We start from the raw sequence: 68,999 nt of genomic DNA on the forward strand, positions 1-68,999 counted from the left end.
TTTTGTATTATTCCGCTTCAGTCCCGTTTCTTTTAATCCGTCAGACTGTGATCTCTCCTTACTCATCGCTCGTATCATTCCGACGGAGACAAATTTATCGGCGTCGTTTCACGCATTTCTTGCAGCGCAAACTTCACGATATATTGAATTCAATGAGATCGAGTAAGAATCATAATAAAAAAAATATGAGGTCGCAAAGTGTGCGGATTTATCACACGCGCGAGCTGACATATTTATATCTACTTATCACGAATGGATTGATGAAACGAGACTGCTAAATCAGCTTTAACAAATGAGCGATAACGCGATGAATTACTGCAATATTTATGTATACGGCAGGCCATTGTGACTTTTTTGTCGATAGTCAAGTGTTTCTTTATTAAACCGGTCCGTATTTCGCTTTTCCGCGATTTTCTGTCGATTTAATTACAATATGTCGAAGGACGTATTATAAATTATTATAATTGTGTAATCACAAACGTCGTAATTTGTCGTAGCTGATTGATTATATCTTGTTTTCTTCTTGGAACGTAATTGCGCATTTTTTTAACGATTAGGATGACTTATTCGAACAAACTCAAATTACTTGACACTTTAAATAAGAAAACTTTTTCATGTCTACTTCTGTCAATTAATTTTAATCTTGGTTTAACTTACTTTTTATCTTCTAATTCTGAGAGAATGAAAAAAATTAAATTAGATTAATCTACATTAATAAAGAATGGACATAGGAATTAGACAAAGATATATAGCAAATTGAACCGAAATCAAAGTTAATCAAAAAGGATATAGAAATAAACATTATATATATATATATATATAATGTATAGTCAGTTAAATTTATCGCTAATTAAATTAATTAAGATTTAATTGACATCATTTTTCAAAAACTCATTGTTAGCTGCGTTTAAAAAAACAAAGAAAATTGATCCGTGAGCGCTCAATGATTCTTTAATATGATTAGTTCCTACAATTGGAATTTAGCGGGAGAATAAGGCAAGAACAATCCATAATTTGCCATTGACGTGTATGGTATTATAAAATAAAACAATCCAAGAAATTCGTTACGAATTAATTATTGTAACGAATAAAGCAATTAATTTTCCTTCTTATAACAGAGCTTGCTGCATCTCGACATACATGAGAGATACCGGAGGCGTTTCATTATTATATGTACATTACAGCGGAATTCCCTAATGAATTATTGATGATTATCGCTATCGTTAATTAATGACATCCGCTTTTTTTCAGTATCATCCTTAACATTGGCTGTTGCTAATTAATGATAGCGAAAATTGTCGGTAAGACATTAAAGAATCCCCCTATATAGCGTGAATTGACAAGAGAACGTTGTGAAGGATCACTGATTTTAATGAAACTTTGTATACTTATAGTTTACATAAATAGATAAGTTTAGAAAATATTAATAGCAACAAATAAACAATTTTAAAGGGTGAAATGTAAAGCTGTTGTCAGCTTTTCTTGTTACACCTTAAAAATTATTCGAAATATAATTAAGAAATATGTAATACAAAAATTTTTTATAATAAATTACTTCTATTGATTTTTACGTCAATATTTTTAAAAATAATTTTAAAAATATGAATTTAAAAAAATTTTTTACATTTTATTAGAAAGTCTTTTTGTTAGACATTTTTTGATATCTCGAATAGTCTTTGAGATATAATGAAAAAAGCTATGAAAACTGCTCTTTACGTACAAAGATATAATTTTATTACTTAAAATTTATTTACCGCTACTGATTTTTTCCAAGGATAGCAAGTAAAGTAACGCCGTTATTTTTATCGTTTCATATAATAACTTTTATAATTACTTTTTATAATAATGATTCAATAATAACTTTTTTTTATGACTATAACAATAACTAGCTAAACGCTAAGGTTGTGCTAAAGTTGGAAAAGTCACTTTGAAAAAAGTATGAACTTATCATTATTACATACTTACTGAAAAAAGCAATTTGTAACCAATAACGAATAATGTTACTCCATTACTCGTTGCATGCAACTTTTTTCATGTGATGATGACAAGTAACGTAATGGAAGTAACGTGTTACAAATAAATGCCGTGTGACTAACTCGTTATGAGTAACGATCGAGTGAGTTTTCGACCCTGATGTTACATTACAGTCATTTAAAAAAGTTTATTATTACCAAATCGTTATTTATAACAAAGTAACGATAAGGGAAAAAAATAACAGCATTACAATTAAATAACGCGTTATCTAACTGTTATCCCTGACTTTTTTCTAAATTCATCTATTTATGCGAGCTTTAATTCTACGAAATTTCATTAAAATCATTTAACAATTTGCAAGATTCTCCAATAAAATTCGTTGTAAGGTATAGCGCGAATGTATTTTTCGAACGACGGTACGCGCGCAGCGCAGTGAAGTTAACCGCGATAGCGCGGGACACGTGCAGCGTATGCACAAGTCGGATAAATATCGCGATAAGCAAAAGTTATATGTATACGTTACTCGAGACTGCGACTTTTTCTTCACGAGCATTACTCGACGCTTATCGCCATTATAAGTGCGTAAAACGAGACCATTTAATTAAATCGTCCTTAAATATAAAGTGCGCTTCACATGACACGCGCGCGCAACGGCGCGAATGGGGCGGAACTGCAACGTTGTATACAATATATCGATGGACACGCGAGACTCGAATTTTGAAATCATCGAGAGACAGCGAGATCATATATATTTCGCGGAGGCAAGCCGGAAGGGTCGTTATCGACAATTTCAACGTACTCGATGCGGTGGCATATCGTGTGTACGTTGCCGTCATTGTTACTCGGCGCCGGCGCCATGTGTGCCACCTTCCGACCGCGACGTCGAGAGTTCCCGGACGTCGCGCGCGCGTTCACCCTGCGCTCGGGTTATGCTAGTCGACCAACTTCACGGCGTTGACTCGTCGCGTTTGTGCGTACGGTACGTATACGCACCCATCGTGTCCGTGCGCGTCTGTGCGATACGTGTATTATACGTGCATGCGCGCGCGCGCGCGCACGTCGCGGTACACGTGTTTCACTCTGGTGTCCGCTCGACACGCGTTTCTTTCCTCCCCTCCCCCATCGAAATTCGCGGTCTGATGGCACAGGAGGGTACAAGACGGGTCGGACGATTGAACGTGCGTACGGGCGCGCGAGGTGTGTACATCGACACGGCAGCGGGTGCATCGCGGCGGTTTCCCTTCGACGGGGGCTATCGATCGGCCGGAGTCGCAGCGAGGGAAACCATATCGGCCGATCGCCGGCCGGCATAGCGTGGTGCGTGATGTCACGCCGGCTCGTCGGAGCCAGCTAGAGGCCAGCCGCCGCAGCCAGCCACGTCCGAGGTGTGGGGGAGAGTCACGCCGTTCACGACGCGACCAGGCGCGACACTCAGTTACCACAAGTTCGACTCGACCGTGGAAAGTACCGCAGGCACGTCAGTCCGGAGGAAAGAGAGAGAGCGCGGGTAATTACATCATCATTTTTCTGAATGGGGAATCGACTTGGAGTATAGTTGGAGTCGGCGAGTGGCCGAGTGGCGCCGACGGCGCTCGCACATCACGCGAGTGTCAAACGACCTCCCTCCTCCGCCCTTCTCTTCTTCCTGAACCGTCGTTGGATTATCGGATGATAATATCCAGTCGATTAAATCAGAGAATTGTTCGGTTACAGCAAGAGTCGAATAATAAAGGAAGGCTATACATTTCTCGTTAGTCGTCCAGAATGAGAAAACGCACGCGAGTATCGCGTTGCGTATATATCACTTTTAGATGTATAATATGTATTTGTTTCGGCGGAAGTTGCTCTCTATTGTGCACACGATAATTATGTATACACGAGAGTAATCTGACCTCAAGGACCTTTATTGTAAAAAAAAAAAAAATATACTACTGCGGAACTTGCAGCAAATGATTGGAGGTGAACGGAATTCCGATGTCCGCGAACGAGTATCGGTCACGCACCCGCGTGTTTGCGTCCCACGTTTACCACCTAGAAATTCTCAGCCCACGTCGCGCAGTCATTATTATTCGCCTACAGTAACTTGATACACACATTTTACAATAAATCGTTACTTAAGCTTTAAGATCGGCATTCACAGACGATTCTTATTTGAGATTATCTTATAAGTACGATCTTAAGATATCATGAACAATCAGAAAGTGGTAGTTGTAATCTATTCTTATCTTAAGACTTTATTTAAGTAACGTTTTAAAATGCTATAATACCGCCACCTGGTTGACTTATGATAGCTGAAGACTGTACCTAAAACAATCTCAAATATCAAAATCAACTATTCCGACCCAAGACTTTTATTAATATCTTAAAATATTACTTAAGATGGTCTCGAAATAAGAATAAATTAGGTATGAATACCGGCCTAAGTTTTAAGCCATAAAAAATTGACTAGTCACAGTTGAATGTGAGAAGAATAATTAACTATTTTAGTGAATTTGCTTTGGATGCACTAATGCATATTAAAACTATTGTACACTGATTTAATTTATGTTAAAGTAAAATGTAAATATCTCGAATTATAGAACACCGATTTTACTTAACATAAAATGTATAAATTATTTATTAAAATACGTGTTGAATTAAAAAAGAAATATTTAACGTGGTTCCAATAAAATCAGATCTAAAGGGATTAATTTGCATACTGAATGCATTTAATCGAATCCTCTATTAGATTAATTTCTTACGATTTATGAAAGCTAAGGTAATGGCTTATTGTAAAAAGCCGAATAGTCTCATAGTTTCGCTATTCCATAGTTGGCTTCCTGAGAACAAGATGTGGAATAAGATTCTATTTTTTTTTTCAGATGTTAATTAGGAACTTTGTACCTTGCCCGTCCCATCTTCGAGAATCGAAGCTTACGAAAGCCGTTAGATTGGAAATATATATAGTTAATCAATCGATCGAATATAATTAGAAAGAAAGGGACGCGAAGGACGTTGGTGCTCATGTAAGAACCTGTTGGAATATTGAATAACGGAAATTGATGAGATAATATGCGAAGGCATGTGTTTGCAATTTGCGGAGCAAACAACGAATGTTTAGATTTGCACGTTTGAACACGTAGGTAGAACCATTTGTAATGGGAATTATTTCGTTTTCCCTAGAAAACAATAAAAATGTACAAGTATTACGTTTGCCACAACCGGAAATAATGATAATTTTCACCCATCAATACATGTAGTTGTGATAACTATAAAATGGACACATCTTAATAGCCATAACTGTTAAGAAATGGTATTTTACGATTATCACAATTGTACTGTAATTCTTATACTTAAAAATGTATTGATGGACGATTTTTAGTCGTAGCTATTTTTTTTCGTATAGGAAATAATTGAACAATTCTGATCGGAATCCATTACAAATAATTCCATAATATGTGCTTAGATACGTGTTAATCATGTAATTTTCTTTCTAAACGGAAACGTGAAAAGTGAAAATTTTGTGTGTATGTGTGCATATGTAACACATACACTAGAAAAAAAGTCTGGTTGCAATAATTGGAATTCTGGTTGAAAATGGACAATTAAAAATTTTCTTAATCTATTATTAGTCTATCATTCCGCGTTTTAAATCGTTGACAACGTTCCAATTTTATCTGTCATTGAATATACTAGTTTAATGACAGGATGCATAATGGAAACTCATGTCTCTTGATTTGAAATATTACGACATCAATTTTGCCAAATTGATGTTAATATTGTTACAAGATAGGACACAATCTTCACAATTGCGACGTAACAAAATAATGTTACGAAATTAGATTTGATGGTGTTTTTTTTTTTGTACTGAAGAGCACCCCAAACGAGGGTCCAAACGTATATACGTTATACTAATTTAATAAATTGTATTTCACACACTTACATCCTGTGTTGGCTCTTATAGGAATTACTTATTATATTTAGATTTGAATCTATTATAATTCTAGTTGAAATATAATATATATAATCAGAATTTTCTGACTTGTTTATTTTCTACAAGAAATTTTTCTCAGTGTTTACACATAAAAATTTTCACTTTCCACATTTTTGCTCTAAAAAAAAAGTTTCATGATTTCCTGGGGTTTTATTTTTGAAAAATATTGCATACGAAAATAGGAAAATCTATAATATACGTAATGTATGCTTTAGTATTTCTATACACCTTCCTGTGCAATATAAGACTTGCCATGCTTGCACCTCGCGAAAATGAACATAAGTGATATTTGAAGAAGTTTGCGGCGTGACAGAGTAATAACGTCACTTTTGCTGATAGACGCATACTCGCGTCACATCGTTGCACATTTCTGACCTTAAACCCCTTTAACGCGCAGTTTTATTCTTATGTAAGTGCTGACTAAGTCGCGACGTCTCGATAGCCGCAACGTAGAATGTATCGTTTTGTTTGCAAATTAGCAGAACTTTCGCAATAATCTTAATGGAAGGCCAGTTTGTACACGTGCAAAATTTTGTCTGAAAATGGTTATTAATGAGAAGTTCCTCGTAAATGCAAAAAAGAATGTTCTACTGAAGTAAACGCAATGCTGTCTCAAGACTCTTTTCTTCTCAGTAAATTATATTCTCGAAACATTTTTGCATTTATACAAGATGTTTGTGAACTTATTCTTGTATATGCAAATACGCCAACACCGCGTATTACTTCTCATGTAAAATACAAAAGACAGAAAGAATTACAGAAAAAAAAGAGAAGAATTAGAACAAAGAAGTATATATGCGTACACATTGCACATTATTTACTTTTTTCTCATTTTTCTTTTTATTTTTAATAGTACATTTTTTCTGTCTTTTGTATTTTAATTTTAAAATGTACTATACGTTGAAAATTGTGTGTATAATTTTAGCTTAAGAGAACGTCATCCTAGAGTGCACGAAGTGGCGATATCTTAGCCACTTACCTCTTGCGTTTCTCTTACATTCGGTTGGAAATATGATAGGATAAATCAGGAGTTATCTTATATATATAAAAGAGAGAAAGACAGAGAGAGATAAATAGTGGATTTATAGGTGTCCTAGGACAAGTTCTCTAAGAACGAACTCACAATTATAACAGTGAGAATTGCAAAAAGAATATATACAAGAATAAGCAGATAATTAAAAGTATAACATCTTTTACAGGAGAAAATATAGATGTAAAAAAGAAAAGAACAAACAGGGTGGGAGAGAGAAACGTCGTCCATTCATCTTTGTCTTTCGTTGGTCCATACGCTCTAAAAGCGACCGCGTGAAAAACCGAGACAAGCCAGATAGGGGCAAACACCTTTCCCGTCTTCGCGGCGTGGTTACCAAGAAGGCGAGGTGTATTGCGGCGCAGCGTGGCGCCCTTGCAAGGACAGCAGCCTTTTCAATGTATTCCAGCTCGCGCGAATTTTTCATCCATTCTCCATTACGCGTTTCACTCAACCAGATTCAATTTGAAACACGCTCGCGTGACGATGAATTTATCTTTACGACTGTAAATAATTGTATTTGCTGAAAACATTTCGAGTATCGATTCTTCGAAAGTGATATTGTCTACGATACTTTCATTGAGTACGAATTATCTGTTTGGGAAGGCAGACAAACAATGCATGAGACAAAGGGAGAGACATGTTTTTCTATCAGAAATAGAAAGAAATCTCGTCTTGATTTAGAGATGTTCCTCCTCCTTTCGCCTCTTCGTCTTACTCGCTGGAACGCGGCTCCCTTCAGTCGCCGTATATCCAGCAGAAAAGGTAACCGTTAAGACCTGTCCAGATGGATTTGCATAAAGCGTAGGTACGCAGAAGGAGAAAGGAGCAGCAGCCGATCATGCGTCTAAGGAACGCAATTGGCATCCTTCGCGTTAAGCAAAACTCGACCTAGATCGGCGGATTTTTTCTTTTTGCTCGCGAGAATGCGGGTTACGCGGTTATGCAAATCGGTCTACGGACAGGCGAACTTTGCGCGATTCTCCGTAACGCATTTTACGCTTATCAAGCGCGTGTATCTTTAATTGGCTGGAAAAAAAAAACAAGTAAGCACATTGAAAGTTTCCAAGCCGTTGAAACGGCTGTTCTTGCACGCAATCGCTGCATTGCAGTTTGAACAGGTGTGATCACACTTTTCTAATTTTCGAGAACGCTTGTAAAGCGGTATAAATATGTTTGTAACAGGATCTTCATTGTCATGTGTAATTGGAGCATGGATCTGATCGCAGGATTAATGAACGCGACATGTTTATTAATTCACGATGAGGGTAATATTCGTTTTTCATTAAATATTTACCATACCCGCCTTGATTTATTTGTTTATCGATTACGCTTCATACATAATTCGTATTGCGTTTACCATCAGGTGCACTCTCGTGAGAGCCTTCGACAGAAGACTGTTTGCTCATTAGAGGAGCGGCTAATGCAGAGCGACGACTTCGGCCGAGACACCGAAGTCTCTCTTTCTCTCTCTCTCTCTCTCTCTCTCTCCCCCCTCTCTCCCTCCCCCTGTTCCATTCGCACTCGCGAGAAACCAGTTGCGATTTTTCACGCAGTGGGAACTAGAAGCCGTTCCCTACTATAAATAGCCTTCGGGTTTCGCACTGGGGCCGACGATGTCGGCCTCCGACACGGCGACGACGGTAACAGTGGTGGCGATGATGGTGATAGCGGTAGCAATGTCTGGGCCGGTATTACTAACATGTGCGGCTAACCAGGCATTTCTGTCGCGTGCGAATAATCGGCCATTTATTTTCCAGCTAAAACTTCACTCCTTTTTACGCCATAAATTGACACTCGTGGTAAAAGAGGGTGAATTGCGAGAGATCGTATCGAGTATTAATATACATGTATGTATATGCAGGTAGACACGGTAGAAGCGCGACGGAGGGAGCGAAGAGGACAAGAGGGTCCGTGCCGCGGCCTGTGTTGGAATTTTTATTAGGCGAGAAGGAGTGTCACCGTCACGGGTGATCGATTGACTTCGTTTGATGAAAGTACAAGGCGACAATCAAATTTGAAGTATATAAGATTAGAACTGTTAATTATCGAAACTGCCCGGGTTTCGTACACGATATCCTTACGTGCTTCGTGAATTTCGCAATGCGAGAATCAGAAACATAGCGGAATGGTATGCAGCTGTAACCCACTTCGTATCTTTTTGCAACATAATTTACGCTCATTGAAAAATATTTTATTTTAATGGATTACGCGATATGATGCGGAACGAAATCTATAAGGAAGGCTCTGCTGGTATATATGGGAAATAGTTTTGCTTTAGCTATGTATTTTTATCGAGTTCTCGCGATAACGTAATCTTATTGAAGAGAGCTAGTCTCTATTACTCAAATAAGCCACCTTTCACTTAATTTACAGTAGGATAGATTTCGTCCATTTCTTAATTGTTTATGTTTATGAGGAATATATTCTGTGTGAACATTTAAAAGTCACTTGTACTCTCAAGGAGCAATCATGATTGTGTTTATAAAGTAGTTATAAGTACGATACTGCAAAAAAATATTGTTTGTGTCGTAAATTTCATATTACTTTAAGGTTGAAAATGACGAAATAATTCACTCTATCTTATGTTGTTTACTCATATCTCATTTACAGGGTCCATAAAACCATCAACTAGATCGTCGATCAGATGATTCTACGAAGATCATGAGAAAAATATCGTGACACCGATGATAGGGAGATAGTATTGGACCGGCGAAATTTCGCATAAGCTCTCGAAGAGGATCTGAAAACACGGTACGTATGTTGCGAAAGTCGTTAAACGGAGCATTTTTTAAAATTAATTTCTTTGCTCCATTGCCTTGTAAGTAATGACATGCCTTATCTCTCGTATTGTCCAAAATAGGACCGTTCCACCGCGGATCGCGCAAGACGTCGCTTCAAAGCGAAGCGTGCACGTGATGTGAGTGATTTAAAATCGTCTCGCGGAGGACATAGTCAAAAAGCGGACGGACAAACACAACCCGAATACAATTAGCTACAATTTTGATAATCGATTTACACATTTAGAAAATAGATAGGCAGGAACAGTTTAGGAGTATATTGCGACAGGCATTACGTAGCGTACAGCTGCACGTGCGACGACGATTAGTTCACGTGCTTCTCTGGCTCTCGAGGGGGATACGAATTTGAGTGTTTCCAAGTGTGATTGACCCGGCAGAGAAGCTGATCTTTTTTTTCCCTTAGCATCCGTTTTGCCCGAAGACTCGCCGCCAAAGGCACCGAGGGACCGTGTCGGGTGCACGTCCGATTTTGATAAATCGAAATCCGCCTCTATCCAGGGGAGAAAGAGAGAAACAAAGAAAAAAAAAAGATCGCCCTGAACCATTGGAGGTACCAAGTGCACCGAGCCGAATCTAGCCGCCGTACTGATCGAGGAGTCTTTGGCGAGCCGAGTCGTGTCGAGTTGAGTCGAATTGAGCCGAGTCGTACTGATCGCGCTTTTGCCGCAGCGAACCACGCCGGACCACGCCGCGCCGGCTAAAGCATGTGGCCAGTTTCCATCCGTCCTTGATGCGCGCAGGGTTGTGTCCCACTGACAAATGCAAGATCGTTTCGTACGCAGTGCGACAACTCGTCCGTTTGCATTTTGAAAAAACTGTCTGAATTGAAGACGCTGTCCACTACATTGGCGCTGATTACTTGTGTACGATCGGTGCGGTATCGTTAGATGTAGACTAAATGTGTAGATAATACGGATATTTTGTATGCCCGGCTCATGCGGTATCGTAACTTTGCGTCAAACTCGACTGTGCTCAACCGTTGTCGCGGTATAAACGTTTCAAAATTTTTGCTGGAGCGTTTACACTCGAAGAGTTACTTCAAAGTCAGAATATTATAATAATTTTACATATTCGCACTTTAACACTTTTACGAAAAACTAATACTAACGCGAGAATTATTAGAAATATTTATTATTTATTTGTATTGTGGCCATATTATTACTAATTATGATATTTGATTTTGATTTGTGTCACAAAAACGCATGCAAATCTACAAACTTGAAAGAAAAAAGATGCAATTTGTATGTACCGTTGTACGGAAAGTATAGTTTTAAAGGAATTTTTAGTGCGAGTAATTCGACGAACAGTAAAGTGGAAAAAAAAGAGAAATTGACGATATAATAAACGATCGATCGGTTAATAATTCCTGATATTATCCGTTTGCCGCCTTTTTTTTTTTTTTTAGTCCTAATCTAAAGACAATTGTATCAATTGTATCAATGACGATCCATGCGGATCCGTCTGTCCGCGAGTCTAATTAGTCGGAACGGGTCCCAAGTACATTAAAAGCCGCTACGCACAGGCGTAATATTCGGTTGGGCTTGGTATTAAACCTTGCAATTTGTCAAACCTCTCCCTTTCTCTCTCTTTGACATATCGTTGTTACGCAATACGCGCGCGATGCGGAACAATGTTATAAACAACATTGCGCTTGCATACTCGTGATTGCTTTTATATATACGAATGACAAATTATAAGTTTTCAATGACAACTTGTCATAGAAAATTGAAATAAATTTGTAAAGAATCGTGCGAACAATTAAAAACGTCAATTACAACTATACATAACATGAAAAATTATACAGTCTTTTTAATACACCACTTCTGAACAAATAGACCGGACTAAATTGAGTCGAAAAATTCTCTATTATTTTGCAATATTTAACAAGATATTAATTTTTAAAGATTGTCAAATAAGCGGGTAAAATCGACTTATAAGACAACTTTAAGAATTTCTTAAAAAACTTGAAAATATGTTAAAGTTGTTTTAGGCAACGATTTCAGATATTCTGTTGATTGAGTAGGAGAGAATTGGGTCAAAAGTAACAGGGGTAAATTGTAATATCTACATAAAATTGTTACAGACAAAATGCAGAAATATAAGAAAGAGATAAAAGTTTATAATTATTTATATTACAAATTTCTATCTCTTTCTTACGCTTGTTTATTTTGTTTATAACGTTTTTTAATGTAAGTATTACAAATTTACAACTTACAACCTGTGTTGCTTATGATCCCCTAGTTTTTTCTAATAAAAAAAAAATTACAAAAATTGCAAAATGGTAAAGGACTTTTTGACTTGTCAGCCGCTCTGCCTGTTTACAAACGGTGTATTAAAAAGTTTAAGACCCGTATATGTGTATATTATACAAATTTTTTAATATTTTTCTAGTGTCTATATTAATTTTCATGTGTCTTTAATATCCTCGCGATTCTTAAAAAGGCAAAAATGAGCAAAATATAAAATATTATAGATAAGATAAAATAATATGTAGTTAAATATAGAGATATTAAAACATATTACATATATTCTATTTTTTTTTAGTTGCCGCAGTTTTGCCCAGAAGTCGGTTTAAGAGCCTAATGTGTTCGGAGATTTGATAAGCGATTTTGGTCGTCTCTGCTGTCGTTGGATGAAGCCTTACTGCTAGGAATATCTCGAGAAGTATCTTCGTGAACTGTGCTGCACGCGTCTATTTCTTACAGCCACTTCCAAATGTCACGACGAAAAAATCCTCGTGACACAAGATAACGATGTCAGAATCGTTAGAATATCATTAAAACAATCATCCTTTACGAAGCCGTTAACCATACATCGATTCAAATCCAATAGAGAGATATTTTTATTTACAAGGGTCCTAATAAAAAAGTTTTCTCTCGCGCATTGAGAAATATCGTAAATACGGAAACGTAGGATATACTCCAGACGAAATGGCGTACGACGATGTTATCCTTCGTATGGGCGAGTTCGGTCGCTACCAGCGCAGAATCTATCTTCTACTCTGTCTTCCAGCGATATCGTGCGCCTTTCACAAGCTAGCCGGTGTATTTCTTGGAGCCAAAATGGATTCGAGGTACAGTTCGAGCAAACGTGACGATAATTACATGATGGATTACGAGGAATTTAAAACGGTAAAACGAGAAACTCCTTTACCTCAGGTGTTTACTTCCACACGAGAATGCGGAAAATGCCACGTTCCACCTAAGCCAGGATGTACTGAACGCGAGCTATCCATGGGACTACGAACTCCGAGGGTGGTCTCAGTGCATGAGGCGTGACATTATCAGCCTTGCGAATGACACGATCATTGGGACTGCAATTGGTAACGGCACTGAAGAGGGAGGCATCAGTAGCTGTAAGCAATATGTGTACGACAGAAGGGTGTACAAAAGTACAACCACTTCCGAGGTACGGAATAATTATTTAGTCGTAGTTTTTGCAAGTTAAAACCTTGCTATCTCTCAATTGCGCGCGTTTTTCTCGACAATTCTTACACGGATGAGATACAAATAGAAATCAGATGATGAACCGAACAGAAATTTAACTTAAAGAATACATATGAATCCTTGATAGATGATAGATAATAAATGTTTCTTTTTTGCAGTGGGACTTGGTCTGTGACAAGGCATGGCTGAGAGCGTCGGGGGACTCGTTGTTCATGGTAGGAGTCATGCTTGGCTCAATGTTATTCGGCGGTTTGTCCGATAAATATGGTCGTAGACCAATTTTCTTCCTGTCTTTAGTCATACAGCTGGTTGGTGGTATACTAGTCGCTGTCGCGCCCGAGTTTATTTCCTACGTAATCTTCAGGCTAATTGTTGGCTCAACCACTAGTGGGGTGTTCTTAGTAGCTTATGTCATAGGTAAACTGAATTTGATTATTTTGTATGAACACATCATTTATAATTACGCATTTGGTCGAATAGAAGCTTTTAAAAATCTTTTTTTTTAATTGAATTACGCGAGCGAAGAGATTACATGTAAATGTAATTATTTATCTTTTCTAGCTTTGGAAATGGTCGGACCAAAAAAGCGGCTAGTAGCCAGTGTCGGTTGCCAATTATTTTTCACTACCGGATACATACTCACCGCTGGTTTCGCGTATTTTATTACCGACTGGAGAATGCTGCAAGTAGCTATCACAGTGCCAAGTATTGCGTTTCTACTTTATTGGTGGTACGACTTATAATAGGTGTATTCCAAGTAACATATAATTCTGGAGTCAACGTTGTTATTTACAAGGTAATGTGATTCGCGGCAGGTTTATTCCCGAGTCCGCTCGATGGCTTCTAACGAAAGGCCGACTCCAAGAAGCGAAGGATTTGCTGCAACGTGCTTCTCAGGAAAATGGTGTAGAAATGCCGAACGAGGTTTTAGATACACTTCTTAATAATAACAGTGAAGATAGTATGCCCGATACGAGAAAACCTTCGCTCTTCGATCTGTTCCGTTATCCGAACTTAAGGCGAAAGAGCATTCTTCTGTTTTTTAATTGGTACGATCGCTTCATTGTTTCATATATTTTGTTTTTTATAGATCCATTTTTTATTTCTACACTAGACTCTGCACTATAACTCTTTTTCTCGCTTTTGCGAAATATCGAACATATACCTATATTATTTTAAGTTTTAAAACTACATATAGTAATTAACCAGAAAACAGACCTTCTGTTTGATAATTCTGTACTAATTTTAATTTTTTTTCATTCGTGTAGGCTTGTTAACAGTGGCACGTACTATGGATTGTCTTGGCACGCGTCCAATCTTGGTGGTAACGACTACATCAATTTTGTAATATCGGGGATTGTGGAAGTACCGGCATACACATTCCTGATTTTCACTCTGAATCGCTGGGGCAGAAAGATCATTATTTGTGGCTGTATGATGTTGTCCGGCTTAGCATTACTTGCCACGCTATTTATTCCTACCAGTAAGTAACGATTTTATTTATTCATGGCGATTTTATACTTTCTTATATGTATATTTCTTATATGTAATGAGTAAAAACTGTTTTTGTTATATGTGAAAAAAAATTTCAAGTGAATTTAATATTTATACGTTGAAATAAATTTGATAGTCAATTATCCTAATAATAAAATTTATTAATAAATAAATTAATTTCAGATATGCCGTGGTTAATTGTTTGTTCAGCAATGATAGGAAAACTTGCCATTACCTCCTCCTACGGTGCAATTTATGTGTTTACTGCCGAACAATTTCCGACTGTCATTCGAAACGTCGGATTGGGCGCGAGTTCTACCTTTGCCAGAATTGGCGGAGTTATCGCTCCATATGTTAATCATTTGGTATGATATTTATCACGCTATTTTGTCAATCCAGAAGCGTAGAGACCAAAATAAGCATATTATATTCGATATCACATTACATGAACTATAGCATATTATTTTTAATCGTTCTAGTCAGAAATATGGATGCCATTACCACTGGTTATATTTGGATCTTGCGCTTTATTTGGTGGACTAATGTCTCTTCTTCTTCCGGAGACATTAAACAAAAAACTTCCTGAATCGATTCAAGACGGCGAGCTTTTTGGAAAGTAAGTCTTCCCTGTTTCGTATATTCTGTGCAATTTATTACTTCAAAGGTATATAAATGACATGTTTTTGGACAATTTTTTTTTTAGGAAATCGAAGAAGAAAAAGAAGAAACAGCAATTGATGCTCGAACAGTTAAATGACGTAGAAATAATAAAACCGTTGAAAGCGCAAGAGAAACAGAATGGTGTACATGAGAAACAGAACGGATGACATTAATTTACGAACATCGATGTCGGTATTGCATTCAAAATATGTATCCGATTCCCGTCTGACCATACTTTAGATGTCTGCCACATGCAGTACACGCCTACAGGGAACTTGGTAATGCGATGATATCATCGAATTTCAGTCTGAACTTCTAATACCTACAATCAATTAACATCTATTCGTTCTTGATCGAGCGATCGTATCTCAAGTGAGTTGGATTAGACGTAAAAATTATTTATACAAAAACAAAAGTTAATCAATCGTCGGAAGATACGTACGTGTACATTTTGCGTTCTAATACAATACTTTGAAAGTAGATACGACAATGGCATTTATTTAGATGTCACCATAATGTGTTACGATAGTCCATATAGACTATAAGAATTCTGCCGACAAACATATCGCTACTCGAACATCTAAACGTCCTTTATAAATAATGGCTACGAATTATGTATGAAACATTGCAACTTATCAATATAAAAACTTTTGCTAGTATTTTTTTCTTTCTATTCATCTCCTTTATTCCATTGATAGCTTTAAATATCGCTTATCAATAGATTATCTTCGGCTTATCAGTAACGAGCATGTCTAAACACATGTGATCTTTTTTTTTCTTAAGAGATCAGAATGATCAAATCTGTGAAAAAATGAAATGATTTCTTTATTTAATATGCTTTATTTTATTTATTGATATACACATATATATATGTATATATAGAACATTTTTATCAACCATTTTACATTTTTGTGAAGCATTGGCTAATTTAATTTGTAATATTCGTAGAAGTAATTTACTTCCAGATATGACATTTCTTTTCGGGATTCATTGCACTGCCAACCGGACAATTGTAAGCTTTGGCGAAGTCGTGCGAATTTGAAACGGTTCCTATAACTCTTAATCGTCCGGTACTATGTACGTCACCTTTAGCTTCGATAATACTTATTGTTGGATCTTCACACCACAACTGCAAACGTTACCACAATTTCATACATTCAAGTATATGAATATTTACTTTAAACATTATTATTATTCTTTATAAACATTATTATTTTTATAATTTATAATTATTACAGTTTTGTGTATATATCTATGATACTTACGTTGGCAAAGGATAGGAAAAAAAGTTGATTGTTAGTGAAGTTTTCTAGTAATATGGTATTCGGCTTTCCGCATTCTCTTTCTCTTCTTTGATATGCTCTAAACGCTGCCTCTAACCCCATTGTATCTGCGATATTCTCTCCCGCCGTTCGATTGCCATAGTTCTGCAATTTTTGACAAGATAAAATATTTTTAAAATAATGCCCAACGAGAAAAATAAGAATAATGTAAATTAGATAGTAATCAAATGCAGATGATGAAGTGTTAATAACGTACCTTTATTGTATAATTCGACGTCTTATCGATGGGATAATTATTAAACTGTTCCACAAAACACTCCGCTCTTTTGCCATATGCTTCGGCCATTTCAGATAACCATTCCACAATTTCTCCTTTGTTATTGTATAAGTGGCCTAAAAATTATTCTTTTAACTTTTTGTTATCTTTTTAAGTATTTTCAAAGAGCGTTTGAAATATATTTTGAAATAAAATGATAGATATTGTACTATCGCAATAATTAAATATAGAACATAGTTTATTAAATTAAATGGTCTATAGCAAATATTATTTTATGACGTTACCAGAGTCATCGAATCCATGATTAACTTCGTGACCCATGATTGTTCCAACAATACCATAATTAATAGCTCTGGAATAAAAAGTATTTAGACAAAAATTTTATCAATAATTACAAAATATTTAGAGATTATCGTAAATTTATTTGTATTTATGGCTTTTTGTAAATAATTATGCGCTAGTCACGTTATTCAAACACGTTAATATTTTTAATAAAAATTTTTCACTTACTGTGGTCGACCAAAAGCAAACAATGGGCTCTGAAAATCTGCTGCCGAGAGGGCTATAATTGAAAGAGAGATTAATATCAATGATGTGTGTGATATGTAAAAATTCATGGATTTAAATTCTACTAAAAAAAAGATAGATACAAACCTATGGAATTAAGATCCGGTGAGAAAAAGGCATTTACCATTGCAGGATTTATCGTCATTCTGTAACACGGAATATTATATGAATTTACTTTGCATATTAAAAAATAAGACTAATAAAATACGAATGAGTTTCTTACATTTCATCTTCATTTTGTTTCATCAACTTTCGTAGCTCCCTCCATTTACTGTATCTATCATAGCTCATTCTATTTTCGTAATACGAATCTTCAAGAAGAAGCTTTAATGGAACAGGACAATTAAATTAAATAATCACTATGGTAGTGGTAATTAATAAATTTTGAGAAACTTACACCTTGATAATATCGTCTAACAATAGTGTTATTTCTGTACCATTCTGGATATCCGATAAATTTCTCCATATGCACCAATTTAGATAAAATAAAATGCTTAGTACCTTCATCCATCCAGTTTGACGATTTAATTTGATATTCAACTTCTTTTTGTATATCATCCAACATGTCCGATGCCTACAATAGGAATAAGTAATTCAATTAAGCAAACTTATAAGACAGTCAGCAGGTTCCTATAGACAAAATAAAACTTAATCAACACAAAATACTTACAGCTGTCGTGATTTCATCAGAGAAATGCTTTCTCACATACTCGTAGCCTAGCATGTCGCTCATCTCTACTTCTCTTGTGCATTTGAACGATCTGTGGTAACAGTTTAACATATACGTATATATGTATATATATATATAAAGTCGAAGAGTAACGGTAGCGTTAATAATTATTTAAAAGAAACTATTTTTAATATAAGAGCTCGCATTGCACCTTGCTGGGATTCCCAAAATCTGGTCATTATCATCCTTCTTGTTTTCTTCCCATTCATCATATAATTTTCTCATTTCAATTGTAGTAGTTCTTATTATTTTGCTTAAAAAGAGCCAATGTATATAATTCACTGAAACATGTCTCATGTAAGCGCATTTATCAACGATATTTGTTTATTATTATCGCATTTTTTTAAATTTACCGATTGTTCGACTCGATGTAGCGTCTAATAAAGATATAAGATTACTGAAGTAATCTGGTTTTTTAATTTTCACATCTATATCACCATCCACAGGCACGTGAGCTTCGTCAAATAACTCCCTAATTTTGTACAGCCAGTCAATCTACGTTGCGTTAATTATACTTATTTAATTTGAGACAATTACAGGTTTTTTTTTCAAAATTAATTAGAAAATAACTTACTGTGCTTTTAGGAGTTTTAAGTTGTTCTTTTTCATACCATTTCTGGAAGTCATTAAGAGTTAGTTCCTTTTCTTTTCCTTTTTCCGTAGTAATCTAAAATATATTATTTGATTTTTATAAACACATTCTTATCACTTCATTGTTCGGCACACACACATACAAACACACACACACAAAATAATATGTAACACTCACATCAACTAGTCTAATGTGAAATTTGATCATATCTTGGATATCTTTATTCATGCGTTTCTCTGAGACTTCAACGCCTCTTACTTTAGCTATAGCGCGAGCTACTTTTGAAATGTAATCGGTATACTGTTTTACTATATCATATACATCAGTCATTTCATCTTGAGTATTAATCTGCAGTATCGCATCCTTAGTTTTTTTTACTCTTTCCTTATGTGGCTTATGTGCTTGCTTCACATGGTTCTTTTTAACCTTTTGCGTGTGTAATTTCTTGTGAATATTCGATATTGCCCATTTTCTTATCTTGTCTTTCTTCGTCATATGATTCTTGTACTTCTTGGAGTTGATGCTGCTCTTAATTTTTCGACTATGCTTTAATTTTTTATCTTTTGCGAATTTACTGGCTTTTTTCGAATTGATTCTTTTTTTTGTTTTTTCATCGTTATCGTGTTCATCTATATCATTATTCTCATTATTATCCTGTTCGATTGTCTCATTATTGTCATTATTATCCTGTTCAATTGTCTCATTATTGTCATCGTTATCCTTTTCGTTTGTCTCATTATTGTCATCGTTATCCTTTTCGTTTGTCTCATTATTTTCATCGTTATCCTTTTCGTTTGTCTCATTATTGTTATCATTTTTATCGTCATTGTTATCCTTTTCGTCTATTTCATTATTGTCATCATCTTCATTATCATTTTTATTGTCATTATTATCCTGTTCAGTTGTCTTATTATTGTCATCGTTATCCTTTTCGTTTGTCTCATTATTGTCGTCATTATCCTTTTCGTTTATTTCATTATTGTCACTATCTTCATCATCATTTTTATTGTTATTGTTGTCATCGTTATCTTTATCATCATCGTTATTATCATCTTCATTGTCATTATTGTTGCTATCGTCTTTGTCTTCGCTTTCAGGTTTTTGACTATCGTTTTGCTCGTCGCTTTGCTTCTGCTCATCGCTTTGCTTCTCCTCGTCGCTCGGAACCTTGTCGTTTTCGTCTTCCTCACTGCAATCATCAATTCCACCCCAGAGTTTGAATGAACCCGGAGGTAAATCAGGACTAGATATCTGATAAAAAGAATATACATTAATAAAAATCACTAGTGAGAAATCAAAGCGAATATTATAAATATTTTACATCTACATGTAATGGAAAGAGTATAGTAATGCATAAAACTCCTATAATGATACATAATGTATATATGATTGTAGTGATTATTATAGAAATACTAATTACATCACAGGCTTTTGGATTTAGAGATTTGAGAGCATAATGTTAATGCATAATTATAATCTTAATTGAATTGTGTTTTAATAAGTACATGCACTATTTTCTTGGATTCGTTTGAACTCCAATTTTCGATCACCCGCACTTCGTGAAAAGCATTTCTTCCTGTCAAACGCATATATTGATCATCCACTTTTTGCCAGCTGTACTCCTCCTCGTTCCATTCATCAGGTTCCATTATCATCGGCCAGCCACCTATCCGCGATAAGGTAAAGACAAGCGGATCAAGCCCTCGATTATCCATTGCATCTGAAAGTATTTTGTGAATTATACATATATAAAGTAATGTTTGAATTTTTGATCAGTTTAATTAGTCGTAGATTACTCGTGTTTACCTGTATCCATACAGACTGTGTACCACTTCTTCGCGTAGTATATCGCCAAAAGATCATCTTTCTTTGGGCCTTCGTCGAATATGTCTACGAAATATGATTTAATATTTAATATTATTATACACGCAGGATTTGAATTAAAGTTCGAATATTTTGGTATTCACCTTTTATTTTCTTCATGACATTTACTTGTGCACTTGCAAACATACTCCAGGATTTCATCCCTTTTGGAGCGGGATTATGCTCCAACCAGTTTCCACAAGCGTATTCGTAGAAATCGTCGCACGGATCCACAGATTTATCCATATTCTCCGTTATTATCCGAGCTGAAGGAAAAAAGGATAAATAAAGATTTAAATTAGGCATTAAAAATTATAATTTCAGCTACAGCTGTTAATGTTTAATGAGAAATACCGATTTTTTCGCATTCTTGAGATTGACACATGGTTGGCTTATTTTCTTCCTTAATTTCCTTTTGTGTATCGTTTAAGCCAAACAACCATGCTAGACGCGAAGGATATCTCTGATTTTTCGACGATGTGACATTTTTCATTAAAAGGATACCAACGAAGGCGCTACAAAACATAATTTAAAATGAAATATTATAGTATAATGTGTCATATTAGATATGATAAAAAATGTAATATAAAAAAATAATAAAAGATAGTACATGTATAATATATAAAAGAATAATATATTAATTGATACCATTATTTTAAAGAGTGAATTTAGAGTTTAAAACAAGAAAAAATATATAACGTTATGCACGATTAGACTTTATTTTTCCTAAATTACAGTCAATCAAAGCAGATTAATTTTTTAAAGACAAAATGAGAGATTTATACTTTTAATTGACACTGTGTTTAAAAATAAATCTTATAAGTTACTTACAGAAAAATAAGCCGTCTCATTGTCGCAAGATTGTTTAAGACTGAAATAAATTTTAATTGTGCTAATGACTAGTTTAACGTTTTCCACCACAATGTGTAATTTTCGTTGCTCAGCTGACTTTTATACTATTACTATCTATTATTATATAGAACAATTGATTATTCGCGGAAAGATCCTACAGTGTGCTACCATATCGAATTGATAGAGCCGAAGGCCGGAGATGTATCTTTCGTCTTTCTGATTTATATTGACAAAATAGGGTTAGCGATAACCGCTATCAACGCTATTTCAAAGTTTTTTTAAATCTAAAAAGTATTAATTTTCAGAGTTTCTCTTTTCTTGGAGGTTGTTCCTTTTATTTTCATTTTTACACTAAAAATGGAAGCAAAGGAAATAATTTCCAATTTTAAGTATGTAATATCAAGATCATAATCCTGAACAAAACATTCAAATGTTTTAACCACCTATTAGATACTTTAGATAATGTTAAGCTGGCGGTACTAAACTTCTTGAACTGTTCATTTTTTGTCTTTTTCTTTTCAATGTAATTACATAGATGATTTTATATACGTATTTTATATTTATATATATGTATATACATATATGTATATACACCTCGTATTTAATAAATGCAATTATTTATTAATTTTGCAGTTATTTATCTATTGGATAAATTTAATTGAGAGTACAATTTTTATCATGAGCAACGGAAATGTCATGTATCTAATATTTAATTAGCGTACTTACAAGTTATCGGTTTCAGGACATCCGTCGTTTCATGATTATTATATATATTTGCATTATGCAATTTAAACGAAAGTGAAAACAAGTTGCTTGTAAAATTGTGTTGCACATGAATAAAATTATTAAATTAAAAATACTTTTATACTTATTATTGCACTCATAAGAAATTTATTACAAACAGAGCAAAGGACGATAATTAAAATATAATAACGTACACAAAAAGAAAAAACGGTATAAAATTAAATTTCGAAAATCGGCGATATGATATCCAAAATATATATTTCATTCTGCCTGGTCAAATTTTAAATAATTAAGGCTGTGTTCGGAATTGACTCATGCGTCAAATGTAGCATGATCATATGTTATTAAAAACTTATTCTATAACACTACATTCTAAAACACTACATTTTCGGATTTTGGTTCATATTTTTAATCCTCCGCCTATATCGTGGATCTCTTAAAGAACAATCAAAATTTCAATGATCAGAGTTTCTTTCTGCATTTTACTGTATGAAAAAAAACAATATCTGAGTTAAAACCGTTTAGAATACAAAGTAGAGATGTAAAACAATAATAAAAAAATTTTTTCGATTTTTCACAAGTAATTTAATATGAAAAATTTGGTATTGGTATGAGACCGATAGTGTAGATAAGATTAATGAAAACCAGCAATGCAGATGGAGGAATAATATTTGCTGATAAATAATTTTTGTCCTTTGGAACGAACAACGCAAATTGTCGATCAATATTCATCATATCAAATCAATTGTCGAATACAATATTCTGAAATCAGAGGGTAGAATAAAAAAAACATTTTTATATAAGTGCTTCATTTTATTCATCGGTACATATGGATAAGTAATTTATGCTGAATATTTCTAAGAAATTTGCTTCGCAAGATTTTTTAGAATCATTTCCAAATATTGCACTTTTTTTCGGGATTCATCGGACTACCAACTGGGCAATTGTAAGCTTTAGCGAAATCGTCCGAATTGGATACAGGACCTATAACTCTCAATCGCCCGACGCTGTGTTCATCACTCCTAGCGAGATCTATTATTTGGCTTGAGGTGTATTTGTTTGCTTCGCACCATAACTGTAAACGTACATGTTTTGATACTGATTAATTTGAAGCGCATATAAAAATTATTTTATTCATTATTATATCTTTATAGTTTTAAATTAATTAGAGTTTTTCACTAATGCTAGTAACACTTACAGTAGAAAAGGATAAAAAGAATAGTTGTTCATCGGTAAAATCTTCCATGCCTGGCAATGCGGCTTCCGGTGTTTTACTCTTGTTATTTTTGCTTTGGAAAGCCTTAAATATCGCCTGCAATCCCATCGTATCTGCAATATTGTCGTCTATCGTCTGTTCACCATAATCCTACAATTTCAATCAGTAAAAAGAAATCAACAAATTTTCAATAAAATAAAAATTATTTAATCAATGATCGATAAATGAATGATCAACTAAAACTTTAGTTAAATAAAGATAATTTAAATATATACAGAGAGCAGTCTACCTTTAATTTTACATTTGTTTTTGAATCAATGGGATAATCATTAAACTGTTTCATAAAGCAATTTTCTTTTTTGTCATATGCCTGGGCCATCATTGGGAAGCAATTCAGGATGTCACCATTTTCATCGAACATGCGTCCTAAAAATTATTTATCTATTTCTCTTTTTCATCAAATATTCTTAAAGAATGTTAAATAATTATTATATCATTACAATGAATATAAATATTACAATAATTGTAAATATTATAGTACAAAAACAAATAACAAGTAGAGTTTAATGGGAGTGTTATATTTTCCACCGTACCTGTATGATCGAATCCATGATTAACCTCGTGCGCTATGAGAAATCCAATGATACCAAAGTTAACAGCTCTGTAGAACAATAATTGTTAAAAAGTATTTCATAAAGATTTATATAATATCTATATTAGCATTATGAAATAAAATGATTGCGCAGTTACCGTGGTCGACCGTAAGCGAACCATGGACTCTGGAAGTCCGCTGCCGTGAGAGCTATCAAAAGAATTAATTTTTATTGTTAAGTTAATAATTGCGAATAAAAATTTTGCCGATTAAATTGATACAATAATTTATGAATATGTACAGTTATATTGTCATTTTTCTTAAATAAGAAAACATATTGCGTACCTACCTAACGTATTTTTAAAGGGTAGATAAAAGGCATCTATTTCAGTTGGCACCATCTTTGGACTGTAATAAAAATTTGTTAACTCGTTTGTTAGCATGTATTTAACTCGTAAATGTAATTAAATAGTAAATTGTATTTCACTTTTCGTCGATTGCATCATTATTTTCCGATAACTTCCGTAAACTCTCCAATTTGACGTATCTGTTGTATCGAAGAGCATTTTCATAGTATGATGGGCCGATAACAAGCTTTAATGGAATAATCTTATATAAGATAATGGTCGTCATAACAACTAGTATTAACAACTTTTGAACAACTTATACCCCTTTAAGATACTCTTGCATAATCGTAGTATTCTTGTACCAATCCGGATATCCGATAAATTTCTTCAAATGTTTTACTTTTTCTATAAAAAAGTCTTTACTGTCATCATCTAACCAATCTGAATCTTTAATCAGTTTTTCAACTTCTATTTTTATATCATTGAATATATCCGATGCCTACAATAAAAGTGAAGAATTGACTTAAGCAAATGTATTAGCACTATTAGAGCACAGATAAAATTGTGAATAAAAGAGACAAATTAAATAAAACTTACTGTTTTCACTATGTCATCGGAGAAGTATTTTCTTACAAATTCGTACGCTAGAATTTCTTTTATTTCTGCTGAATCCTGGCAAATAAATACTCTCGAGCTACATTTAATTTAATTGAAACAGATTTTAAATTAGTAATGATTATTAATGTTACTCAGTAAATAATCAATTATAATATAAGATGTTATTTCTATATAAAAATATATCAAACCGTGTCGAAATTTCATTTTCATTCTCGCTAATGTCCTCCCACGCATCGTACAAGTCTTTCATTTCTTTCGTGGTAGTCTTTATAATTTTGCTTATGAAGTTCCAGTGCATATAATTCACTGAAATATATTTGTTATATAAACTCATGTCAACATTTATATGTACTTTCATCAAAGTCGTTTTCAAAACTTACCGATTGTTCGATTCGACGTCTCGTCCAATAAGAAGAGAAGTTTTTTAATGTAACTTGGCGAAGTAATGTCTAGATTTAGATCGTCATCGACTGACTCGTACGCCTCATCAAATAATGTCTTGATTTTGTTGACCCAGTTAATCTACAATATTATTTTTCATTAGTAATCATATTATATTTACCAGAAGAATAACAAAAATAATGCACTATAAACATCGAATTAAATTAATAGATTATAAGAAATCACTTATTACCTTGCCTTTATTTGTTTTAGGATTTTTTTTATTATACCATTTTTGAAAATCTCCAAGTGTAATTTCCATATTCAAATTAGGTATTGATATCTTTGGAGTAATCTGGAACGTTAATTATTCAAATCATTAGAAGTCTTTTTTAATAATTATTTATTTCGTGCGGTTCTTATGTTCTACAAAGTACAGGTGGCACACGATTTTTACCTGGATCAGTTTCAGTTGGAATTTGATCATATCTTGGATATCTTCAGCAAGACGTTTCTCTGAAATTTTAGTACCTTTGTTTTTGGCTATAATATGAGCTACTTTCGAAATATAATTAGCGTACGATTCTAATAGTGGTATCTTTTTCATTCTTTCTAAGTTTTTCTGCGGTATCGTTGCGTACATTATTTTCGCATTGCTAAAATTTTTTTTCGTCCTTTTTCTATGTACTTTTCTTACGTGGTTCCTTTTGCCTTTCTGAATATTTAACTTTTTGCGACGAATAAAACGTGCGCGTTTATTGTCAACTTGTGCTGCCCATCTTCTTATTCTCTGTCTTTTCGTCTTGTGGCTACCATGCTTCTTAATGATCCGAGTGCCACTCTTTCTCTGTCCAACGCGCTGTAATTTTTTGCTTATCTTATGACCAATCTTGCTGGTGATTCTTTTCTTGCTTATTTTCTTCCTGACTTCTTCATCTTCGTCTACATAATCATCATCATCATCATCGTCATTATCGTCGTCGTCATTGCCACTGCCATCATCATTGTCGTCATCATTATCGTCGTCGTCATTGCCACTGCCATCATCATCGTCGTCGTCGTCATTGCCACTGCCATCATCATTGTCATCGTCATTGTCACTGTCATCATCATTGTCGTCATTAATGTCATTATCATCATCATAATCATCGTTATCATCATCGTCATCATCATCGTCATCATCATCGTCATCATCATCATTATTGTCATCATCTTCAATGGTTTTAGAATTAGAATCATCTTTGCTTTCGCTTCCAGGCTCCTCATTGCTTTGCTCATCCTCGTTACTCGGGTCTTCATCACTCTTGCTTCCCTCTTTGTTTTCTTTGTTTTCTTCTTCGTTTTCTTCTGTGTTATCAGATTCGATCATAGATCGCAGTTTCTTTGAGCCTGGTGGTAAATGTGGTGTGTCGATCTAGATACATATGGATTTAAGGAGAAAAATAATCGGATAAAAAAATGTTGCAAATTTTTTAAAGAGGTCTAATATCTAGTCTAAAGGTAGATTCTCACAATCCACAAGCCTACCTTAATTATATTCTTTGTAACAAGTCTGATTAAAAGGAAATATAATACAATAAGTATTAGATACCTCTACTTTTTTTTGATCCTCTGAATCCTTTATGTGCACGTCATAAAAGGTATTTCTTGCCGTCAAACGCATATATTGATCATCCACTTTTTCCCAGCTGTACTCCCGCTCATTCCATTCATTCGGCTCCATTGTCATAGGCCAGCCACCTAAACGCGATAAGGTAGAAACCAGCGGATCGATCCCTTCTTTTTCTATCGCGCCTGTAACCATTACCGAATTATCGTAGATGCTATGAAATTTATATATTTTTGTTTTGACACTTTATTTATCACAGGTGCACTCACCCGTATCCATGCAAGCTTTGTACCATTTTTTCGCAAGTTTTACCGCTGGTAGATCTTTCTCTGTAATCTTAGACGCTACAATCACTGTGGAATTTAATAATATTAACATACTCTAAATAAAACCTGAATCTTGAATTTCACGAATAGTAATGTGTAAATAGGCTGATCACCTTGTATTTGCAGATAGGTCTGGATTTGGAGCTTAATCCATATATCCCACTTGGGCAACCCTTCTGGAATGGTATTTTTTTGTGGCCATTTTCCGCACGCGTACTCGTAAAAGTCATCACATGGATTTACAGATTTGTTCATGCCTCCTAATATAAAGTCAGCTGAGAAAATTGAAAAAGAGGAGTTACAATGATTGACAATCTAAAACGATTAGATAGACGATCTAACTGCAGCTTATAATAAAATGCGCAGATACCCATTTTCTTGCACTCTTTGGATTCGCATACAACTCGTTTTCCTTTCATATTATCATTTTTGTTTAATTTACTTATGCCGAACAACCGTGCCAGATTCGAAGGATGTTCTTGGATTTTCGATAATGTAACATCTCTCATTAGAAACGTGCCGACAAAGATGCTATAAAGATCCAAAAATACGATAATTAATTCGGCAATTATTTCCCGGTTATACACTTAAATTAAAATATTATTAAATGTTCTTTTACACGTGATTTTGCCTCTCCTTCGAAGGTAATTGTATATAAGAGATTAGACGAGGGTAGAAGCGACTCGACGTTCGAAAAATCGTCAATGTTATTAGGAGCGCATATCTCGATAAGAGGTTGTACGATCAAAATGTAATTCAAATTTCGCGCCCGCTTGAAATTAATCGATCCACTTTCAGCATGCCTCTGTTTGCCTAATATTGAAGAGCACGATGGCCATCATCTACTGACAGTATCGAAAATATAAATAATTTGGGGCCGCTATTTATAGTCGATTTATTAGTTTTTATACTTAAGACTGTCTTAAGTACAGTTTTAAGATCTCATGTACTAATCAGAGAATGACATAAGCATCTTAAGACATTATTTAAGATATATTTAACGATCTTAAAATAAGCACGGATTCTGAATAGCGGTCTGTTCGTAGAAAATTCTGAACGGTGTACGCTCATACACTTGTGCTAGAATGAAACAAAATATAGTTTGTTTTACTTCAATTTATTGCATTTGCAGTATACACCAGTAAAAATTTTCTTTGGAAAAAGACGTATCTCTTTAATGTTTTTATAGAAATGTGTCAGTACATGACAGCTATTATCTCAATATAATGGAAAAATAGACGCAAAAAGCGGAGCAATCAATAGGTCTGTTCGCTTGAAATCTCCAAAAATTTTTTAATTTAACCCTTTCGTTCTGGCGTATACGAATGTACTTTCTCTGTACGAGATACGTCTACAGTCGCGACTCCATTTGAACAAATGCATATACATATAAAATCAACTTTTCATTATTAATGAAAACCAGATTTTAAATAAAAACAATTATTCTTTTATAACTAAGTATATACGTTTCATTATTTTTATGATACATTTATGTATATTAATAAAAAAAAATTAATCCAGTTTGTTACGCCGACTCTCGACTTTCACGCATGACTTTCACATGAATGTCGATTAGTCAGCACTAGAATCGAAAGGGTTAAAATATATATTTGAAAAGAGAGAGAAAATCTATTTTCAAGTTATAACTTAAAATGCAATTTAAATTTGAATTGATAATAATTGATTTAAAATGATAAAATTCTTATAAATAAGTATAATTATAAATAATGTCGTTGTAAAAATGACAGACATAATACTGTGCTTAAAAAGCAATTATTTAAGTTACGTACAGAAGAATAAATCGCCTCATGTTGGAATAATTTGTCGGCTGATATAAATTTCAATAATGATGCCGCACAATAAATGTTTCGCGACGTTTTCTATTACAATGTGAAATTGTTTGTCGGCAGCTTACTCTTTTATATGTTACTATTTAAGCGGAAAAGCGCCATATCGAATTGATAGAGCCGAAGGTCGAAGACACTGTCATCTGCTTTCTCGTCCTATTGATTTATAAATTCAATAATTTATGCAATAACTTGCAAATTCTCTCTTTCTTTGATAGAATCAGATTAGATTATAATCAGATTAGTTTAATTTTCGCTCTTCTCTTTTGTCAAATGTCCATTAAATTTATATTAAAAGATATGATATATATATCTATATCAGACTTTTATGTCGAAGAAATATTTCTCAAAATGTGTGAACTGCAATAACTAATGGAAATAATATAAATATTAAAATCGATATAAATGCCACAGGATTACTAATCACCGCTTATTGGCAGAGAACATCATTTAATTATTTATAACTTTTTACCACATTTTCAAGGAATTTTATAACAATGATACAGATAATGTTTATTTTTGTAGAATTTTTCCGAAGAAGATATTTTATATCATCCCGTCCCAGTAATTATGTAACGTATCTTGGATAACGTACGTTAACGTTATTGGATAGCGAAAGCGGCAATTGTATCATAATCAACAGAATCTCTTTCGGATCGGCGTACACGTGTGCATGACACATGTGCAATAAACGAATGATCTAATTAATTATCTTTCTCGGAAAATGTCTCATGCCATCTCATGTATCGCATAATTGTGCATTGACATAACGGAAGAAAAATGTTTTCTCTTTTTAATTTATTATCAAATATAATTATATCTAATTTTTCTACATTCTATTAATTAAATAAAACTAAAATTCAAAACTAAAACTTATAAGAAAATATTGGAATAATAAAAATACACTTTTTAAATCATTTAATAATTGTATACTTTTTATTTTCGTATTTATAAAAAGTTTTTTTTATTTCATATATTTGATTTTTTTCTAAAGAAATTTAGATTGTTTATATACTTAATTATAAATAGCAATACAGATTTTAGAGAGAGATGATAAATGCAATTTATAATCAATTTTATTTAAATAATATTATTATACAAAATTAATTTGTATATATATATATATATATGTATAATTAAATATTTATTATTTTTATATAAATTATATTTAAATAATTATACAATTTAATAAATAATATAATTAAAAAATATTTATAGTTAAATTATAATTAATAATATTAATTTATATTTATATTATAAACATAATTATTCTAATTAATTTTAAAGTTACGTATGTCACATGAGTTAAATTTTGATACAAGCGCGAATACTACACCTAATTTGCGCAGTAGTGGCACCGCGTCTACATTATGATCTAACCTAACCTAACCTCCAACTTACTGATATTATTCACGCTTATTAATCGATCAGGTGGATCAAGTATTATTGATTCTTTTGGTACGTATTTCGATCTTCTTCGACAATGAATCTACCTCGAGCGTTGATTGTTAGTACGAAGGAAGGAAAGGCCAAAGAAATCGCAGAAAGTTAGTACAAGTGTACACTCTCATAACTTTTCTTAAATGATTCTAATTTTTTATGTAATTTTATTTCATGTTGTGTATTTATAATGCAGGTATAGGGGCGGAACGTCTATCCGAGGAAGATAAGATTGTGGACTATCTGTGGAACATTGACAACAAGTATTACACATCACAGATCTTGGTACGTGCTGTAGAAAACTTATCCCACAAACTCCCGGCGGAAGAAGTTGACGCATTGATCGTGTACCACGATCCACAGGCAGTAAGAGACATAATGGGAATTTAGCAATTTGATCGACATGTTGATGGCAATTGATTTCTATAGGACAAGGTGGATCAAGAGCTGGAACAATTGGCATCCTTAGCCACTTCCTTGACAGCAGCGGAGGTACTGTTGTTTTCTTGCAAGGCGATACACGACTCGCCTGTGCGAGACAAAGGTACAACAGTGTGAAGAATGTTGATGTTTAATATATGAACATGAATGTGGAAAGCTCAATAAGTTCTATATTTAAAAAATGGTGCCTTTCCTATACTAAACTATAGAAAACTGCCCAAAAGGCAAATAAATACTTGTTTTTCAAACTTCTAACATTATTAATTAATGACAAAAGAAACTGATAAAGTATAATGGTATAATTTTTGCATCATAGGATGTTTTCCAGCAAGGACACAGTATAACACAGTATTTACAAACGTTAAATATGAAATAATTTACTATATTATACAGTGTCCTAGCAGGAAAACATCCATTAGAGTGTCATTGTTTAGAATTGAAACCCCTCCCTATTCTATAATTCTTTGATATATTATAGAGCTCACTGAAAGAGATGCTATTAGCAGTACACATATTTGTGTTCTTATTTTATATCTAATGAATAATATAAATAGTGCTAATAACGTCTCTTTGAACATATACACACATACACATTAATTTCTATACCATGTATAATTGATGTCTTTTATATGTTCAGTGCTAAATTGGTGTATACACCACAAGTTTGAGCTAGTCGAGTTGGAGCAAACAGGAGATTTAGAATGTGATACAGAAGGTAACAAATATGGCATCGAGAGAATCATAGAAGCTCTGCATGCTCACATGTGGCCCAATATTGTGCTTAAAGGTGCAAATCAAATTTCTGCTGTTAGAATAAAAACTGAAGCATATAACTCTTTCCACATAGATTTGGATTAAATAACATTTTGTTACAGACAAATCATGCATGGGGCAAGCGTCAGAGGTAAATGAAATTGAAGAACAATTTGAAAATATTCGATTGACTCGTGATCCTACAGAAACACTACGCATGCAGGATATGCTCGGTCAGTATAAATCATGAAGAGAATAAAGGTAAATCTATGAAGTGCCATCACTTATTTCATTGGATTTTAAATTAAACAGATGGCATCATGGGCGACGAAAACGCAGATTTTGGAGAACTGTATGGTCAATTGATGGCCATGAAAGAACACGCAGCATCCTTACCGACAAACGAAAGGCGTCTAGTAGCAGAACAAGTAGTCACTGCTTTTTGGAAAGCCATGGGTGGCGATCTTTTAGAAATTGAGGATTAAATTAAAAATTTGATGTACTTTATAGATCGACTATAGTTTTAATTTCTCATTTCTGAATTGATTTGAGATAGAGAGTTCAGAACACTACAACGTAATTTATCTAAAGACTGTTGCATATTGGAAAGCAAACATCATTCCATGTTTGCTTTAAGAATGTATAATAGGAAAGAGAGAGTTTTCAGAAAAAGTTCCAATAATTTAAGTGTATAGTGTTGCATGATGTTATTTATGTACTATTAAAAACATGTATCTTAAATATCATGTAACGTAAATGTAATCTCATATTCGATAGAATTATTAATATTATTTAAAATGCTGTGTATATATAATACATGTACATTTTCTAATAAAATAATTTTATTTAAGACTCCTAAGTAGTTACTGCAATCATATTAACTAAATTCTTACGTCAGAAGCAAGAAATGGTAAGTAAATTTCTGTTACGTACCATTTGTAAATAAAGAATTTGCAGGATAAAACAAAATAACTCGAGATCGTTTTAAAACTGATAAAAATGAACGAAAACTCCATGCTTATCTTTCCTGAAACAATAAATAATCGTAAAAAATGATAAAAGGCATGTGTAAATAAAAATAGGCTACACATGTGCATTGTATAAAAATAATTCACGTGGCTTTTATCATTTTGTTATTATTTACTGGTAGGGAGGATATGGATAGTTTTCGTTTTTACAATTGTTTTAAAACTGTTTCATCATTTCGTTTTATTCTAATTGACTTTATTTATACAAATTGCACGTAATAAAATTAACGCGTCATTTCTCGCTTCTGACGATATGTCTATTATACTCAGGAACATTAAAAATAAATAAAATTTTTATATCGAATTTTTAGTAAAAACTAATATTCGTAGGAAGATTTAGGGAAAGGAAAAAGTTGCATGAAAAATGTCGCAATAATTTCGTTATTTTTGAGAGAAGACAAAATTGATTATATCTACACTCGATACATGTTTATATTTTCGAACAGTCTGAAGTATATTACATATCAGTTCAAATATTAAAATTCAGCGGCCGACTTCTGGATATTAGGAGCACACGACTCGAAAGAAGCAATATCAAACTTGGCGCGACATTCGAAATAATATTTTTTCGCGCATTTTTCTCTTCATCGGCGACAAATCTACAATTTAATTAATTTTGTGCACGACGTTGTATGATTTGGGTATTGGGTGTAGTTGTTTCGAGTACTACGCGCTATACGCGAATTGACGCGAGTGCTGGCCTAACCATGTTCGACTATATGACACGATGACTCCTGGTGCATGTGAATCTCCACATTATTTTGCGAAAACTGACAGTTTTGTATTATGTGTTAATTAGGGGCGATGATAAATCCCGTAAAGAGAACGATGATTTCCCTTAAATTAATTCGCCCGTACAGTCAATTCACCAACAACAAACCGGCTAACCTCATCAGGAATGAATTTTTAGATTATTTCACGAAGGATTTAAAGCACAGTTTTATTCGTTCTAGCCCTGTCTCTCCGATTACTGATCACTCTCTGGCGTTTATCAATGCTGGCATGAATCAAGTATGTCAAACTTTTCAATCTTGTGAAAAATTTTGTTTCTAATAACAAGTGCTATATGGATGCTATAACCAATACTTTTATTTTTACTCTTTTCAGTTTAAAGGAATTTTCTTAGATTATTACAAACCTCCTGTGACAAAAGTTGCAAACTCACAGAAGTGTATCAGAGTCGGTGGGAAGCACAATGATCTAAGTGTCGTTGGCAAAGACAGTTATCATCATACCTTTTTTGAAATGCTTGGCAACTGGTCTTTTGAAGATTATTTTAAAGTACGATTTTGAATATTATTTTAAAGTACAAAAAAAACTGCAATTATTTTTACTCTTCTGTACTTGTACTTATTTGTGTAATCTGATTTCAGGAGGAGGCTTGCTCTTATGCTTGGAATCTTTTGACAAATGTATATGGCATACCTAAAGAATATTTATATGTAACATATTTTGGTGGTAATGAGGAATTAGACATGAGTCCGGATCTAGAATGTAAGGATATTTGGTTGAGACTCGGTCTTCCAGAATGTAAAGTTTTACCTTTCGGTATGCAAGACAACTTCTGGGAAATGGGAATATCAGGTCCTTGTGGACCTTGTACAGAGATACATGTTGATTATATGAAACGATCAACTAATCAAGCCGAACGAGTGAATAAAGGATATGCTGATCTTATGGAGTTATGGAACATAGTTTTTATACAATATGAAAGGTAAGTTATCAGTTATTGTATGCACTTATTAAATATTTTAAATTCTTTAAATCATACAATGCAGCATATTTTTGATTATACATATATAATCAAGAACATGTATGGTATGATTTAAAGAATTTAAAATATTTAATTGGAGTCCATATGATATATACTGTAATATACTATATATATTTTAAATATCTTTATGTATTGAAACATTGAATTCAAACATTATTTGAAATTTTCTTTTCTATGTAACATAAAAAGCAAATAATGATATCAATTAATTTGAAATTGCATAGTCTATTCAATATCATATTTTATGTTAGGCTTACAAATGGATGTATAGTACCTTTACCAAACCATCATGTTGATACAGGCATGGGACTTGAACGATTAGTTACTTTTCTACAAGGAAAAAAATCAAATTATGATACAGACCTCTTCCAACCATTATTTGATGCAATACGAAAGCATTCGAATGTGCCAGAATATAAAGGAACGTTTGATGATAACACAGGCAAAACTACAGTTACAGAATTACCACTTGATTATGGTTACAGAATTCTAGCTGATCATGCAAGAATGATTACTATTGCATTGGCTGATGATATGTTGCCTGAACAACAGTATGATTTTATAGTACTAATGTATAATTATATGTATATATATATATAATTGTTAAATATAGTATATATATAATTTCAGTCCAAAGTTGCGAAGAGTATTGCGACATGCAATAGACATAGGAGAGAAAATCTTCAAAAAATCTGGCATTGTTTCAGAACTTGCTTGCAATGTAGCTGATAACCTGGGTATAGCTTATCCAGAATTGCATACTAATCTTGAAAAGGTAAAACGACTAAAATATTTATGAAATGCATTTATAAAATAAAATTTATAAACTTATTTTGAGACATAGTTTATATGATCTTAATATATTACTAGACGTAATTTGTCAGGTACAAAGGATAATAAATTTTGAAGAAGATTTATTAAAAAGATTACGGAATACTTCGGGTAAAATGTGGAATAAGATGATTAAAACTCGTCCCGAATTAATAGCAATTACTGATTGGATGGCTCCTGGTCTAGTTGATGGCTATAAAGATCTACAATCTATATTGACAGAATTGTAAGATATTTTTTTCTAATTGTACTTTTTTTTACATGACATAATGTATTAGTACATATTATATTATTTACAGACGTAAAACTAATGTGTTACCTGGAACTGTCGCATTTAAACTGTATGATACATACGGTCTGAATTCGGAAACTATAGCGGAACTAGCACAAATCGAATGTTTATACTTTGATGAAATTGACTTTGAAAAGCAACTCGATAATCGTAGATATCAATCAAGAGTTGGATTAGATAAACATAGTACTGTAATTACTAAAGAGTCTTTGGGAGTACTTGAAAAAAATCATGTACCTAAAACGGATGATTCATTCAAGTACAATTATACGTATAATGGAAATACCTATGAATTTCCAGAACTTAGCAGCAAACTTATTGGAATTATTATCAATGGTAATGTTAAAATAAATTGTGTACATTTTTGTTATATATTCCGTTTATCTAATTTATGTTAAGCAACTCTAAAACTGAATCTATCTTATGTATCATAGGAGAATTAGTTGCAAGTAAAAATTATTCCAACATAAAAACTAATAATAGTAACAATAAAATTATTGTAAATGTCAACGAGATATTAAACAATACAGATAAGATTGGAATTATTTTGGACAAGACTATATGTTATTCATTAGAAGGTGGCCAGGTTTCAGATAAAGGGAATATCCGTATTAAGAATCTACTTTTTAACATAGACAATGTTAGAAAAGTAAATGGCTTTGTGATTCATTCTGGACATTTTACTAAAACAGATTTACCGTAAGTATTTCATATTTTTACATTTAAATATATTTAGATAATTATAAAGCTCATTTTAATTATGTTTTTGTTTGATCGTAAAAATTCATTATCAATACATAAATCTGTTTTCTAGTATATCAGAGCCGCATTTACAAATAGACGACGATTGTCTAATCAATATAGAATCAAGTATTCGTATTGGTGCGATGAAACATCATACAGCAGCACATTTATTAAACGCAGCTTTAAAACAAGTTATGCACGTAATTTATCAACGTGGATGTACAGTCAATATGGATAGTTTAAAATTTCAATTCAATTCGTTAGGCGAGCAACTTACTTTAGAACAAATGAAGACAATAGAAGATCGCATTAACAATATTATACAGTCTCATGCTGTAACGACTGTGCAAACCGTGAATTCGTACGAACTGTTAAAGCAAAATGATGTTATATTAGTCCCAGGAGAGATATATCCTTACACAGACATTAAAATAATAGAAATTAATACTGACGATTTGAAAGCAAAGTTAGTGAGTCTAAAAATTTAAACACAAAATTTTCTAAACTAGACTTTACGTTAATATCAATTGTATATTTTTAGGGAAACGTGTTGTGGTACGCATGTACATAATACTGCTGTACTACAACACTTCTGCTTTTTAACATATACCTCAAAGGGAGCAACAAAACGCACTGTTGAGGCTGTTGTTAGTTCAGGAGCGTTGCGTATGAAACAAGCTGGTGAAAATACATGTCAAAAGATTGCGAAGTTAGAAGATGTTTTGCGAAGTGGTCAATTCACATATGAATTATTTAATACAGAAATTAATCGAATAAAACAAGAAATTAATAATCAGGATGTACAAGTACCATTACCTTACTTGATTAAAGAGAAATGTTTGACACAGCTGGAGAATTTGAGCAAGACAGCATGGCTGCGAGAGAAAGAAATTGAAAAGTATGTATAATAATATATATGCATACTAATTATACTATAGGAGTCTTCTATTTAATTCTGAATAATACTTAACAATGGTTTTTAATAGAGATTCTGTAACTCGTGAAATTATTAATGCCACGGATTCGTCATCTTGTTTTATTGTGTATTGTCTGAATAAGAATCCCACATATTTGTCATTGCATGAAGTTGTATCTCTCTTTTCTGAGATGCCAATTTTAGTTCTATCATGTATGAATGGATTGGTAAAAGCAAGATGTTCCGTGCCACAGGTATATTTTATTTATATATTTATAAATTTACATTTTGATATATATTGTATATATTATAACAATACGTAATCTATATGTGTATACCAAAACGTAAACAATTTAAATAAATTCTTATTATTATGTTTAGGAAATAGCTTCTAGTGTATTTAATGCTCAAACTTGGATGAGTATTATCCTCCAAATTTTTAATGCAGAGCATGGACCTATTAAGGGATTTAAACCCATGTTAATTGCAAGTATGAAGTCTACAAAAGTATCACAGGATTTTCAGATACGTATAGAAGAAGCAATTACAGAGGCTACCAAATTTGCATCTACGCATGTAAAAAAAGTTGAGCTCACTAATAAAAATTAGTGAATAATTTTTTTATATTGCATTTTATCTCTTCACTCTTTCTATTCGAATTGATATATACATAATTTAGCATATTTAAAAAAAATTAGTCTTTATTTATCTATTTATGTACTTTTCATTTGTATAAAGTAACATCAACAAATATATAAAAAAATTTTAACTAGGACATAGGTTGTACATGTCTCGTATAAAATTGCTGGAGTGCAGACCATTGTGCTGTATGAAGCAGTACATGTGGTCTCTTCGTTCGCAAGTAATCAACCGCTTCTTCAGGCGTCCAATTATTTTTCTATAAAAACGAGAAGAATATTTCACTGTCTAATGATTAAAAATTTCTTAGTTTTGTATTTAAATCATGCCATACGATCTTACTGTTATTAAATAGCATGCGACCAATGTTGCGCTTCTTGTTCTTCCTGCTTTACAATGAACGTAAACTGTACCATATTCATCGTGATTATTGTCGGTACTTGGATTATCTAACTTTCTAGGTGATATGTTGCGGAATTTATTAATAAAGTTTACACCGTCCTGCAATTTTTCCTGAGAAGGTGCTTGAAAGATATCCGTTGTAGACAACTGTAGAAATTCTACATTATATCTGCGCCATTCCTGGATAGATAAAGAAAAGAAATATTGTTATATCAAGCCGCATATATATCTATTTTTTTACATTAGCTCTCTCAATATACTAGTTTATTTTCAAAATTTAAATCCTATTATTGCGTACTTTCTCCGTGTTTGACAACAAAGACAATTCGTAATCTTCATTCATAGATACAACAGCTTTTATATTTTCATCATCTATCAACTGCAAAAGAAAAGTGTAAAATATAAATTCTATGTAATGATGGTACTTGAATATTTGTAACTTAGTGATTATAGCATAAACTTTACTTGTTTAAATAATTGATATATACATTTCTAATATATATATCTAATGTATATATTCTTAATATATTATTACAAAAACAGTTCATCTTATAGACTAAAATTAAAAATTAGTTTTTAATTAAAACATTAAATATTGTATAATAACACTAATTCTCTATATTTGTTGAAGAATAAATGCAGATAAAATAAGAAAATAAAATAAAAAACTGTGAAGCATGCAAGATATTACGGTGACTATATATAATAAATATATATATATTTTTTTTATTAATTTATGTATAATTTCTGTTTTATAAAAATTAATTTATACGAAATACCATACCTGTTTAGCCGATCGCCGAAAAGGTAAGGCGCCCAATATAACAGTCTCGTCTATTCTATCGTACCAGTTCCGAGTCGTAATTCTTTCCATAACGACATTATAAAGCAAGGTTGGATAAAATGTTACCCTCGCAAACATTTTTGCTAAAAATCAATTCCGACAGAAGCGTTAGCTCGAATGACGATTCAAATACCTTTGAAAGTTTGAAAAATTTAAAGAAAGTTCGTGATTCATAGGCTCGAGATTCCCCGCGATATCGATATAATGGTAAATCCTTTAAATAGGTCAGTCTCCAGTATTACTTGATTTTGTGATATAATAATATAATGCAATATGTATAGTTCCCGTCTCGATTTTGAAGGTAACACAATGAATGGAAGACACAGAAGAAATCTTCCAGAAGTAGAAAACGTAACTCAATTGACCTACTTTCGCGGAACAGCAGTTACAGAAAGTAACAGGTCTACAAACTGGTGGGGACAGTAAATGATGCAATGATACTTTTTCGGCTAGCAATTACTTATGATAAAATATTTTTTTCAAGATACGACATTCAGAATAAAATTCAATGTTTTAATAGAATAGAATGTTATCCAGCTTTTTATTACAAAGAAAACGAGATGTAGTGGAAAGGTAACTTCTTCAAGATTATTCTCCCAGTTAGAGTCATTCAAATATCAGATATGTAAAATTATGAAGACTTGTATTTTCTCTCGATCAAGAACTATTTCCATAAATAAATGTACAATATTTACATAGATAATTATTATTATGCTAAACTAACTTCGCAATTTTGTGAGGTCTCTAGTAAATCTATATCTAAACAATAGACTCCTAACTCTCCTTTTCTAAATAAACTAATAAAGTAATCTGCTGCATATTGTAAATCTGGCATGACTTGTATTTTATTGTTGTAATTTTTTATTCTCACAGTTTTTGCCAACTTTGCAGCAATATACGTGAGTACGTATGACACATTGTCATTTGGTTCTGGCAAACCTAATTTTTCTACATATTCAAATCTGTCATTTTTATTCAACAAAAATAATAGATAGTCTGCAAGCAGGTACGATCCTACTACTTTATCTTGTAGACATCCCACTAAGGCTAGCTTAAAGCCAGTATGAATGTCATTAATGGAAGGAGTTAGGATACCCGGGGTATCAATCAGATACACTGTTGGATCCTCTGATATTTTTATACGAGTCATTACGGCTCGTGTAATACCAGCTACTGCGCCAACAGGAGCAGCTTTGCCCGAAAGGTGAAGATGATTGTTTCTCAAACAATTAATTAGAGAGGACTTTCCAACATTGGGTACACCAATGACCATCATGGAGTAAGACTCTTCTTCTGCTCTATTGTAACGCTGTGAATCTAATATCAACTTCTTGGCTAGAGGCAAAATCTGCTTCATGCCCTTGCAGTTTTCCTTTTTCAGGTTTGTAAAGATTATGTTGGACAGTCCTTCTCTGTTCAGCGTAGAAACTATACTTTCTGTATATCTCGTATCAGTTAAATCAATTTTGCTTAGTACAAGTATATGTGGCTTCAGGCCAGTCAAAGTCTTGCTAAAGTCTGCATAACGTCCAGAAATCGGTACCCGTGCGTCGTGAACCTCTAGGATGCAATCGATATTTTTCAATCGCTGCTGCATCTGTTTCAGACCCTTCGTCATATGTCCGGGGAACCATCGCAACACCTTTGGCGACACGAACTTTTGTCGCAGATTGGCGACTACTTTACCTCCAGTATTCGTCATCGTGCCGCGGCTTCGGTGTACTCTTTCGCTACGTCCTCGAACAATAGTTCCTTTCGACAAATGCTAAAACATTGATACACGTGACTGCAGGTTAAAATTAAGACTTGTAAGCGTTCGTTGCGAATGATGTATTTTATTCAGATACCTAAAGTTTTTTTTTTGAAATTTGTATCAAAGAATTTGTATCATTATTCAGACATGATAATAGCCGGAACAAGTGGGAACAGGCAAGGCTATGCGATTGAGACAAATGCCACCGTAGGTTGTAGTAGGTTATATGTCGCGGGAGATTTTTTATTGGCTGCTCAAAATCAAAATAACGAAACGCAGGAGCTGTACAATGTGCGTTTCCATGAGAGCCTATCAATTTTAAAGTTGGCCAATTAGCGTTAGTCGTACAAGTTGGCTATTGGTCAACTCTACCGATAAGACTTAGGATTACCGACTACCGACTCTCTCTCATTGTAGAATCATCATAAATAGTACTCATAAATTATATAGCATAGAATAAGTTTGTGATAATTCAAAATTTATTATATCTTTTCTATTCTTTTTATGTAAACATAAAGGTACCTTAATAATAATAATAATGATATAAGGATTGTTCTTCTTAACTCTTTGTTCTTTCAATTTCCTTTCTTTTCTCCTTTAGCTCTTCTTTCTTTTCGTTGGAGAGGAAAGATGAATCATGCAAAAGATTCAGCTATAAAGAGCAAATTCAAGGATGTCACTGAAATGTCACATTGCTTTAGTTGACGTCAACTTCTATTAGAGGCGCTGTTTTCAATTCAGTTCGTTCATAATATGGAAGTTGGTCACGTTACTCCAAATCCACAATTCCACAATCCACCTCCACCGCAGTACCGCACCGATTTCCATCCACTTTCATTCTAATTACGCGGAAACGTGGTGTCACGCGTGAAAATGGCTATGCATATACCAAAAGCGCCTGGCGTGGCGCAGATGCTCAAGGATGGAGCCCGCGTAAGTGATATTTTATTTCACGATTATTGTGTGCATGCGATGAACCGGCTCGCAGTCCCGTTGACGCTCACTCCTGGAGAGGGATACGCGAGGATTGAGTTCTTGCCTTTTATGGATGTTTCAGGAATTCAAAGTGCCCTAGAATCTTCGATATGAGCAAAGGGCGACTTTCGTTAAACGATATCTATGTCTTTTCTTTATGTGTTTAGGAAATCAAACTTGAATAAAATATTGACCATCACTTTTGAATGAATCATATATATATATATATATATATACACACACATACCATGCGTGTGTATATGTGTCAAGGCTTTTGAAAATTTATACAATAGTCTTATATACATAAGAAACTTTTAAAAAAAAAAATGATTTTAATTATTTGCACTATTATAGAAAATTGTTTTAGAAAATTGAACTTGAATAAAATATTAAGAATAGATTATTTGAGTATGTCGTCAACATTTTCTACATGTATAAGAATTGTTAAGATGGAAAATTTTATGTTTTTAGTACTTTTCTGGTCTGGAAGAAGCAGTTTACAGGAACATTACAGCTTGCAAACAATTTGCTGATACTGTAAGAAGTGCATATGGCCCTAATGGCATGAATAAAATGGTTATTAATCATATTGAGAAGCTGTTTGTAACTAATGACGCAGTGACAATCGTCAATGAGTTAGAAGTGGAGCATCCAGCTGCCAAGTTATTAGTCTTAGCATCAAAAATGCAAGAAGCCGAAGTAGGAGATGGAACAAACTTTGTTATCATCTTTGCTGGAGAATTGCTTCATGCGGCAGAAGGATTGCTTCGTCTGGTATGTTGACTTATTATATAATGTTTAATTACATTAATGTACTAGTGAAGTATTCACTTCTTTGTTTAAAATATAAAATATTTTTCAAGAAATGATAAATACATGCATCTAATAGAAATTATATTTTAATTTTTTCACTCCAGGGTATTACAACTTCAGAGATTATTGAAGGTTACGAGAATGTCTTGAATAAAGCACTCGAAATATTACCAACTCTAATTGTTTACGAAGTAAAAGATATACGAGATGAGGAACAAGTAAAGAAGGGAATTAAAAGCACTATCATGAGCAAGCAATATGGAAACGAGGATATCCTTGCTTCTCTTGTCACTAAGGCTTGCATCTCTATTTTACCAGAGAAGACAACATTTAACGTTGATAACGTACGAGTTTGCAAGATACTTGGGGGTGGTTTAAGCAATTCCCAAGTGATGCAAGGCATGGTATTCAAGCGTCAAGTGGAAGGAGATATCACGAAGAAGAAAACTGGAGCAAAGATTGCAGTTTACACTTGCGCTGTAGATGTCATTCAGACCGAGACCAAAGGTACAGTGCTGATTAAAACAGCCGATGAGCTATTGAAATTTTCGCGTGGTGAGGAAGCAATGTTAGAAAATCAGATCAAGGCAATTGCTGATAGCGGTGCTACAGTGGTTGTGTCTGGTGGAAAATTCGGCAACATGGCCCTGCACTATATGAACAAATACAATCTGATGGCTGTTCGTATCCCGAGCAAATTTGACATTAGGCGGCTTTGCAAGACCGTCGGTGCCACTGCGTTCTCAAAGCTGGTAAATTTATTGACTCTGATTTTCCAATTCCGTTGAACACTTTTAAGTGTCTTACATATCTCCATCTGATATACACACTATTATAGGTCTGTTTTCTATAGCTTATTTAATGTATACTTTTAGAATCTAAAGTGAAATAAGTATATGTCTGATATTTAGCAAAAGTGAGCAAGTTCAAAGCTGATACTCATAATCTGTTCTTATGTCAAGACTGACTTAAGTATGTGTTGAGGTACTAATATAGTCTAGTGATTGAGTAATGATATCTGAAAGTTATACTCAAGACTTGTCTTAATTATAAAACCTAATATGAGTATCAGTGTTAGTACAGTCTAGTGCAAAAATGAAAAACAGACCTAATGTTTTAGAATAAGGTATTGTAATAATTAGTAATTTATTTTAAAGGTACCTCCATCGAAAGAAGAGCTAGGATATGCCGATTCGGTATATATAGACGAACTGGGAGAAACTATAGTGGTAGTGTTTGAATTGGAGGGAAAAGATAGCCGCGTCAGCACCGTGCTTGTGCGTGGTTCGACTGAAAATTATATGGACGATATCGAGCGTGCAATTGATGATGGTGTCAATACTTTCAAAGGCATTACGAAAGATGGTAGATTCGTTCCTGGCGCAGGTGCTACAGAGATCGAGCTTGCCGCACAGCTGGCGGCGTATGCAGATACGCTACCCGGTCTCGAGCAGTATGCCGCACGCAAATTTGCCACTGCCTTAGAGATATTCCCGAAAACGTTGGCCGAGAGCAGCGGTGTACGCTCGTCCGAGCTTGTATCAAAATTGTATGCAGCGCACAAGGAGGGAAAGAAGAACTATGGTTTTGATATCGATGTACGTCTCTCTCTCTCTTATTTTAACTCTTAGGCTAACATTGGAGGAGTAACGCATTATACGTCATAGACATACCTGTGCATATATTTGAGATATTTTTATTTAAAACACAGTCTTTGCAATACAAGTGTATTTTGTATTTCGGAGCACGTGAAATATCACGTATTTTTTATTTAAAATCAAAAGGTTGACAGTTTTTTTTGTATTTTGTAATTCAAATAGTAAGATTGATTGTCAATCGTAGAAATTTAAAATACAAAATACAATCGTTTTACAAATACTGTTTTTCAAATAAAAATATTTTCTATATACATGCTCAGCCCTGACAACAGATCTTAGTATACACGATGATATTCTGGTCCTTTGCTATATGTATATGATAAATCATTTATTTCCTGGATTAATTTTTATTACTTTTATTGTACTTTAACATCTTTAGAAAGTATTTATAAAGTATGTATATCAAAATGAAGAAAAGCTAGAGACCATCATGTAGGCAAGTGTCCTCTTAGTATTTCAAAGAAAAGAAATTCGCCGGACACGAATTACCTAATCGTGTGTATGAAGGATTTATATTCAATGTCTCCTTTATATCGAATATATAAGTGTTATCCCTATATTATCTTTTTTAAACTGATATCTTATATGTATAATTATATGTATTTATTTCTTTTTACAGAGTGAGAGCGTAGCTTTGATCGATACCATCGAAGCCGGAATCTTGGATTTGTATCTGACGAAGCAATGGGCGATCAAGTACGCGGTCGGTGCGGCGTGTGCGGTTCTCAAAGTAGATCAAATCATTATGGCAAAACGAGCGGGTGGCCCGAAAGTTCCATCGGGAGGCGTTCGTGACGAAGACGAGTAATAGTGAACAAATCGACAACATAATTGCACACTTTCACACATCTTATTAACGCATTAGTTTCTGAGTTTCTGAGAATGTCATTGGAATAGAGCGAATAAAAAACAAACACCGTGTCTGTGCTTAATTTCGCCTAATTAAAAAGGAAAGAAATGTACTTTCTATCGCATGTGCCTGCTCATTTCTGGAAGATATATATTAAGTCAAATACTAAATAAAATTGTTAATAAATACAACATTCAATACCATATTTTCTCTTTGTTATTGTGGTAACAATCATCACTACATCAACTGCAGCACAATAAAATGTGATTAGTCGTAAGCATTCGGAGAATTAAATTCATACGTTACACAATAGGTATAAGTAATATTTATGGTTTTATATATGTATGTACATAAGAAGGGCGCTCAGCTGTTGAAAGAGAAAAGTAAACACGCGGTAGCGGTCGCGAGTACCGAAATTAAATGTAACAGTCACAAAAATAATTTAAAATATAATTATTAATTTGATAATTAAGACTCATCATAACACATGTTATGCAGGCGTCAATGCAGCTGAAGGCTCGGACGCGAGGTAATCGTGAGTCTCAGAATACGCCGCGTTGTACATGAATTTAAAGAAATAGCAAATCGCGTTCGTTAGAGCAGGCCCTACTGAAAAAAATCACGTCACAAAATTACACAATGAAATCATGTAATTAAACCAAATCAGTACGTGATTTCTTTTTTAAATCACATAATTTGAAAAGTCACACAATGATATGTTTTTTCTTTTTATTCCTATTATTTAATTCTTTAAAATTCGATAACTATAAAATCACATAACAGATATTTCTAATATCATATGATTTTTCAAATTACGATTTTAATAAAGATATTTCTAATATCATATGATTTTTCAAATTATGATTTAAAAAAATAAGGTAATGATTTGGAACAATCCATTATGTAATTTACTTGTTTTAATTACATGATTTCGTTATGTTATTTTGCGATGTGATTTCTTTAGTAGAGGGCAACGAAATAATATCGAAGGATCTAGATACCGAGAAATACATAACAGATTCTCCAAAAATCACGCAAAGACCCGCGAGACAACATTGAGATGACAACGCGAGATGACATTGTCATCTTCCGTCACGTGCGGTCTTAAATCTGTATGCAGTTGACGAAATAAATACGTTGATAATTTTGACTTGACATTTGATAGACTTGATTATTTTCCGCGATCTAGAATCATATTAGTCCTGTAATTATACCGATAACGACTAAAAAAGTGGCGATCGTCCGACATGCGCACAAATTGACAATCATAGACGGACGAATTTCGAGTATCCAGTCGTGAACAGTGCGAATCGATAAAAGTGCGTGAGTGCGATGAACGACAAAACAATGCTGAGCGCGCACGAAGAAAATGCTCTAGCCCAGACGATGGAACAACAACGGGCACAACTCGAGCGACAACGCCAGCAACTCGAACAGGAGAGGCGCGAATTGGAGCAACAGAGGCACGAGTTGGAGCAGCAGAGGCGCGAATGGGCGCGACAGAAGACAGCATCAGGACTGCAGACGAGAGTAGAGCAACAGCCGAGTGCAAAGGTGAGCCGCGTGGTCATGCGGATGCCCGAGTTTATTCCCGCGGACCCGGAGCTCTGGTTCAGCATCGTCGACCGGAGTTTCTTGGCCGCTGGTATCGTGGTCGACGCGACGAAATTTGGATACGTGTTAACGGCGATCGGTCCGCGTTATGCGGTGGAAGTGCGCGACGTAATAATGAATCCACCCGCGAAGCGCGCATACGAAACTCTTAAAGCCGAGCTCGTTAAACGCCTCAATCTATCACAGAAGCGCAAACTATTAGAGGACGAAGAAATTGGAGACAGAAAGCCGTCTGAGTTTCTACGTCATCTCCGAGAATTAGCGGAAAACGTGATCGGAGATACAGTATTGCGTACGATTTGGCTATCCCGATTACCCGCATACATACAGTCGCGCCTAGTGACACGCACGAAGGACACCGTGGACCAATTGGCGGACATCGCGGACGCGATCATGGAGACTACTCGAACGTCCGCTCTTCAGGTCGCGGAGGCTACGCAATTTCCGACGTCACAGGCAGTTCTGGAGAACGCGAATTCTGTAGCCGAAGAGAAGATTATTAACCTACAAATAGCGCAGCTGCAATTATCGTTGCAGGAGGAGATGGCGGAGCTATTATCGGCTATTCGGGCGTCTATCAAATCGATTCGCGAATCGAGACGCGGCCGGAATCGCAAACGCCGCGCGCGCTCGCAGTCACGGTCGCGCTCGCGCTCGCGGTCACGCTCGCGCTCGCGGTCACGCTCGCGGAATCGCGAATCCGTTGCAGACGAACCGTGCTGGTTCCACTGGCGATACGGGGTCGAATCAAGACGATGCAAGCCCCCTTGCTCGATGCAAGACATAGGAATCCCGTTGGCCCTTCAGTAGAGGCCAGGGACGACGGGCACGTCGACACGTCGCCTCAAAGTCGATGTATGAATTGTCGGCCGCAAACGAAACGGTTATACGGAACGGAGACATTAATTTTAAATCTCGGACTACCGGCGATCATTTGCATGGCGTTTTGTAATCGCAGACTTAACGAAGCCCATTGGAGCGGATTTTCTCGCACGTTACGACCTACTATAGTCGATCTAAAAGAAAAAACGCCTTATCCAAGATTGAGGAATTCCAATTCCCAATGGACTACGCAGCATTGGCAACATCGCGGGAGGATGACAAGGAAATAAAAGCGTATACATGAACAAAAAATTTTCAGACTAAAATTAAAAAAAACGGAGACCCCAGGAACTGGAGTTGCGCGGTCACGGCAACATCAACGCTACGACCCTTCTTTACAAAACCATTCCGACGAGTCGCCTTTGAATTACTACGCAATTTGACGCATCCGGGGATTCGAGCGATGGTCGAGCTCATAGCTCAACGCTATGTCTGTCAATAGAAAAAAGATTGCCGTAGCCGAGCGCGGGCGTGTGAATCGTGCCAGCGAACAAAAATTATACGACACTATTATGTCACAACACCAAGGGGAGAGTTCGCTTCGTCCTCTCGAAGATTCGAGCACGTACACATTGACATAATTGTGATGCCAATCTCAAAACGATATTGTTTAATATGCATCTATCGCTTTTCACGATAGTCAGAGGTGTTCTCTCTAGGGGACCAGGAAGCGGAAACTGTAGCAAGGACATTTTATAGTGGATGGATCGCTCGTTTCGGAGTGCCGCTCCGGGTTACTACAGATCGCGGTTAGTTGTCTCCTAGTAGATATCGTACCACGTCGTACGTCGGATGCCGTACGCAGTGTGTGAATCCTACATTCTTTTCACCACGACGGACCAAGGACGAAGGCTGGATTCACACTGCATCCGATTTTCGTCGTACGACGACTCTGCAACCAATCAGGAAACAAAATTCTGCTTCGTATCGATTTCGTATCGATACCTGTAAACACCCTACGACGGCCCTTACCCGGTGATTAAACGCGCTAACAAAATCTTTGTCGTACGCATCCATGGAAAAGATATTGTGGTTTCTATAGATCGCATAAAACCACCCAGCATCTGAGAATGGATTAAAATGGATTGGACATTTTGTCTATTCGAATTCGTATTTTAAATAGCGAAAACTTTTTTTTGGATTCAATTGGATTCAATTGGATTCAATTAGATTCAATTGGATGCAATGGATTGAAAAACTACGTTGCCTATTCAAAATTTCGAATTGTACAGTATTCACTATGATCATAAAACGCATTGAAAAAGCTGATATTATTTTTTTATTGAAAGGTATACAGATATGCTCCATGCAATTCCTATAAAAACGTATTCGGATTGAAAAGAATTCATTTTAACGTTCATGAATCCGTATTTCTGAAAATCTGAATCCATTTTAATCCATTTCAATCCATTCTAAGATACTGTGCAACATATATCATTTCAGATCCAACAAAGAACAACAAGCAGGTACAGCTAAGCAGAATAACCGGAGCACCGAACGAGAGTGACAAGGCAGTGGACATGGCAACACGAGACGAACAGTGACAAGAACGAAGTCTGGCAGGAGAGTTCGTTTCCCAGACCGACTCCGAGTCGGAATATGTAATTAACGTGCCGCGACGTATTTATGTAAAAAAAGAATAAAAAAAAAGTATAGTTAGCTCGGCGCATGACAACCATAAATTAATGTTTAGTATTTATCGCGTTGTAAGCACAGCATTAGCAGGGGGATACTGTGGTGACTGAATTTCCACTACATCAACTGCAGCACAATAAAATGCGATTAGTCGTAAGCATTCGGAGAATTATCCAGCAAATGTAAATAGACTGAAATGGATTAAAATGGATTCAGATTTACAGAAATACTGATTCATGAATGTTAAAATGAATCCTTTTCAATCCTGAATACATTTTTTATTCATTTATTATAGGAATTGTACGGAGCATATCTATATGCCTTTTAATCAAAAATTAATATCAGCTTTTTCAGTCATCGTGAATACTGTTCAATTCAAAATTTAGGAAACGCACTTTTTCAGTCCAATTGCATCCAATTGAATCCAATTAAATCCAAAAAAAAGTTTCCGCTGTTTAAAATACGCATTTGAATAGACAAAATGTCCAATCCATTTTAATTCATTCTCGTTTGCTGGGATAAATTCATATATGTGTTACACAATATATAGGTATAAATATAATATTTACGGTTCTCTATATAATAGCTGTACGTAGAAGGCCGCTCAGCTGTTGAAAGAAAAAAATAAACACGCGGATCAGGTAGCGGTCGAGCACCGAAATTAAATGTAACAGTCACAAAAATAATTTAAAATGTAATTATTAATTTGACAATTAAGACTCATCATAACACATGTTGCAGGCGTCAATGCAGCTGAAGGCTCGAACGCGTAGTAATCGTGAGTCTCAAAATAAGCACAAAATACGCCGCGTTGTACATTAATTAAAGAAATAGCAAATCGCGTTCGTTAGAGCAGGCAATTAAATCATGTCGAAAAAGATCTAGATATCGAGAAATACATAAACAGATTTTCCGAAAACGGATCACACGCGAAGACCTCTGCGAAGTTGGCAACTCATTTTAAAAAAAAAATAAAATTTTCGACAGAGTTTTGAATGCACCCAGAAGAGTTCTGAAGTTCCTGTCTAAAATAAAAAATAGTTCTGGCGAATTAACACTAAAAATCGAAAATTTTAAATTTTGGGTGCTAACTTCACAAAACGCACAACGAAAAATTGCGATATCTTCTAAACCATTAGTCATAGCGCTTTAAATGCTAATAACTTTTAGTAGAACTCTTGGGGTGCTTTATTTTAGGCAGAAACTTCAGAACTCTTCAGGGTGCATTCAGAACTCTGTCGAAAAATTCATTTTTTTTAAAATGAGGTGCCAACTTTACAGAGGTCACGCGAAGACCCGCGAGACAACGACGAGATTAAATCTGTAAGCAGTTGATGAAATAAATACGAGTTTCATGCGATATTCAGACTTGATTATTTTCCGTTTCATGCGATCCAGAATCATATAGGCCGGTATTCATAGTCATTTCTTATATTCAAGACCGTCTTAAGTTCAGTCTTGAAAAGTTATGAACCAATCAGAGGACCGCTTTAGCATCTTAAGACATATTACTTAAGACAGTCTTGAAATAAGAACCGACTATGAATACCGGCCATAGTCCTGTAATCATACCGATAACGATTAAAAGTGACGATCATCCGACGTGTGCAAATTAACAATCATAGTCGACGAATTTCGAGTATCCGGTCGTGAACAGCAACCGTGCGAATCGATAAATGCAGATCTGTAGTTTTTGTAATGGAACTTACGCGCTCAACATATATTTTTGTTCTCTGGGAAGAAACTCGCGCCACATCAATATTTTTCGACACTACGACTTTATCAGCAGAGTCGATAACGTAATACGTAGTTCGTATCGTGCTTGTGTGCGACTCGCCGCGTAGTTTCCAAACCGAACTGTGGACGTACTGGCGGCGGTAGTGTCGGGCGATTTCGATGCGATTACGGGAAAAAGGCCGGTATGGTCCCTTTCGGGTTCTTTCTGCTGATAATAAATAAATTGTAAGTGAAATTGCCACAATGTTTCGTACAGTGAGTATTATAATCGTTATTTTAAGCGAATAAAATATGAAATTATTTTAGAATGTAACACGTGTATTTGCGTTATTTTTTTAGGTTATTTTACAAGTACGCAACCAAATTACCCGCTTAAACAATGTACGATATTTTACGCAAGAAATGAACGAAACAATAAATATAGAAAAGTGTAAGTATACAATGCCATCAAAGAATTATTTGCAACTCTAAGATAGGCTATTTAAACAAGATAATTAAACAATTTTTTCATTTCTACTCGTGTATGCAGATAATAGAAATTTAATGCCATTATTTTCATTTAAAACAAAGGTTTCTTTTCTATTCATAGGTGTAAATAATGTAACATTACTTGGAAGGGTTGGAGCAGATCCCCAGAAACGTGGCTCTGAGCACCCAGTTGTATTATTTTCCCTTGCGACACATACAAATTATAAATATGAATCAGGTACATACAATGAACTTCTAACCTAGCTTTGGAAAAACACGCAATAATGTTATATCCATAGGAATACTTGTATTGGAGTATATCTTTATTTCCAGGTGAATTTATGCAAAGAACAGACTGGCACAAGATATGTGTTTTTAAGCCTAATTTAAGGGATGCTGTGTATAAATATTTAAAGAAAGGTCAACGAGTAATGATAAATGGTAGAATAAGCTACAGTGAATTTAAAGATACGGAAGGAAAAGATGTCTTCGCTACGTCTATTATAGCAGATGATATAATATTTTTCCAATAAAGTTTCATATGTAAACTGTATATATTTTTCTTTTCAATAAAATTAATGAAAATAGACACTTCGATTCTTTAATCCGTGGGCAGTTGAATAACATAAAAATGATGTTACAAAGTGTATTTTTGTTGAAAAATTTTAAATGTCAAATGTTCTAAATTTAATGTTGATGCAATCCTTACTTTAATTAAATATAATTAAATTAAACACTGGTGTGTCCAAATACATATTAGATAAATCAATAATAAGTGTCTGGAAAAAAAATTTATTTTTAACAGATTGTATTTTGGATGAATTGAAAGAATAGTATATGTACCTTCTTAATAACTAAATAAGTCTATGTATTTACAACATTCATTATTTCATGTATTCTTCATATAACAACTTATATAATAAAACAGCTCTAATTTCTAAAATTTTACATTTTTTATACACGCGAAACGATATATAAACTTCTCCAATCTTAGATGTATATGCATTGTTTCGCACTACTATTATGTCTTCATATATATTGTTACATATATATTGAATACATATGTTTAAATATATTTATATATTACATATACAAATATATAAATATATTTATACATATATATTTATTCATTTATTACATTATAAACATTTCTATTTATCAATGACATTTGTCCATGTGAAAATTATTTACACGATTGTAAAGAGAAAAGATATACATATGTATGTATATATATATATCTATAACATTACGCAATTTCTAGGCAGACGTTTCATCTAGATGTATGTGACATGCACGCGTGTTTTATCTAGATAATAATTCCTAATTAACTATGTAATTCATTCTGTATATAGCATAGAGATCACAGTATACAAGAAGCCAGATATATTTCAATATGTTACTTATATCATATCTCTCATTCATTATCTCATTCACTCATGCTTTAATTCTCTCACATTATCTCAGTTTTATATTTTCAAGCTTTATATTTTCAAGTGCAAAAATACAATTAGTAATTTTCTTAAACTTGTTTCCTAATTGTATATGCGTCTTGTTTCTTCACGTTTTTTTTTCTACTCCTCTTGCGGACTTTCGTGGTTTATCGTAGACAAACCTCGAATAAAGAGTCGTGGAATGTAAGCCACAATCACACAGGCAACAAACATAGAAATTTCGAATATAAATTTTGATAGTAAAATATATATATATTTTTTTTCTATAGATAAATTTATATAATTCTAACTCTGGCCCCGAATTTCCATAAGATTCTTGCACTATGCTTCTAATATTCGTCTTATTTTTCACATTTGCATTTACAATTCATTATACGTATAGTTCAGTTCATTAGTGTTCAATTTATATACATATTCTACAACATACATGTTCATCAACCATTACACGATACTCGATTATGGCGCATTCTTGATATAATGCATACATCGAGTTCTCAAAGAATACATATTGGTTCCAAAATCGTGATATACCGAGTGTTTTTTGGAACAATCGACTAAATACATAAAACATTCTCTTATTAAACGGCAAATATTCTTGGCACAAATACGTCAAAATAACGGAGAACCATTTCGGTGCATGTACAGTAAGAGCCTGAAAAAATCCAGTTAAATACAATATTTCCTTTAGAATCTGATCTATATATATGTCGTGAAAAAGATTTTGTCAAGCTCTTTGTACTCCGAAAACTACGGAAACATTAATAATATAATTTTTCTGTGATGCATTTACAATGAATGTTTCAAATCAAGTAGGTTTTCTTTGGGATCGACTTTATTCATAGGCTACGTTTCGCCAAGAAAAAAAAATAAAGTCGTACATCACAAAATATATGCCTAAGATTAAGAAAAAAAAAAAAAGAAGAGAAACACGTAAGAAAGACCTGGTAACAGTTCTCCTTCTGGCATTCTTTGTACATTGAATTGTCGTATGTATCATGTTCTTAAGTGCACCTAAGACCGTACGTTTCATACACATCTTGTCGTTGTAAAAGTGGAAAGAAAATTGCTGGATTTGGGTGATTCACTTCATTATAAGGAGGAAGCAGGGAAAGGCTAGGGCGGAATATCCGCGAAGATTCAGTTTCACATTGAAGCGTTCATTATTATCGGCACTGAACGCGAATCTATGTGAGGGTGAAGGGGAGAAGAGGGAACAAATCGTTATCCGATTTACACCGTGAGGATATATATCTACTCTCTTCTTGCGCTCTTATCACACTCTTTTATATATATATTTTATGTGTATATATATATATATATATAACGACAAAAATGGAGAAGATTCCTGCGTAACTGCAACTTTAAATTTCCAATAAACACACAGAGCCGGGCATATAGGACGTAAAATTGAATTTCTTGATTTTTAAAAAATTCCTCATTCTAAGAGTGTTTATGTGCGAATTGAATAAACTCTCTCTAGTGAATGTTCTCTCTGGCGATTATTCTCAAAAAGTTCGTTACCGTGCTTAAAATCGTAGCTTTTATCATGATTCGTTTCGTGATTTATATTTCACGCATTCTACGATTTATTAACGATTGAAAAATCTCTAAACCATCGATATATCTTTTTACAACTACCACTAGATGATTTCGAAATTAGATCTTATCTTCGTCATTGTTATTTCTGAGTCTTGTCGATAAGTTACGCTTTTTGGATTCCGTCTTTTCTCATTTTGAAAACTTTCGTATATCTTTGTACAGATATCACTCAGTCGCCGATATGGAACCCTTCTTACATCGAGGTCATTTCGCCACCGACTCCCAGTCTGCCGTGATGCGATTACGTATAATCATTGCGTTCCTACCATCGCTAGGTCCCGCGTCACTTCCTCTCTTCCGACTCCTGAATGGTTTTAACAAGATTATACGCGTGACTTCTGTACTTGACAGGTGGGTCGTGTAACGATAGGGGCTGCTGCTGCTGTTCGCTCGACGGTTGGTTCATGCTGGACATTGAGAGATCCGTCGGCATGTCCGCTTCCGGTTCCCCCTCTGGACTTCCGGTAAGAGGAACTTCCTCCTCTGGTTCTGATTTTATTCGCATCTGATGGCGCAGCGATGATATGTTCTTTATATTTTTCAATTCGACCGAATTACGCAAGAATCTGCAAAGAACATAGACGATCCATTGAGTTCATTTTGCCCTATTTTTTTTATATTCTAAAAAAATGGGGAATTTATATTTTTCAAATTATTCTTATTAAAATTAACACAAACTCATATTCTCTAGCACATTCTTTTCTGTGACAGACTAATTATTTAGTGTGCAAGAACAGTAATACTCACTGATAACAATGACGTTCGCCTTGTACTTTTCTAAGTATGTTCACGCGGTAATAATAGCGTAAAGCTCTGCTCATTTTGTCGTAATTCATAGAGAGATGATTTTTCTGGATGCCCCACAGTCGCGCTAGACCAGGTGGATCGACAATCTTGAATACACCAGTTTCCCGACTTTTCCACGAGATGTAATGTTGGTACCGTTGTTTGGGGTCGTTTAGCAATTGCTGAAGGAAATCCCAGAGCAGTCTTCCGTCTAAACAGAACGACGGAAATTGTGCTACAATGTGAATAACAACCATGGGAAGATTAAAGTAACGGTAAATATATATACATATATATACTTCGAGATTTTATATTTAAAATATTCCATGCTGTCGTGTATGTAAGAGACGTCAAAAGGATACTCGGAAGATTATGACATTTCTTGTAATTAACTAATTTTTGCCGGTATATCTAAAATACGCGAGTAATCGCAAATACTAACTGGTGTTGGGTTCCGACGAATCATTAGGGAAGAACTCTCTGTTTGTGCTGGTGGTCGACCGAAAGGTACCAGGCGTCAGCGGCAGCAATTGGTGCGGTAACGTCGGGCTCGGTTGGTCCTTGACGCTCACCTCACTGAGCCTCTGTGCCGCCAAAGCTGTCGGCGTGGCCGGTGGACTGCTGTTACCGCTTGACACTTGGTGAGTGTTGTCTTCGTCCGAATCACTCTTATAGACTTGCGTCTGATTCGCGTCGGTCGCGTGGCTGGGTGAACCCGACTGACTGTCCACAGACGGTGCTGGCGACAGTGTCACCGAGTTGGCCGACATTAACGAGGCGAGATTCGAGGCGTACGGTGGCGTCTCCGTCCACGTTGGTGTAGGCGGATGCGAATGTGGACTCAGCGGATATGTGGACGGTCTGGTCGGTGTCACCGGACTGCTCGGTAGGCATCTCTGTAGCTGACTGTAATCACGCACCAGCATTGTCAGCACGTTGTGCAGTACATCGCCAGCGCTTGGACACCTCTCGCCCATATCGGCCTTGGTCAGCAAGCACAGAGCCTTGCCGTTCATCTGGAACACGTCCATGTCGAACGGTGGCAGGTCAAATTCCCGTTCAGCCCACCGCAGGAACGCCGCTACGTCCTCCCTCGACCACAGTCTAGGGTCAGATACTGAAAGGAGAGAAGATGCCATTGGTTGTATTCGCGGTGACCTTTGTAACCACTATGCGGTTTAACATCGTCTATACGCGTTCATAATTAATTCACTGATTTCTATTTCCTTTAACTAATTCAATAGCAACGTATTAATATTAATACGAATAATATATGAATTGATTAAAAGAACTGAAGCAATTAAAGTGCAGTAAAGAAAATTTTCTTCGGCTTTGTCTTTCTCACAAGTAAACTTTACACAAAAATTTTACAAAAACCGGAAATTGAACGGATAATAAAACTTTAACTTGATAAACTTGTAAAGGAAATATTTCAAATTTTTTTATGACACATACCTAAACTGGTTGGTAGATGAGTTTTAAAATCCAAGAGGGGATTAGGCGGTGGATGCGTTGTAGGTGGGAAACCCATCGTGGTTCCGTATTGGGCCCTCCAGAGTGCCCAATCCGGAGGGCACAAAGGTAAAGATATACCCGGCAGCCGAGACTCCATTCCGGCCATTCCGCCAGCGGCGGAAACCGGTGGTAGCTGCGATATCTGAATGGGTGGCAGCAATTTCATAACACGCCTTCGGATTTACTAATGGCTTCTGTAATAAAAGAGATAAATAAAATTTTAACATGTCTAATATATTTTTATAAATACTATGATTTATTTTATCTCGTAATGAAGCAGCTCGATTATATACATGGAAAGAATTTTTTTTGCTAAAGTATCTAAAAATTAACTATATGTATAGAGATACAGATCTGAAAATAATTTTGTTAGACTATTAAAATAATTATACAGAACGCTCAGAATAATTGCTAGATTGTTAACATTTTTTCGCAACATTGCTTATCGTGCTTGAAAATGTCCTTCATAATTATTTTAATAATTCGAGTCTAACAAAAATTGTATCTTCAGATCTGTATCCATTAGCTACAATTTTAGATACTTCAAAACTGTGTTTTTCTATATGCATATACAAATATAAACCGAATAAAATATTTGCGTATATGTAATCTTGCAAATATTTTATATTTATGCAAAATAAATACATCTTTACAATTTAATAATTGGTTGATATTAGAGTATCGTTCTTCGCTCAGACATTATGTCTTCGTTAAATCAACTAGATGCAACAGTATCGTTCGATCTATTTAGCGAGCGCGTAACACGAAACGATGTCGACGTCATTTCGACGCTACAGGCGTACGAAAGTGATCTCTATATTTATTTACGACCATGGAGACGCAACACTGTGTGACGTAAAGTGCAATCTTCCGTATCTATACCGTCGAAAATCGATCTCCCTGATATATAGCGCTTTACCTCGTCTAACGATCGGTTCGCCGATGTAGAACGATGGAAGATAATAACGCCAGATTACAGTTACACGTCAGTTTCTTACAATGTGGACGTGGAACAAGCAAGATGATTCAAGAAGAAGGAAAAGGAGACGAGACGAAAAGAGAATGGAAGAGAAGCGTCGCGACGGCGACGCTACGAGGCGTCGTCGTTCTCAATTTCCTGATCGGCAACCGGTTCGCAGACATTCGACTATTAGCATAGAATGTGGGGGCATAAGAATGAAAGCCGGCAGGAAACATGGATTTACATAACGTATTTCCATCGACGTCGACGAAGCTATTTCCGTTCCCGACGTCGTCGGCTCGCGAAGACCCGCGACCGCCTAAGCAAAATTTCTTACAACCAACATGGAGACTCACTTTTGAACTTGTAACGAATTATGTTGTTCATTTCGAAATTTTCCCACTTAAATTTAATTGTTTCCAAAATTACTTAATTACGATTGTTTGCAACATATCGGAATTGAAATTATCTCATATACTGCGAAACATTTCCAGTTGAAAATGAGCGAACCAGAAGATTCCAATCCAATAACGATCAAAATTTTGGTTATCCCCAAAAGAATTATAATAGATACAATCAGAAAGTTTGATTTTCAGGTAGAATTTCAATTAATGTAACCAGATCCTTTTTCCAGTGTATTATAGTTTTAAGGAAGAACAGTTTGTGACTTAAGAGGATTTGTCATTAAAATTCAGAATAAGAGTTCACACCTTGTGGTCCAAAAGTCCAGAATAGCGGAAGTCTTCGTAACAGCATTACATTAGAATGTAAACAAAAACAATTTAATTGGAAAGATAGGATAAAGCAATGTAGCTTCTTCATCGGTATAATGAGGCTATTTGCATGATAATCATATGTTTATAATCCATGTACTCGAATAGATACAATTATTAACGTACCGGTGCGCGATTACGCTTAATGTCGTGGCGTGTTAGAGCAGCTCCTAACACTTTGACTCGTGACATTGTAACATGAAAAAATCATGGTTACTAATACGTCTTATAATAAGTCGACTTATGATAGAAAAAAGCCTATTGACGTCACCGGACGTTCGATATTCGAAGCTATGTAAAATTATACATACATATGTAACAATTATTGTAATACAATACAAAGTGTTATGATATTTTACATATTTAATATTGTTATTGAATATTTTGGAACTATTGAATATTTTGTAACAATCGACAAGTTTATTCTGCGTCTTAAAAAAAAAAAAAGAAATACGTTTATACAGAAATACAATATCTTTTCTATTGTTTTTTGATCACTGCATTTATTATATATTATGTCAATTATATAATTTTTTCTATTATAATTTGTAATTCTGCTGACATACAATAAATTAAAAAATTATTGCTGTAAATAAAAACGCGATAAGTAAAAATTAATTTTTAATCTAAAAAAAGAAACTAGTCCGCGCTATCATTTTTTTGTTCGTGATTTGGTGATCGATGGGTTCCGAAATATTTTCAGTAAAAAAAAACTCTTCTTCTCGTGACACTTCGAAAAATGATCGGAGGAGGCTCTTGGCGGCACAATTGCGGTGCGATGCTTGCTCGAGAACAAGAAAGAGAAAGAGAGAGAGAGGATTGCCCTGAGGGAAGAAGGCAGGAACCTCGGCATGCGAAGGTCGATGTGCCGTTGTCTCGCACCAGGAAATCCTGGTCGTCTCTTCGGTCTCCCCCCTTCACTCCTTTAAATACCGCGAGTAAGCGAACGGCCTTATACTCAGGTGCTCCTTTCGGTCGGCGATTTTTTTGTGACGCGGTTAATTAAAGCGACTACTTGAAGCGGCGTCGAGGGATGAATTTGAGGATAATCTTCGCATCGCACCTGTTTCGAGACATAATTGCTTATGCACGCTTCTTGATGGCTATCACTCCGAATTACACGAGATGAAAGATCCACAAACATGGGAAATATCTTTGATGTTCATAAAGAATTGATCATCTTAAGTGATAAAATTTCCAACTGTTGGTTCGTAATTTTTTAATGTTATTGCAGTGTCGGGGTTCACATTCTACATTTTTCATCCTAAAATACCACAACTTTTCTCTGATTTCCAGAAAAAAATGTCATGATTTTCCTTGTATTCAATAATAGGTATTTTGAAATTTATTTGTATTTTTATCCTGATTTAAAAAACACCAAATATTTTATTGAAAGAGCAATTTAACATAGCAATGTAAATTACTATTAATATTGCTGATATTATTTGCATTTAATTGTTAATAGTATTCTAAAATTTTTAGTATGTACGTATATTAAACTTCTTTAAAATTAAGAATTATAATTTTCGAACAAATTTTACAAAATTCTCTGACTTTTCCCGTTTTCAATTTCCTTGATTTTTAAGCCACGCTGAATTTCGACCGAGACAATTTTAGCATATCGGAATGTGTTTTCGAGAGGTGGAAGAAACGATAATTGCGCGATGCAAAGAAGGTAACAAGAAAACACCGGATTCTGCGGTTCCGCTTGCGTGTTTCTCTCGTGAAGGTTTTTTCTTTTTTTTTAGTGATGGCAGAAAGGAGAACCGATCACTTTGCGAATTGCGGCGGAAGCGTCAGAAAAAAATTGTAACCGCGACGCCACTCGAGACTTCCGGTACGCGATCGAAGGACGCAGAACACACCGGAAGCGAGTTTGAACGCGACGAGGTAACATTGACATTTCCGCATTGCCTATTTCTTCGCGCCACGTCACGATGTTTGCGTAATATATGTTTAAGTTCTTGAAAATCCTGAGTACTTGGAGAGCTTCTCTTCTCCGTTTTCAACATGAGTCTCAATTGTTCAGCTTTTTTTTTTAATGAATTTTAATGTAAACTTTAGTTACATGACATAACCATATATGTATATACATGCTTCAGATAAGAAACAAAAAATGAATATTGAGTTGCACAATGTTATTTACGTTATATATATTGTATAGAATTTAAAAAATAAAAGTGCGCATTATCGATAAAAATGTATTTTGAATATATTTAATTGTTTATTCAATATTTCAGTTTTTAAAAGATTCTTATTGACGTGAAATTATTAATATTCAAAATTATTAAATTGTTTGCTAATTTAATATATGACATTATACTACTCTAGTTCTGTCCGTGATTGCGTTTCAAGACTGAAAAAAGATTTCGGCGCGCAATTTACAGAATTGAATATTTATACGAATTCACACTGAAATACTTTAGCACTGAGGTCCGCTCTGTGACCGAAAAATAAGATTATTTCTCTTAATTGATTTATTCTCGTCGGTCTATTTAATTATAATTGTTTTTCCTTTTTTTTTCCCTTCCCATTTCCTATTCGTCTCTTTTTCTCCTTCATGCCGATGTTTTCTCTCTTCTTTTCTCAATCCAATAGAGTTCCTGTCACGTGGAGGACCTGTCGCGACCTTGATTATATCGTCTTGTTTACGATCGATCCTACAACTTAACGACCGGGTTTCCCGACGCGAAAAAGCTCTCGACTGATCATCGTCGCAAATGTGTTTACATTGTCGCGTGTCGAATAGCTCAGAAGTCTTTACGTAGAAGTGACTGCGATAATCGTGTAGATAACGCAGCACAGATAGTAGTAACTGTCATTCGCCATCATGTATTGTGACAACCTCGGTGATAGCTACGTGTCTTACGTTGACATGTAATAAATATTACCGGAAGGGAACCTTTTTACACTTGGCAGGTGTGAATCAGTTTCGTAAATGAGCAGATCAAGATAATAAAATATTCTTGCAAGGCATGTCTTGAAGCATGACCGAAGATTACCAAAGTGTGCATCTCGCTAATTGCGTTAACGTTAACGTCTTGTTTTTAGCGTGAAGATAAAAACGCTAAAGTAACGTATGCATTCGATGATAATATTCGCGACTTATCTGTCACGGTTTTCCTTTACAATAAAACGCGTAAATGGACAAATTAAGAGAACAAAACATTCATGCGGATGTATGTCTCAAATAAAGCATGGCATTATCAAAGCGTGCATCTCGCTTACTGCGCTAACATTAACGTTTCGTTGCTGGCGTTGAATATAAAAACACTGAAACAACATATATGCATTCAATAATGTAATCATTCAATATGCGCGATTTATCTCCCACGTCTTTGAATCAGCAGTCGTTTTTCCTCCGCTACGATGATTGTATTTAAATCGAACCGACGTCGACCGGTCCGCGAGTTGAAATGCATGAGGTGACACCACGTGCTCTTCATGTGAAACGCCGCAATCTGCGCACATCGCGGGCGGTTCTCGTCGACGAAAAACACGTTCGCGGAGCGATAAAACGTAAAACGTTTTCTCCTCCCCGGGCGACAATTTAATCCCCGTCAGTCAAACACGACGCGCGCCTCGGGGCCGTAATCGGTCAGGCGCGGTGGTCGGTAAAGGATCCACGATTAGACCTCGTCGTATCCACCTTGTCGCCTTCTTGGTCCCGCCCGCCGTGCCGTCCTGTAGGACGCTGTTACATACGTTGCCACTCATCGTCGTCGTCGATCGTCGTCGCGGTCCCCTTAATGTCAGAGGTTCGTTATGCCTTATTCATATCGGTTCGCTGGCACATACACACAAACGACGGGTTACGTAACCCGCGCATGAGGAAACGACATGTGCGATTTGTTAAGATTAACACGCATACACACAGACGCACACACGCACGACACGCATACGTTTGCTCGCGATATCGTCCGACTCATAGGCCATTGTTGCGCCAAAACGAGTCTCTGACTGACGACGATTTACTTCGCGATGCGTATACACTCCTACGTAACACGAAATCTTGAGCTACGTTGTGCACCAACGAGTGATAAGCGATAAGTCGTATACGAATGAACGATGTTAATAATAATAACCATAAACGTATATAATTCTTTTAAAAGTAAAAAAATTATACGAACTATAAATTATGATTTCAAATATTAATATAGTAAAATATATTCAGATATAAAAGTTGCATGAAATAAATACTTTTTGTTCAATAAATATGTAATCGCAATTATAGTAAATGTAATTAAGAAATAAACTTAAAAAATTTTTCACGCGGTGTGACTATTATTTGCACGATTAAATAACTGTAAATAGTTATCTTCGAAAGGACTATGAATTATAGTTAAATTGTGGTTTTTTTCTCTCAGCGTACACGTTTATATTATCAATTATCAATAATTAATTAACTTAATTGATAATATTTTTATCAAAAAATATATATGTCGATTATAGATATACCCCGATATATTCCTATCTTGCATTTATTTCATATTCTCGCGCTAAAACAATCAATTTCTCACGATGGATAAAAATCACAATAGAAATCTGCACATACAGAAGAAAAATATTAATAGACCAATTATAATGTTCAAGGATCTAATATAATAATAAACATGAGAGGCGTCTTTTAATGATATCGAACCAGGAACGAGCCGATGATCTCGCAAGAAATTACAGTCGAAGCGGTGTAACAACTTAGCTCTCTGACGTCGGCGGCGACGTCGGCGTCTCCTCTTCGGGTCGAGAAGGAAGTATAAGGTAAGTACCACGCATCCGCAGAGATGCGCACACGTAGACGGATGCAACGCACACAGGCGTTTCGCAACATCGGAAAAGGCATAAAAAAAAAAAAGTCGTCAATAAGGCGAAGGCAAGTTTCCGGACTTGCTCGTCGTGTCGCGCAGAATAATCGTGCGATCATAACGATTAATATGCATTAATAATATACGATACCGCGTGATAACGATCGCTCTCGTCGATTACGCGCTGATCATTCATTAGAGCAGTCCGGCCGGTCTGTCGATATAATTAAGCGTGAACGGCGCCCGACACATGTACGACGTGTGTCACGCTTCCAGCGCGGCATAATAGTCCGCGCCGGTAAGAACCGTTCGGTTTAAACGGTTATTCGGAAAGCGAGTCTAATCACGAGCGAGATCGTTATCGGAGCCCCCCCCCCTCCCCTCCCCTACTTCCCCCCCTGAGGAATTAAATGGACAAAAAATAATTCTACGAATGCTATCTCGATGCTGTGCGGTTAACAGTGCGACGCAAATGAGTCACGCAAGAAATTAAGGAACATATATGCTATTGACGCAATAACATCGATATTTAAAACAGCGATGCGGTTTTTAGCATCAGGCACGATCTTGTTTTCGTAATTATATATTTTCGTGCAATTTTGCTAATTATTTTATTTTGTCTCGTGAACGATTGCGTGTCGCGGCGGTACTTGGGAAAAATATCGCGTGGCGCAGCGTTAGTATACCTATTCCCTGGTTTACTAATTAAGCATTGAGTAAAAAATAACGGGTATCGATACACGCCCGAGGCGACGATGAATGACGTGTGTCCACCACGTGTGTGCTGCGTGTGTGCGTGCGTTTGTGACCTCGTGTGGGTGCACGTCTGTGAAAATATAACCAGGAAAAGGTATACGTACAAGGAGGTACGAGGAATCGGTTCGCGCGCGGAATGGAAGGAGGAAGAGGAAGGTCCTTGGTGAGCGCGTTCGAACCAGGATTTAAGATTTATCATGTATAACCGTTCAAGAACGCGAAGGAGAGCCTTATCTCTTCTCTCTCTCTATCCGACACCCGCCTCGCGTTTCTTCCTCCTCGCGCCATACCCTTCCGGGTTCCTTCACTTCCTGTTTCTCTTTCTCTCTCCGGCTCGCCCGCTCGCATGCAAGCACGCACGTGGACGCTTTATCGGTCCCTGTCTCTTTGTCCGCCGATGTCGAGGCGTACTACCGCGCGCGAGTGATTAATATGGCAATATACCAATGTGAGATATGTAAACCGACGCGGTAATTAGCGGACATTGTAACAGCGATAGCGATTTTTAACGGTTCTCCCACATCCGAGATCTATTTGCGCCTCATTACGATACCCCACCTTTCTTTTCTTATACTCTTAGAAAAGGTTTCGTTCTATGAATCAACATTTTGTTGTAACAAAAATTTGGTTGAAATATGCCGTTTGCAAAGCAGAGAAATTATTTTGCAAAAGTAATTAAACTGTTCTGTAAATAAAATATTTGATTGCTGTTAAAAAAAATTCCACACAATTAAACAGTTTTGCTAAAGGCACTAAATTTTTGTCCCTAGTACGAAAACAATAACTTTATTGAAGTACCTAAAAATTGAACTAGATGCGGATCTGAAAATAATTTTGTTGGATCATTAAAATAATTACGAGAAATTAAGAGTTGTAAGCATCATGAGTATCATAGTACAAAAAGATTTGATAACGCAATTATTTTTGAATCTATATTTAGATACTTTAGCAAAAAACTATCCTTTCCAAGTAACGCGTTACTTTTCTATTATTTAAAAAATAATACACACGGCATTCTCGTTCCGAGGTTTTTTGCATTCGTTTTTTTTTTTTGCTCTCGATATTCTCATCTCTTCGCAAGTCATCTGTTATTCGCTTCGCTTAAAGTCCGCAATTTTATTGTCAATTTTATGTCACACTTTAAACCTTTACGGATGATTTAAACATACTAGATATGCCGGTTAGATATTGTTGTAATACAGGTTTTCAAATGTCAGCGGTTATTGTTTACTGTGACAATCGATCCGTCGCTTGCGTTCGATGTTACTTTGGCGATAAAACAGTGCTATTGATGATATAACTTCCAGTGCACGCATCACTACGATTTTATTCGAAATATCTATAGACAGATTTATAAAATAAATTTGTATGTATAGATAACGTTGATAAATTTAAAAAATAATATCCGGCAGGCCGAATAATATTTATATATCAATTTTGAGCTGTCTCTAACTGAGACAAAGAAAATATCACAATATTAAAAAATTATTGTATTTCATATAATGTGGAGAAAATAAAATTGAGATTCTCATTCTGCGTTATCTGCGAAGGTTAGCGAATTAAGGAACTCATCGCGGAAAGTGGAAGTTTCCGCAAAGTCCGAATATCGTCGTAGGCACGATTATAGGGGAGATAAGCCGCAATAAGGAAACGCATTCGCGATGTATGACGCGTTACCGATGCTTCAGCGATGACGCTGTTGACCCGCCTCTTTACGCCACTCATACACGATTCTACGGAAGAAAATAATATTCTCTTTCTTTGTAAGGTTACATACTCTGAGAGAGACGTTTTGTACAAATAATCATTTATTTTGTTGATACATGATTAACAAAGCTTTCTTCATTCTTCATTAAAAAATTGTTTCAATCAAAATTTGACTGGTTAATTCAACCAAATTTTAAATCAACACGATTTTTAAATGAAGAAGTAAAAAATTTTTTATTAATCATATATAAATAAAATAAATAGTCACCAAAACATTTCTTAGAGTAGATAATCGAGTAATCTTATCACGACGTATCTTTTATCTACACGAGGTATCTTCTATTTGTAAATGTAATTAAGAAATCTGATCAGTAATTTCAACGTTAAAAATGTGTTCTAGTAAAATAATTGTAGTCCTTGATGTAATAAAAAGTATATTATAAGTGCGTGCAGTTAATATTAGCAAATATTATTGTTAATTGTAGCATACAAAAATATTCTATAGTGCTAAAAAAAAGTGAAATATTCAATTTACTTTCTTTCTTTTAAGTAACGATTATTTTTAACGATGACTTAATAAAAATCTTAAAATAAATTTATTATACAAATTTTATAAAAAATTTATTAATATGTGTTGAAAAGAAAATTTAATTTCCTTTTGAAGAATATTATAAAATTGATTGAAGAAGCAATTTTATATGATAAGTAAACGGAATTTGTTTTAAAATTTTATCATCTTGATTAAAATAATTAATTTCTACAGGATTCAGAATATATATTTTGAATAAATAATTATGATAGATTTGCGGATACATGAACTTTTGAAAAATTGAAACAATTATTACTTGTGCACAATATGTCATATTCTTTCGTGTGCAGCATCCAAAATATCAGCTGTTAATGAATGTCTGTTCGCTTCGGATTTTGATCCCTATTTTCGGACGAACGGAGATTAGGATTATTATTATATATGAAACGTTCGTTGATACGCGGAAAAATAAATTCATTAACGCTATAAAAATGCGCAGTGGTATTTCACGTTATCTTCGTTGTTAATCTTTGCGCACCACCGGCAACGCGGCGATCGGCGGTCACGCGGCCGCGCCGCGAGTTACGCGCTGGCCGCGTAATCGTGCGTTACGCGTGTTGTACGCGTAAACACGGATCCGGGTGTCCGCAAGTTGGCCTCCGAGCGGTACCGAGATCGACCGGAGAAAGTCGAGCAGCCGAGAGAAGTGCAACGGAACGAATGTGCGGTAGCGGCTGAACGCACGACGTTCTCCGCCTTCCTTCCTCTTCGTTCTCGTTTGCCCTCCCTTCGCTTTTGTTACAACGGGACGCTCCGTAAATATCCGTCTGCGTACTCCTCATGCGAACATATCGCACTGTGCGAGCGTTAAGTCTTTCCGGATAAAAGAATCTAAGCTAGAAACATTGAAATTATGCTGCACGACAGTTAGAAAATAGCTTCCGTTTAGTATATAGGTTATGTTTGTTAAGAAAGAGAGAGAGAGAGAAGTTGAAGATATCAAGTTTTTAAAATGTTGAAACGTTATTTATGAAATTCGCTAATATATTTTAATAAATTAAATACATTTAATATCTGCCAGTAACTATTTGTTACCATTTTTTACTTGTGTATATATATAGATATTAGAAACGTCAAGATTGTCTATCAAAAAGATTTTCAGTTTTTTGTCGTCAATCAATTTATTATATACGTTACGTCTCATCTATTATTTGCGAAATTAATTTACAAATCACTGATTTAATCACTGAAAGAAAAGACTAGATTTGCAACACATTATTGCAATTTATATTCAACGATAGAAATTAAAAAATTGCGATGAAGCAGCAATGAAAATAAATTTGGTATGTTAAGTATGAAGAAAACGAACCTCAAACTTTCGTCAGGTGGTTAGAAAATCTCTCGTCTAATAACTTGTTCTTGCTGGAAACTTAGTTCACCAACTTTTGCTCGTGAATCTGCGAGGACGTGACGCAAGCGTCGAGCTTGCGATGATCGAGAATACTCGAGTTCACCGACCAGTCCAAGGTCGTGTAGAAAAAGACACGGAAGACACCCGTATACGACTTTTCAATCACTAGCTGCACTAAGTATTTCCACTCTCGGAAATTTTTAACTAACGAACCGGGGAACCAGTCGCTGTGTAATAAATGGCGTCAACCTCACACACTCTCTCTTTCCCTCACACAATTTTCATTCCACAGTCGGACGCCAGTTAAGGTCGCGCATGAAACGGCGATAATCAGATACGGCCACGTTCTTTATCTAATCAGAAATCCAAATAATTTCCCATTTACACTTCGCTCGAGAAGTGGTAACATCCGCGCCTTTTCTTTTCGTGTAGCGGCGGAAACTACGTTTGCTGTAACGTCAACAGTAACTTTTTATCCTTTCATTTGTATCTTTCGTTCAGACTGTCGCGGACCGGCAAGTTTTTTTTTTAATTAACTGTATATTTAGGTATTGAAATAATCGGAGCACACATTTCAACAAGAAGAGAGAGATTACAATTTTTTAAGAACACCTTAATTAGTATATGTTTCAAATATGTCTCGAAGAGAACATCGAATACGTCGTTACATTTTCTTTTTCCTTAACCGTCAACCGTAAATGACGTTCTTGGCATCCAACAATAAAATCTGTCGAACCCTTTGCATTTCGTTTCCAAGTATTTATGCGTTTGACGCACGACAAGTATCGAGATACGTGCATTATCGACGTACGCTTATCACGTGCCCGTGCTTTTCGCATAAAACAGAAGGTGACTCGATCGTGACGTGCGCGCGCGCACGCGCCGTCCCTCGAGGCGGAAGCGAATCTTCGCGATCTTGGTCGATCCGAATCGTGGAGACGCTTATCGTCGCTTCCACGTCGCGCCGCGAATCTACGAGATAATTTCACGGATCAGAA

General features: G+C 35.0%; 11 protein-coding genes across 14 annotated transcripts; 6 read left to right on the forward strand and 5 right to left on the reverse strand.

The window, feature by feature from the left end:
• The first annotated feature begins 3,361 nt into the window (after positions 1-3,361).
• Positions 3,362-16,025, forward strand: Orct (Organic cation transporter). Of its 2 annotated transcripts, XM_018543166.1 has the most exons (11): positions 3,362-3,481; positions 9,591-9,731; positions 12,323-12,851; positions 12,937-13,186; positions 13,383-13,641; positions 13,786-13,954; positions 14,040-14,273; positions 14,493-14,707; positions 14,902-15,083; positions 15,198-15,334; positions 15,422-16,025. In XM_018543166.1, exons 3-11 carry the CDS (start codon positions 12,709-12,711, stop codon positions 15,543-15,545), a joined length of 1,713 nt encoding a protein of 570 aa, XP_018398668.1. In that variant the 5' UTR covers positions 3,362-3,481; positions 9,591-9,731; positions 12,323-12,708; the 3' UTR covers positions 15,546-16,025. The 2 variants fall into 2 exon arrangements, with proteins under 2 accessions (XP_018398668.1, XP_018398667.1); XM_018543165.1 differs by lacking the exon at positions 3,362-3,481 and having other exon boundaries at positions 9,483-9,731.
• A 270-nt stretch (positions 16,026-16,295) lies between these two features.
• On the reverse strand, positions 16,296-21,638 carry LOC108776404 (neprilysin-like). Its single transcript, XM_018543007.1, has 18 exons — positions 21,522-21,638; positions 21,045-21,205; positions 20,795-20,956; positions 20,634-20,717; positions 20,333-20,547; positions 19,005-20,078; positions 18,810-18,902; positions 18,589-18,730; positions 18,387-18,516; positions 18,176-18,266; positions 17,903-18,079; positions 17,729-17,829; positions 17,593-17,651; positions 17,449-17,500; positions 17,223-17,290; positions 16,918-17,054; positions 16,644-16,805; positions 16,296-16,507 (listed from the first exon to the last, which is right to left on the reverse strand). Exons 1-18 carry the CDS (start codon positions 21,539-21,541, stop codon positions 16,334-16,336), a joined length of 3,102 nt encoding a protein of 1,033 aa, XP_018398509.1. The 5' UTR covers positions 21,542-21,638; the 3' UTR covers positions 16,296-16,333.
• A 1,462-nt stretch (positions 21,639-23,100) lies between these two features.
• On the reverse strand, positions 23,101-29,250 carry LOC108776438 (membrane metallo-endopeptidase-like 1). The gene is made up of 18 exons (XM_018543052.1): positions 29,166-29,250; positions 27,746-27,906; positions 27,489-27,650; positions 27,319-27,402; positions 27,032-27,234; positions 25,889-26,854; positions 25,694-25,783; positions 25,440-25,581; positions 25,248-25,365; positions 25,039-25,129; positions 24,764-24,940; positions 24,582-24,688; positions 24,444-24,502; positions 24,253-24,304; positions 24,096-24,163; positions 23,792-23,928; positions 23,485-23,652; positions 23,101-23,361 (listed from the first exon to the last, which is right to left on the reverse strand). The coding sequence occupies exons 1-18, from the start codon at positions 29,183-29,185 to the stop codon at positions 23,176-23,178; spliced, it is 2,991 nt and encodes a 996-aa protein (XP_018398554.1). The 5' UTR covers positions 29,186-29,250; the 3' UTR covers positions 23,101-23,175.
• A 1,331-nt stretch (positions 29,251-30,581) lies between these two features.
• LOC108776457 (alpha- and gamma-adaptin-binding protein p34) lies at positions 30,582-32,510 on the forward strand. Its single transcript, XM_018543073.1, has 6 exons — positions 30,582-30,769; positions 30,859-31,028; positions 31,092-31,206; positions 31,741-31,890; positions 31,979-32,089; positions 32,169-32,510. Exons 1-6 carry the CDS (start codon positions 30,706-30,708, stop codon positions 32,339-32,341), a joined length of 783 nt encoding a protein of 260 aa, XP_018398575.1. The 5' UTR covers positions 30,582-30,705; the 3' UTR covers positions 32,342-32,510.
• A 1,058-nt stretch (positions 32,511-33,568) lies between these two features.
• AlaRS-m (alanine--tRNA ligase, mitochondrial) lies at positions 33,569-38,060 on the forward strand. Its single transcript, XM_018543155.1, has 12 exons — positions 33,569-33,895; positions 33,992-34,165; positions 34,258-34,598; positions 34,910-35,209; positions 35,289-35,433; positions 35,543-35,715; positions 35,789-36,117; positions 36,216-36,480; positions 36,596-36,991; positions 37,067-37,423; positions 37,512-37,695; positions 37,823-38,060. The coding sequence occupies exons 1-12, from the start codon at positions 33,689-33,691 to the stop codon at positions 38,048-38,050; spliced, it is 3,099 nt and encodes a 1,032-aa protein (XP_018398657.1). The 5' UTR covers positions 33,569-33,688; the 3' UTR covers positions 38,051-38,060.
• Positions 38,061-38,198: 138 nt separating this feature from the next.
• Positions 38,199-41,084, reverse strand: PTPMT1 (protein tyrosine phosphatase, mitochondrial 1). The gene is made up of 5 exons (XM_018543158.1): positions 41,013-41,084; positions 39,267-39,409; positions 38,781-38,861; positions 38,423-38,662; positions 38,199-38,339 (listed from the first exon to the last, which is right to left on the reverse strand). The coding sequence occupies exons 1-5, from the start codon at positions 41,026-41,028 to the stop codon at positions 38,211-38,213; spliced, it is 609 nt and encodes a 202-aa protein (XP_018398660.1). The 5' UTR covers positions 41,029-41,084; the 3' UTR covers positions 38,199-38,210.
• On the reverse strand, positions 40,036-41,043 carry LOC108776512 (mitochondrial GTPase 1). The gene has a single exon (XM_018543157.1). It carries the CDS (start codon positions 41,026-41,028, stop codon positions 40,036-40,038), a length of 993 nt encoding a protein of 330 aa, XP_018398659.1. The 5' UTR covers positions 41,029-41,043.
• Positions 41,085-41,832: 748 nt separating the features above from the next.
• On the forward strand, positions 41,833-45,415 carry CCT8 (chaperonin containing TCP1 subunit 8). Its single transcript, XM_018543156.1, has 5 exons — positions 41,833-42,012; positions 42,526-42,828; positions 42,972-43,619; positions 44,025-44,465; positions 45,145-45,415. Exons 1-5 carry the CDS (start codon positions 41,953-41,955, stop codon positions 45,331-45,333), a joined length of 1,641 nt encoding a protein of 546 aa, XP_018398658.1. The 5' UTR covers positions 41,833-41,952; the 3' UTR covers positions 45,334-45,415.
• Positions 45,416-46,685: 1,270 nt separating this feature from the next.
• Positions 46,686-49,746, forward strand: LOC108776447 (intrastrand cross-link recognition protein-like). Its single transcript, XM_018543060.1, has 2 exons — positions 46,686-46,929; positions 49,315-49,746. Exons 1-2 carry the CDS (start codon positions 46,708-46,710, stop codon positions 49,345-49,347), a joined length of 255 nt encoding a protein of 84 aa, XP_018398562.1. The 5' UTR covers positions 46,686-46,707; the 3' UTR covers positions 49,348-49,746.
• Positions 49,747-51,387: 1,641 nt separating this feature from the next.
• mtSSB (mitochondrial single stranded DNA-binding protein) lies at positions 51,388-52,311 on the forward strand. Of its 2 annotated transcripts, none has more exons than XM_018543084.1 (4): positions 51,388-51,468; positions 51,583-51,673; positions 51,833-51,949; positions 52,045-52,311. In XM_018543084.1, exons 2-4 carry the CDS (start codon positions 51,646-51,648, stop codon positions 52,242-52,244), a joined length of 345 nt encoding a protein of 114 aa, XP_018398586.1. In that variant the 5' UTR covers positions 51,388-51,468; positions 51,583-51,645; the 3' UTR covers positions 52,245-52,311. The 2 variants fall into 2 exon arrangements, with proteins under 2 accessions (XP_018398586.1, XP_018398585.1); XM_018543083.1 differs by having other exon boundaries at positions 51,388-51,498; positions 52,045-52,310.
• Positions 52,312-53,877: 1,566 nt separating this feature from the next.
• Positions 53,878-57,251, reverse strand: aop (ETS variant transcription factor anterior open). Of its 2 annotated transcripts, none has more exons than XM_018543050.1 (4): positions 57,003-57,251; positions 55,990-56,664; positions 55,509-55,758; positions 53,878-55,327 (listed from the first exon to the last, which is right to left on the reverse strand). In XM_018543050.1, exons 1-4 carry the CDS (start codon positions 57,226-57,228, stop codon positions 55,045-55,047), a joined length of 1,434 nt encoding a protein of 477 aa, XP_018398552.1. In that variant the 5' UTR covers positions 57,229-57,251; the 3' UTR covers positions 53,878-55,044. The 2 variants fall into 2 exon arrangements, with proteins under 2 accessions (XP_018398552.1, XP_018398551.1); XM_018543049.1 differs by having other exon boundaries at positions 55,509-55,782.
• Between the last annotated feature and the right edge of the window lie 11,748 nt (positions 57,252-68,999).

Source organism: Cyphomyrmex costatus, unplaced genomic scaffold (genome assembly GCF_001594065.2).
Source record: "Cyphomyrmex costatus isolate MS0001 unplaced genomic scaffold, Ccosl1.0 scaffold36, whole genome shotgun sequence".
Lineage (NCBI taxonomy): Eukaryota > Metazoa > Arthropoda > Insecta > Hymenoptera > Formicidae > Cyphomyrmex > Cyphomyrmex costatus.

What these genes read in the sequence shown, in the direction of transcription:
- mtSSB (XM_018543083.1), top strand. An exon ending in AACAATAAATATAGAAAAGT is followed by an intron (nt 51,674 to 51,832) that starts GTAAGTATACAA and finishes TTCTATTCATAG; the next exon opens with GTGTAAATAATGTAACATTA. An exon ending in AAATTATAAATATGAATCAG is followed by an intron (nt 51,950 to 52,044) that starts GTACATACAATG and finishes CTTTATTTCCAG; the next exon opens with GTGAATTTATGCAAAGAACA.
- Orct (XM_018543166.1), top strand. Translation starts at nt 12,709, where the DNA reads ATGGCGTACGACGATGTTATCCTTCGTATGGGCGAGTTCGGTCGCTAC. An exon ending in AAAGTACAACCACTTCCGAG is followed by an intron (nt 13,187 to 13,382) that starts GTACGGAATAAT and finishes TCTTTTTTGCAG; the next exon opens with TGGGACTTGGTCTGTGACAA. An exon ending in CACGCTATTTATTCCTACCA is followed by an intron (nt 14,708 to 14,901) that starts GTAAGTAACGAT and finishes AATTAATTTCAG; the next exon opens with ATATGCCGTGGTTAATTGTT.
- LOC108776512 (XM_018543157.1), bottom strand. Translation starts at nt 41,028, where the DNA reads ATGACGAATACTGGAGGTAAAGTAGTCGCCAATCTGCGACAAAAGTTC.
- LOC108776447 (XM_018543060.1), top strand. Translation starts at nt 46,708, where the DNA reads ATGAACGACAAAACAATGCTGAGCGCGCACGAAGAAAATGCTCTAGCC. An exon ending in AGCAACAGCCGAGTGCAAAG is followed by an intron (nt 46,930 to 49,314) that starts GTGAGCCGCGTG and finishes ATATCATTTCAG; the next exon opens with ATCCAACAAAGAACAACAAG.
- CCT8 (XM_018543156.1), top strand. Translation starts at nt 41,953, where the DNA reads ATGGCTATGCATATACCAAAAGCGCCTGGCGTGGCGCAGATGCTCAAG. An exon ending in TGCTCAAGGATGGAGCCCGC is followed by an intron (nt 42,013 to 42,525) that starts GTAAGTGATATT and finishes TTATGTTTTTAG; the next exon opens with TACTTTTCTGGTCTGGAAGA. An exon ending in CCACTGCGTTCTCAAAGCTG is followed by an intron (nt 43,620 to 44,024) that starts GTAAATTTATTG and finishes TTTATTTTAAAG; the next exon opens with GTACCTCCATCGAAAGAAGA.
- AlaRS-m (XM_018543155.1), top strand. Translation starts at nt 33,689, where the DNA reads ATGATAAATCCCGTAAAGAGAACGATGATTTCCCTTAAATTAATTCGC. An exon ending in CTTTTGAAGATTATTTTAAA is followed by an intron (nt 34,166 to 34,257) that starts GTACGATTTTGA and finishes ATCTGATTTCAG; the next exon opens with GAGGAGGCTTGCTCTTATGC. An exon ending in CGAGAGAAAGAAATTGAAAA is followed by an intron (nt 37,424 to 37,511) that starts GTATGTATAATA and finishes GGTTTTTAATAG; the next exon opens with AGATTCTGTAACTCGTGAAA.
- LOC108776457 (XM_018543073.1), top strand. Translation starts at nt 30,706, where the DNA reads ATGAATCTACCTCGAGCGTTGATTGTTAGTACGAAGGAAGGAAAGGCC. An exon ending in TGTACCACGATCCACAGGCA is followed by an intron (nt 31,029 to 31,091) that starts GTAAGAGACATA and finishes TGATTTCTATAG; the next exon opens with GACAAGGTGGATCAAGAGCT. An exon ending in CTCGCCTGTGCGAGACAAAG is followed by an intron (nt 31,207 to 31,740) that starts GTACAACAGTGT and finishes TTATATGTTCAG; the next exon opens with TGCTAAATTGGTGTATACAC.
- aop (XM_018543049.1), bottom strand. Translation starts at nt 57,228, where the DNA reads ATGAAATTGCTGCCACCCATTCAGATATCGCAGCTACCACCGGTTTCC. An exon ending in TTCGTCGGAACCCAACACCA is followed by an intron (nt 55,783 to 55,989) that starts GTTAGTATTTGC and finishes TTCACATTGTAG; the next exon opens with CACAATTTCCGTCGTTCTGT. An exon ending in GGCGAACGTCATTGTTATCA is followed by an intron (nt 55,328 to 55,508) that starts GTGAGTATTACT and finishes TGTTCTTTGCAG; the next exon opens with ATTCTTGCGTAATTCGGTCG.
- LOC108776404 (XM_018543007.1), bottom strand. Translation starts at nt 21,541, where the DNA reads ATGAGACGGCTTATTTTTCT. An exon ending in TTCACATTAGACTAGTTGAT is followed by an intron (nt 18,903 to 19,004) that starts GTGAGTGTTACA and finishes AATATATTTTAG; the next exon opens with ATTACTACGGAAAAAGGAAA. An exon ending in TTTGCTTTTGGTCGACCACA is followed by an intron (nt 17,291 to 17,448) that starts GTAAGTGAAAAA and finishes TTTTTATTCCAG; the next exon opens with AGCTATTAATTATGGTATTG.
- PTPMT1 (XM_018543158.1), bottom strand. An exon ending in TGTTGTCAAACACGGAGAAA is followed by an intron (nt 38,663 to 38,780) that starts GTACGCAATAAT and finishes TTATCTATCCAG; the next exon opens with GAATGGCGCAGATATAATGT. An exon ending in TCGCATGCTATTTAATAACA is followed by an intron (nt 38,340 to 38,422) that starts GTAAGATCGTAT and finishes TCGTTTTTATAG; the next exon opens with AAAAATAATTGGACGCCTGA.
- LOC108776438 (XM_018543052.1), bottom strand. Translation starts at nt 29,185, where the DNA reads ATGAGGCGATTTATTCTTCT. An exon ending in CAAAGAGTGCAAGAAAATGG is followed by an intron (nt 27,651 to 27,745) that starts GTATCTGCGCAT and finishes CAATTTTCTCAG; the next exon opens with CTGACTTTATATTAGGAGGC. An exon ending in GACCTATCTGCAAATACAAG is followed by an intron (nt 27,403 to 27,488) that starts GTGATCAGCCTA and finishes TAAATTCCACAG; the next exon opens with TGATTGTAGCGTCTAAGATT.